Source organism: Gossypium raimondii, chromosome 7 (genome assembly GCF_025698545.1).
Source record: "Gossypium raimondii isolate GPD5lz chromosome 7, ASM2569854v1, whole genome shotgun sequence".
NCBI classification, from domain to species: domain Eukaryota; kingdom Viridiplantae; phylum Streptophyta; class Magnoliopsida; order Malvales; family Malvaceae; genus Gossypium; species Gossypium raimondii.
In genome coordinates this window covers 8,216,862-8,288,950 of record NC_068571.1, presented here as the reverse complement: position 1 = coordinate 8,288,950, position 72,089 = coordinate 8,216,862, and the positions used below count along the sequence as shown (strand labels likewise).

Sequence of the window (72,089 nt, the reverse complement as noted above, 5' to 3'; positions counted from 1 at the left end):
AAAGACTTCAGATCTTGTACAGATGATTTTGCACGAAGCTCATAATGGTACTATGTCTATTCATCCGGGGAGTAATAAAATGTAAAATGATTTGAAAAAGATGTACTGGTGGCCGGGAATGAAATGTGATATTTCTGAATTTGTATCTAGATGTTTGATATGTTAGCAAGTTAAAGCTAAACATCAGGTACCTTTAGGATTATTTAAGCCAGTGTCAATACCGAAATGGAAATGGGAAAGAGTTACCATGGATTTTATGTCAAGATTACCTCTATCTTCGAAAAAGAAAGATGTTATTTGGGTAATCGTCGACCGTTCGACAAAGTTTGCACACTTTATTCCGTTTCTATTATTTCTGATAGAGATCCGCGGTTTACATCCTGATTCTAGAACACGTTACAAGAAGCTTTGGGTACGCAATTACATTTTAGTACCGCATTTCATCCTTAGACTGATGGTCAATTCGAACATGTAATACAGATTCTAAAAGATATGCTTCGGTATTATGTTTTAGAATACGAAGGTAATTGGGAAAAATATCTGCCATTAGTCGAATTCACATATAATAACAGTTATCAGTCAAGTATAAAGATGGCACAGTACGAAGCTCTGTATGGTCGTAAATGTAAAACTCCATTGTATTGGATTGAGCTCAGTGAGAAAAAGATACATGGAGTTGACCTGATTTGTGAAACAGAGGAAAAGGTGAAAGTGATCCGAGATAGTTTGAAAGCAGCTTATAATCGTCAAAAAAGCTATGCGGATCTTAAACGAACAGAAATAGAATTTTAAGCTGGCAACAAGGTATTCTTGAAAGTTTCATCTTGGAAGAAAGTTCTTTGGTTTGGTCGTAAATGAAAATTGAGTCCACAATTTATTAGGCCTTATGAAATTACTGAAAGAATTGAACCTGTTGCATACCGATTGACTTTACCACCAGAACTAGAAAAGATTAACAATGTTTGTCACGTGTCTATGTTACGACGATATCAGTTAGACCCCTCACATATTATCTCACCGACAGAAGTCAAAATTTAGCCTGACATGACATACAATAGGGAACCGATTAAAATTTTGGCACGTGAGACGAAAGAATTGAGAAATAAAAAGGTAGCTCTAGTAAAAGTTCTCTGGCAACGACAAGGTATAGAAGAATCTACTTAGGAACCTGAGGAAACAATGAGAAAGTAATATCTGAATCTCTTTACTGGTAAGATTTTTTAGGACAAAAATTCTTTAAGGGGGTAGAGTTGTAATAGCCCGTTTTCAGTGAAATCGGAACAGTGGTTTCGAGACCACAAATTCGAGTCTGGAAGAGAAAATTATTTTAATATTATTGCATAGACTGCATTATGATAAGAATGTTGTATAAAAATTTCGTTAAGAAAATTTTATCGAATACATGTTTAATTAGATGGAAAGAACCAAATGCATAAAATGTAAAAGTTGAGTTCTAATAGCTATAGGTATTAAATAGCTATGGAATTCAAAATTTGAGGTCTTTATATGGAAAATAGACCATTAAGAAAAGTTAATAGATAAGTATGATGATTCATCATAGGAAAATTAAATAAAGAAAAGGATTAAATTGGAAAGTAAAAATAATTAAAGATGATAAGTAATAAAATAATGAAAATATCATCATATTATCATCTTTCCCAAATTATTTTACATGGAAACCCTAGTTACAAGAGCTTGAAGGTAGCAAGCTTATTTGGTTCAATTAGGTGAGTATTCAAGTCCCGTTTTTAATGATTTTTATGTTTCTGAGATCGTAATAGCTTAATCTAGCTATCTCGGGGATTAATTTGCAAAGTTATCAAAGTATTAGGGTTTTACCATTGATGAATATTTTTGAATTATGAATTTTTATGGTAGAAAATGAAAGGTTATTGATAGATAAACAACTTTTGTAAAGGAAATTTTGATGAAATTAAATTGAAAAGATGTAAATTCATGGAAAATTCTAAATTTTGTGAAATAAATGGGCTATTATTGTTATATGTAAAAATCAGTTAGGCTTGGAATAATGACTAAATTGCATGAATTTCATTTTCCGAGACTAGGGACGAAATTAGAATTAATTAAAAGTATAGGGGCAAAACGGTAATTTTTCCTAAGATGTAATTTGAATATGAATTATGTTAAATTGATGTTAAATTCATTTGTATATATCCGGATAGACCAAATTAGAATTAATTAAAAGTATAGGGGCAAAAAGTGTCGGATTAGTAGATTTTGCGTACACGAACATTGTCGAGGTAAGTTCGTGTAACTAAATTGTATATTTAAATGTTTTAAATTGAATTTCATGTATGTGATTGTATTATTTCCTTGCATAATCTAATTAATTACATATCTGATAATATCCGACAAGTATTAGATCTCGTTTGAACAAATGAAATTTGATGGATACAGGGTTCCCGAATTGGTTGAAGACCTGCATGTGTTGCGGACACACCATAGCTTGAAAGAGCGTCCCGATATGAGCTCTCATGAGCATCCTATTATATAGTTCTTGCAAGCTTCTTGTTAATAGCCAAAATCTACAGTAACAGAGAGAAGTATTTGTTGGAAAAACGGGTTTGGAAAATGCAATGGAAATTAAATTTAGGGAAAAAACTAGAGTTTTAAAAAATTTTCCAAAACAAGATCTTGGTTGTCATATCTAAAGTAATAAACACTTAATCAAAATTGAACCTTTTCGATTCGTCTAGGATGAATGCTTCGACCGAGTAGTATTCTCTACTATTCTCAGGTTCACATCTATCGAGTGTGGGCTCGCTTTGAATCAGAAAATTTTTCACAAAAATTACTAGTGGGGTAATTTTGTAATTTCTCTAAATTTTGTAGTCAAGTTGTAAATTAGAAAAATATATTTAGAAATTTTCGTGAATAATTTTTTCAGAGAATTTTCTCTCTACAACTTTCTCATGAATTCAAGTGTGTGTAAATAAAGACCCAAAGCTCTCTTTATATATGGAGAGTTTAGAGAGTTCAACTATGGTTGAACTTAATCACTTTAATATTTAATTCATATAATAATTATCAAGATAAATATTAGATTAAATTTAATATTAAATCTTATTAAAATAATAGAATGTTTATCTACAAGATAAACATTAAATTAAATTTAATATTAAGATAATCACTTTAATATTAAATTAATAAAATACTATTAAGATAAGTTTTAAATTAAATTTAATATTAAACTATTATTGTTTTTGGAATAATTAATTTGAAATCAAATTCTCTAGTAGAATCCCAGTGGGAGTGTAACTCTTCCACTACTTGACCATCGATAACCAACCGCCGCCAGCCATTGAGACACCACTATTGCGGCCATCAACACTGTCGTGTCCGTTGATGCAAGGGTGGCATCCCGAGCCGATTCAACTACTGTTGATTTGGTACAGGTTATTGACAACCCGACCGGTCTGGTCTAGCCATCAGTTGGGCTGTCGGCTCGGTTTCACATAGCGGGCCTGATTTGAATATTTTTGGGTCTTGATCTCGATTTTAGGCTTTTGAGCTCAATTTACGATCTGAAGTCCAATTTTCAAGTTCAATTACTAATTGGGTCAATTGTTTGACTTGAAATTTAATTTCCAAAAATATCATATTAATTTTAATTAATTTGATTAATTTAATTTTACTTGGTTAAAATTAATTTTTCCAAAAATCACTTAGATTTTCCAAATTAATTTTTCAAGAAAATTCTTTAATCAAATTCTCTAGTTGAACAATTCTTACGACCACCTAATTTATTTTCACATCGAATAAATCGACTCAATTAAATTATTCCCGAAGTTGTACAATTTTTTCCTAATTCAAATGTAGTCCGATCAAGCTTTTGTTGAGCTAGTGGAAGGACCAATTGGACATATACAATAAGGCTCTAGTGATTGCAATTATGTCCAGAAACATCATTTCGATAATTCACAATTACTTAATCATGGAGTTAGTCCACAAGAAGTACCATGATTGAAAACCCCTTATTGTATACTCTTTACGAAAACAATTCATCCAACTGGTTTATCCAATGACCTCGTCATATGTATGTTACTCTCATATGGTATCTTTGATTCCTTTGAGTTAAATTCGTTCACTCAATACAATCTTATTTTATTTCATTGTCAACATTGTGTCTTCTTAATGATTAATATGATCATTGTCAACAAATGACTGTGATAAATTGCTCGTTCGAGAACAAGAAACCCATAACCACTTTCCATATTTATTAATCCACACAATGCCAATGGGAGGATATCAGTAACTCTTTAGTTGAGCTATGAATTCCACTGTTGCTAGTAAAGCCATGCCATACACAAGTCATGTACCCAACATACCGGTTATGGGTTTGATCATCTTTAGAGCATAAGCCTCCACTTATGTCAAAGCACATGAGTTGCATATGCATGGTCAATGACTAACTCAGGATTTAGTTAAATCACACCATGAACGTCACAAGGGAATTAATTCACAAACGGATTTAGAATTAATTCATCTTGGGTCCAATCCAATGTATCATTCTACCAATGAATACATTTATGTCTCTACTCATGGAGTCAACTGCTGTGATAGCCAAGACTAGTCATCTCCCCAATTGGAATTGTAGATGACATAATAATCCTTCTCAGTATTTGAATTAAATGCTCACTTCGATTCTTTTAAGAGATTACTGACTTATTTAGATTATCTACTGAAGTAAGTTGTCTTTCTCACAATGTAAACGTTCTTACAATGCCACTTATCTTCAATTTGAACTTAGACAATCAATGAGCTAATAATTGTTTATCACAATTTCGCTATGCATGCAAAATATAAAAGACATAAATACAAAAGAAAAACTAGTGAAATGTGAAATTAACTTTATTTATTTATTCATTGTTTAAATAAATAGAAAACAATTACATGTTTACTATAATATGGACACATTTCCCAACAGTATTCATATTTCTCATTACTTGTACTGATACTATAATGTCAAGGTAGGGTCATTGCACTGTTTTGGTGATTTTGAGTCTTTGAGGCTCGTTTTCGCTCCTGGACATCTCCAAATATATACAAATTGATTCTAAGTGGTTTTAACATGATTTTGAAATTCTAAAATTTATTTTACCCATTTTTCATTATTTACATTGAATATTTAATTTCTTAAATAAATCAAAGAATATTGTCACGAGAGTGCTCTAGTGGCATAACCCATTCATACCAGTCGTCAAAACAGATGAAGGGGTGCTGAATTGTGATTTTTTTTCCTTATAAATAAACTTCACTACAACAAAAATGACTTTTTGTGATGTTTCAAAAGTGTCACAAAAATAATAGGAAAATGTCACGAAAAGTAAGCTTTTTGAGCTTTCTTAAACGTTTTTAGCGAAAGGTAGGAAAGCATCATGCATATAGCATAACTAAAAGTCGTGAAACTTAAAAAAATCATGGAAATGTATCTTTTTTATGAATTTTTTTGAACACCACAAAGAGTATTATATTCCCTTAATTTTAAAAGCGTCATGTTAACTAAACAAAAGTGTCACGAAATGATTGTCTATTTTGTATTGTTTAAAAACACCACAAATAATTCAATCCAAAAGGTCACAAATTGTTTGTTTATTTTGTGACATTAAGAAAGCGTCATGAAAAATAGATTAGAAACATCATGAAATGTTGTGTATTTTGTGACATTTAGAAAACATCATAAAAATTTAGTTTAAAAACATCATAAAAAATACTTTTAGTTTTTTTTCTTTAAAGTAATTGATGTGATTCCAAACACCAACACAATGTCAAATTCTGATGGGTTGATGAACGAAGTTAATGGGCCGAATCATCATGGTCCAATTGTGCAAGGAATGTTCAAAGTATTGCTTGATCCATTACAAATGCCAATTGGGCTGATTACGAGGGCTCGAGCCAAATGCTTCAAGGAATCTCTTAATGGGCTGATACGTGGACTCTGGGATTAAGCCCAAGCTAATCTTGCCCAAATTGGGCTGGCCCCAAATCTTATGTTGGTTTATATAGTCCAAGTGTTGGACGAATATTCTGATGGGCCTGAATCAAGCATTTGACCATCTTGATCCTTTTTACTCAATTCAAGTCTTTATTTTGTCTAATAAGTCTGCATGTTGTTTTAATTCACAGACTTGGTTATATTTTATGTTCCAATTAAGTGTTATTATATGTCATGATGTTAATATTGTGTTTAAGATGCCAAGTTTGTTTATTATTATTATTATTTGTGTGTGGGTCACTTATGTCATGTTAAAACTCTAGTTTGAATTTAGTTGTTGTCATGTTGGTAAAGCATCAAGTCCAAGGAGTCTTTGAACCGAATTCTAGTATGTTAATTGCATTGATCTCATCCCTTTTTATATGTATTTGTAGGAATTGTTCGATTGGCCAAATCAAGACTCTTCAAGCGTCGTAATCAAAGTCGAATGTACAGACAAATTATGTTCAAAGAATTTACAAATACATGCCATAACTTTGGTACATGTGACAGTTCGTATGGAGGACCAAATAGTTGGATACATGTATTTGTTGTGTGACAAAATTCAAGGGATGTGCATGGTGCATGGATTGAGGCTTGAAGGGGAGTTTAATATGACCAAATATCTTTTATACATGCATGAACAACTAAGGGGGATGAGTCTTCATAAATACGGCACAATGAATTGTTACAAGTATGCACAATTGAGAAGATGAATCTACAAGATACATGCAAAGGTTCAAGAACCAAGCAACCATTAATGCATCTAATAATTAAAGGTGCATGTTCCATGCAAGATACATGATCAGCTAGGAGATGGAAAAGACTTTTGATGTTCATTCAAGCATTTGGAGATTTCTTCCAAGCTTAGAATGCATGCATGGTCCAAAGAGGAGGAATATGTCCATTTGAATGTTCAATGTACCTACTTAATTCATGAATGTCATTTAACTCTATACATGAACTTCATTATGACCGAATGTGGCTATTAGATTACCTAGTCCTATAAATAGCTTAAGTCTGGTCATTTGTAAGGTTAGACCATTTTGAATATAAACTTTATTTGTGAGATAATTCTCTCTTGGTTCTTGATTTAACTATTGAACTTATAAACCTTTCAAGTTTCTGGCGTTCACCCTTGTCTTATCACCCCGTTCATCCATCTTAGAGTATGGCGACTTACTATACCAAGGTTCGAGTAATTTTGCAAGTTAAGTGGGTTGAGTTCAATATAACTTCAATTCCTTATACTGAAATAACTTCGGGTCAAGGTTCCACCCCGTTCCTATTTACGATAATCCTAAAAAATTTGTGAATTTTCCAACCATCGAGTACAGGTCTCGTTGATCTATTTTTGAGGTTCTATTCGAATCAGGAAATCACATCAGTAATGATAGAATTACAAAAGCGTCACAAAAACTATCACCTTTCTTGACCTTTATATTCTAACTAAAATTAATGAAAAGAATAAAAACATCATAAAAAATGAAAAAAATTTAAAGTCATAATAATATTATTAAAGTCACTAGAAGTCATAATGTAAATAACGTAATAAATTGAGTGCAAACACATAAATTTTACCATAAGAAAAGTTAAAGTCAAGTACTAATGTTCAAACAATAAAACGTAAAGCCACACACATACACACACGCACACATAAAAGACAATGCAAGTGGTAATTGAAACTAACCTAAAGCCATACAAGGTTTGATGAACTAAATAGTGCAATCACGAAAATTTTTGTCAAGACCACAACCTGGAGTCACATTAGTATCTCTACATTAGGTTGATGGGAGGAGTGATAATCAATGGCTTGCAATAGAAGATGCAGAACTGCTCCTAACTAAACTTGTATAGTTAGCTTCTGAACCTTGGCTTGTAGATCTTGAACCATTTGCCATAAAATTGATGAATGGGGCATATTAGCCGGGGTCTCTAAAGGAAAAGACATATCAACATCCTAGAAATATGAATTTCCACTCTTATACATTTGGAAGAAGATGTTGTGTGTTAACCACTTTTCCCCATCCTTTTTTATATTGAGGAAAGAGCCCAAATCACGTTTGACAACTTCTAAATTTTTTAAATTGTTTGTTTTCTCCGGATCAAACGAATGTTGCTCGCTCATATATGTCATCTTTTCCTAAAAGTTCAAATTAAAATAAAGGAAATCTCAAATTCATGTACACATTTGATCAAATATTCTTCTCATTTTTAGTATATTCATTCATGCATAATATAATTATGAAACTTATTTAGCATGAAGCTTCTCCTTACAAATGTAATAAACTATTTAAAACAACCATACCTTACAATAATATATATCAAGCCATATCTTACAAAGATATAGATTCATATTTTAGTGTACTAGTTATGTTAATAAAATAAACAATAAAACTAATATGTATTACAATGGAAACTAACAAAAACAAGTTTACGGTAGGAGACAACAAATTGTTTCTTTTGAAGGATAAAGAACTTCAACATAGCGAATCATAAATATCAATAGTAAATCAAATGCTAACAAAAGAGTGCATAATTCCAATCAAATTTCATACATAATTGTAGCAAATGATCATCAACATACACAAAGCCCTACAATAATGGTTCTTGATTCAACTCCTAATAGTACATTAATAACTCTAGCATATAGAGTTATTTATTACTCTTAAGCTTATATTTCTATCAAGATAAGAGTGGTTTAGAGTGTTTTTATAGTTAATTTAATTATGTTCATGTTAAATAGTTAATTTTTGAATCATTTATTTTAATAATGTATTTCTGCCAAATAAGATGCTGAAAATGTGAATTATTATTCTTAAAGGTGACTATTAGAACATTGGAAATATGGAGAAAAAAAGATGTTGAATTTTAACATCTGAAGCCCTATTGTTGTAGTAGAACCATAACATCAAGCTTGAAGAGAACAAATTGGAGAATGCCATATCAGCTTTTGGGCATAACCCATATCTTAGTCAAGTGCTGATGATGATTGAGAATCAGAAGGAATAGGGCTCTGTTAAAATTAAAAGGCCCAAACACTTCCAAGAGGACAAAAATAGAATAAAAAGGGGGAGTTGACCTAACCTACCATCTTTTGGGGATATAAATATCTCATTTTCAAAACATAAAGGGAGAGTCGACTGATACAAGTAAGAACATCCATTTTTAGAAGAAGAGAAGTTGGAAAAGAAGAAGATAAGAATAGGAAGAAAGAGAAGAACCAATTGACGAGAATCACCTTATTGGGCTTGAAATCTCTTCCCTTTTACTTTTTGCATTTTGTTTATTTTCTTTTTTGTTATCTTGAACAATGGTTGGGTTTTTCTTAATTATTTTTAATTTGGTGTTTATGTGCTAAATGTTTATTAGCTAAATAATTATAAAACCCTAATATGAGATTATTTGTAGCGACTTGGAAGTCAGTAGTACCAGAAAGTGTAGTTTCAGGATCCCATTTTCGTAAACCAAACTTGTAAATATTTTTGTTAAATATTTATAGAGTTATTTATGAGTGGATTGAATTTTGAATAGGTAATTTCGCCGAAATAGTGTTTAACTAGAGTATAGGGACTAAAACACGTGAGTGATAAAAGTATGAATTCTTAAGGAATTACATACGAGATAACAATGCTCAAACAAGCTATCAGTCGTGAAGATAATTGATATGGAATGATGTGGATGAACGCGGAAGCGGATTGTAGAGTTTGTCAAAGCCACAGATTTATCCTAGATCTTTAGACGAACGTAAACTGAAATGAGAAATAACGAAAATAGATTAGTTGTCACAAAGGAGAGTCAAACGAAATTAAAATAAACAAAAGATGAACTGACTCATAAAGAGTCAGAAAGAGAATGAATTAGGGTTTCTTGGATGGAAAGAAACCATCCTTAGACCTCAAGACCCCAACCAAATTTGGAAAAACAAAACACAAACATATTTGTTACAAGTGATTATAAAGACAGACGCAAACTATTTTGTGCAAGAATGTTTGAAAAAACAAGAAAAGATTAAAACTCCTAATTTTGATGTGTTTCTTAATGAAACAAGATAGGGGAACATCTTTCTTGAAGCCTTTAACCTAGAACGAAAATCACTAAAATCAGCAAGCCAAAACAACAAGAAGTAACTTAAATAAGCAAGAAATGATAAATTAAGGATAGAAAAGATAATATGACATCCTAAGAAGCCTTGGAAACATTAAGAATGCACAACTCCTTTCAATGGCTTTAATTCCCCCTTCAAGAAAGAGATCTTGACAAAAAAAAAAAAGCTTGAAGATGACTCAAGAGCAATTCTTGAAGAAAAACTCAAAGAATTATTATTAACTTAAAAAAAACATAAATCAATTGTTTATCTATAAGGGTGAACGTCCATGCTACTTATAGGCCTCCAAAATAAAATTTCCTAACCTAATGGAATAACGACTCATCAAATAAAAAAATAAAAAAAATTTAAGTGTGGACTTTTCATGGGAATTCAGCTAAAGGAATCAAATGGGCTCTTTGGGCTGAATTCTTACACGTTGATCTACCTATAAAAAATAAAACTGGACCTATAGTTTAAATATTTTTCAATTTTGGTCACTTTGATAATTTGGTCTGATATTCAATTAAATTACTTTCCAAACTTCAGGATGGACTTGTAGACATCTTGATGGGCCATTTTTTTTCAAGAACTTGGTCTTGTGATCTATTTGCTCTCAAAATTGGCTCGTTCAAGCTCGTACATGAAATGCGATGCACCTAGGCTGCAAGATTCGGTTTCTTGGACCAAGATTTCCAAGATTTGAAAATTTGATTTTCTTGATTGTTGAAATTGTTTGAAACAACAAAATTGGACCAAGATTTGGTTTCTTGATTTTCTTGAAAACAAGAAAGTGAATCTTGATTTCCTTTTTCGGTCGTGTGCGCATCTAGGGCTTTGGTAACGAAGTCTTGGATAGTCCCATTTAATCTTGCTTAGATTTGCTTGGCCTTCTGCCTCGTTATTGGGCCTTGAGAATATTTGAGCCCATCACATTCATGAGCCTAATTTTTGGTCTCGATACTCGTATCATTCTCCCTTCCTCAAGAAGATTCGTCCCTAAATCTTTAGCTGCACAAAAAGAAAAGGGATTAGAACAAATAACAATAAAATGGAAAAAAATACTTACTTAAACTTTCTTTTGCGCCAAAACTATCTCCAGGATCAAATTTATGATTTTGATCTCTTAAATTAGCATGGATCAAGTATCTCTCTTTCAAAAACAAACCATCAACACTAAGGGTCTGTTTGATTACCAGTAAAATATTTTCCGTAAAATGATTTCGGAAAATGTTTTACTTTTCGTAAAATGATTTCTTGGAAAATATTTTACGGTGTTTGATTGAATCATGTAAAATATTTTTCGCCGCTATGATTTTTGAAAATATTTTTCGGAAAAGTTGTTTTTACATATATTAATATATATTAATAATTTTTATATTTTAAATTATTTTTACATATATTGCAATGATTTATTTATAATAATACTCAATTATTAAGCTACAATATTAATCGTTATAAATTGAAAAAACTAATATCAAATAAATTATTTGTAATTGTGTTAAAAAACAAGTCTTGAATAATTAAAAAACAAGTTCTTGGAAAATCGATAAACTGAAGCAGTTTTCTACCGAAAATAAAGGAAGGAATGAAGGAGGCGATAGAGAGGAGAGCACGGAAAATGTCTTACGGAAATTGAAAGGGTAAGACATTTTCCCTAAAATGTAACCCATTTTCCCTTGTTTTGGAGTTCATTTTCCAAATGGAAAATGTTTTCCGCCAATCAAACGCTGGAAAAGTTGGAAATGATTTTCCGGAAAATCAATTCCGTCAATCAAACAGACCCTAAATAAAAAAGAATATTAAGCACATGAGTGTTCAAGTAAAAAATAACCTGTAACTTTCTTTGAATATGCATGGTCATCCATAAGAATTTCCAACGATGAGTCAATAATTTCACATAATTATAAAAATTAAGTAGTTTAATATTATTATGTAAAAATTCATATTTAAAGTCGAAAGTAGAAAATTTTGTTGCAAGATCAAATGCATGAGGTTCCTTAATAAACCTGTCAAATGCAACCAAATTAAGCTTTAAATACCTAGATAAACCCATAAAATCAATTGAACTTTCAGACCATTGTTTATTGAAATTTGACAAATGAGAAAGCATGTTGTAGGGAAAAATAAAATCAATAGCATATTTATTAAAAACATTCAAGGTATACCTACATATTTCAATTTTCGATGTATCATTACTTTTCTTACCTTCTAGCACATGTGGAGAATTTTTTATGTTCAACTTATCTCTTTCCCACAAGTAAAATCGTCTATTGATGGTAGAGTAATATAATTGAGAGCTCGTCAATGGATCCTTGAAATCCTGTAACAAAGAAACATCACTAAAAAAATTGAGTTAGGGTTAGTTAAAATATGATCATTCCTCGCTGTTGTATGGGTATTTTCTTACTTTTCATTTTCTTTTTCCACTTGAGAACTCTCTAATTTGACCTCATATGTATTTTCACTCACTAAAAGTGGACCATCAAGTAGACTTTTATCACTCAAGGTCTCTTTTCACTCTGTCTTTTCAATTTTTTCTCCCTCACAGTCCATATCCCCCTCATAAGCATTATGAATATTCAATTCAGTACAATATATCTTAGTAGGGGAACATGACGTTTCTATCTCATCTAACTCAATAGATTCAAGGAAAAAAATTCTCACTATCTTTTTAAGGTTCACAAAGTTCGCCATCACAAATCTCTTTTCCACTAGAGTATGAGTTAAGAAAAGGTACAAAGTCATACTTAGTTTCTTCTCTAGTTGGATATTTAATTGGACATTAGAAATCATTATGATCTTTTGAACTACACCAATAAAATTGTACAAAAGGTGATATCTCAATCGTCTTCTCTCTATTTGAATATTTAATTGAACATTGGCAACCCTTGTGATCTTTTGAATTGCACCAGTAACATTGCACAAAAGGTGATAGCTCAATCGTATTCCTCCTTTCGTTTGGCCATTTCCCATTGAATTGACAAACTAATTTATGGTAACTTTTTCGATCACAATAAGTCTCTTGATCATTGTTTCCATGAAATTCTGGAATTGAGAACTTTGATTTATCTAAAAATGTTGCCCACGATCATTATTAACCAAAGTTTCATCATTTGCATGAGAGACACATTGAGCATTATTTGCACGAAGACGAGGCTAATCAACCTTATCTCCCCAATTACAATTTCAACGTTCAATTTTGGTACTTGGACATTCCAAATTTTTGCTGATTGTGTTTAGAATAGTGTCACGTTTCTGATCTCGAGCATTTTTATCCTCTAGATTTCGTTGGAACCTATCGAACCTGTGTTCGAACTTAGCATTGAATTCATTAAGGTCACACTATAATTTCATTATGAAACCAGCAAGATTTTCGATGGTCACTAGTGGTGTGTCACTCTATCCATCACTTCCTTTTCCACTATGAGACATTGTGACAAATCTAAAAAAAAAAACACAGCACTCAAAAAGAAAAAAAAACTAAACAAATCTCACCATTATGCACTCAAAAATAAAACTAAATTCTCAATGAGGTAAGAATTAATCTTGTGAATCCTTTAGGAGTATTTATGACAATCAGTCAGAATGTTAAAGAATCTTTCTACCAAATATCCTAATGACACTAGGAGTCCAAAAGTGGTTAGACATCAAAGAATTGTGTTGCACGGAGGAATGAATGTGCAACGTGCTTTAACCTACTAACACAAGAAACAATAAAGTGTTAGAATGTGTACATGAACAATAGAAAACAAAAACAAATGAAAACCTAAAGGTAAGAGTCAATGAAAATTGCTGAAACCCAGAAACCTGAAAAATTGCAAAGCAACTTGACAAACTTCATTCGAGGTGTTTTCGATTTCCAAAAATCATGAAATATATATTGGAGCCTCCTCAAATAATGTAGATCTAATCTGGAAAGTTTCGGCACAAAATTCAACCCACATAATATTTTTTCTTTTTTCTTTTTTTCATATTTTTTGGGTACTTTTTTATCACTTTTTTCATGGGAAATATTTTTTATATTGCAATATAGTGCCAAGAATCAATATATAAAATTTTAAATCAATTGAAAAACTTTTACCCACTAAAAAATATTTCTTTTCCAAAAAAATTTAGGTAAAAACTGCTTATAGGTTGTTTTGCAATGGAAATCAATTTAGAAATCAACCATGAACAACCAAAATGCCCAAATTTGATACCAAATGATAGGGAATGATATGTCACGTATGCGGAACAGAATTATAGCTTGTCTAAGTTGCGCATTTATCCTAGATTTCTTGACAAACGTAAACTGAAACAAGAAACAACGAAAATAGATTAGTATGGAATAACTAAATGGAATAACAAACGTAAACATCTATAAGGGTGAACGTCCATACTACTTATAGCCCCCCAAAATAAGTTTTCCTAACCATAATGGAATAACTAAAATGACAACTCATCAAATAAAAAAAAAATTTAAGTATGGACTTTTCTTGGGAATTCAGCCAAAGGAATTAAATGAGTTTTTTTGAGATGAATTCTTACATGATGGTCCACCTATTAAAATAAAATTGGACCTATAGTTTAAATATTTTACAATTTGAGTCACTTTGATAATTTGGTCTGATATTCAATTAAATTACTTTCCAAACTTCAAGATGAGCTTGTAGACATCTTAATGGGCCATTTTTTCAAGAACTTTATCTTGTGATCCATTTCCTCTTGAAATTGGCTCATTCAAGCTCATACGTGAAATCCAATGCACCTTGGCTGCAAGATTCGGTTTCTTGGACCAAGATTTCTAAGATTTGAAATATTGATTTTTTTTTATTCTTGAAATTGTCTGAAATAGCAAAATTGGACCAAGATTTGGTTTCTTGATTTTCTTGAAAACAAGAAAGTGAATCTTGATTTTCTTTTTCGGTTGTGTGCGTATCTAGGGCCTTGGTAACGAAGTCTTGGATGGTCCCATTCAATCTTGCTCGGATTTGCTTGGCCTTTGACCTCATTATTAGGTCTTAAGAAAATTTGAGCCGATCACGTTCATGAGCCTGATTTTGGGCCTTGAGGCTCGCATCAATAATGTTACACGATCTTACTCACATGAGTTAACGAATCATATTATGTATACTCAATGTTGCATTTAAATGACCGATTATTTAGCTAATAGACGAAGTATAAGATTATTTAACCACATAAACAAACTTAATGAGTAAACATTTATCAAAATGACATAGTTTTGTCTTTTAACTTAATGGTTTTGACTTTTAACTTTAGAAAAGGTAAACATTTATCAAAACGACATAGTTTTGCCTTTTCTTATTCGGATTTTTGGATAACTCGAAACGTGTAATTTATATTCGAGTTAAGCCGAAAAATTTAGTTTTTTATTCGAGTTGATCCGAATAACTTGATTAACTAAAATAGTTTGAACTATTTAATTCAAAATTTAAATTTTTTATCGAGTTTTTTGAATCGAATCAAATTTTGCTTACCCCTACTTAGACGCATTTGAACTCAAGTCCTCTTACATTAATAACAATATCTATACTAATCGAGCTAATACTCAATTCACAACATATCCGCAAATCTAAAACAATGTACGAATATTAATTATATAAAAACATAATAAAAGATGAATACAAATATTATACCGACTATCTTAGCTGTTTGGATGAATTGTGCGGAGTGAAATCCCATTTCCCTATATAAGATAGGAGACATACAGTATGACCTAGTATTTAACAGAGCAATTTATAGATAGATGCATACAAATTGTTGATGACAAAAAAGGGTTCATGTTGCTTGTCTTTAGCTATTTGAGACACTTTGCCAGCTCTGCTAATTTTAGGGTTGTTTTGCAGATTGAAAATGAAAGATTTCCCCATCTCACAATTTCCATCAACCAATTGAAGATGTTTAGGAAGGTAAATTCAAGGATTATGTAATTTTTATTTTAAAAATGGTAATAGTGAAATTAAAAGAACGTAAGTGAAGGGGCATTTGCAGAAAGTAATAAATGAGTGAGGTGAGAAGGCAATGGAAGGTCATGATGACTATTCATAAATAGGTTCAGATGGGGTTGGTAGGTGGCTTTGCTCCTTTCTCTCTGTGTCTCAGCTCAGTCAAATGCATGCAAAACCATTACAACCACGACGTGCTTATTTCAGAAACTCAAGGCATCAAAAAAGCAACTGCCTTCCTCACACCATTCAATGCGCCTTTGTGTATTTGGATATCACATTTATTATTCATAGTAACAATAAATATTATTATTTAAATATTTAAATTTGTTATTTGAGGTTTTATTTAGACATCCAAATCATTATTTACTGATAAAAACATAATTTTTAAGTCCTGATCTGATTTGGATTTGGATAAAGAATTAGTAGTTCTAATCATGACATTCCTGCTGGACCATGGCATTAGTTGTAGTGCATGTATGGAGGCCGAATTATATTTTTTGACTAAAGATTTAGATATCCCTGCTCTGCACTGCACTGCCAAATGCCATGGGTGGCCCCTTAAATGTAATTAGAGAAGGCACGTGGCACGTAGTATAAATAATAAATAAGAAGGGGGGGACCATTTGAGATTGACCTAACAATGCAAAAACCTCTCCATTCTGAGACTGCCGCAGTTAATACATACATACATACTATAAGACATGGGAATTAGGGAATTACAGTAGCTTTTGCTATTGCTTTTTTCTTATATGAGTTTGGGAAGTGCAAAGAGAGGGACAAAACGGATGGTCAAACTATGTGGTACATTGCTGCTACCCTCCCATTTGGCATTTGTATCTAACCCTCTTAGGCCTAGGGTCTTTTTGTTTGTTATTTCCCTTTCTTTTCTGCCCTATTGAAGAAAAATATTTTATAGTGATTGGTAGGTACGTAAACCTATCTATGGGTTTTGAAAAATAAAAACCCCTATCCATGGGTTAGATAAAATTCCTTGTTCAATATTAATCTTTTATAATTAAAGGTAAATAAGATAAATTAATTTTTATATGTTAGATTAAATAGTAAATTGATATTTTTTATTAAAATTTTATCTATTTTAAAATTTAGTGTGACTGGTAGAATACTTAGATAGTGATATGTAGTATGTCATGCACCTCATGGTTTTTAACGTAAAAATAGATGTAATTTTAAAAGATCAATAATCAATATACTCTTTTCTCTAATATATAAGGGCTAATTTATTATTTTATAAATAGTAAGAATAAAATGTAATCCAACTTTTAATAATGAGATCTCTATACTATCTCTATTGAAAAGTTATAATTTAAAGTCCCAAACTCACTTTTATTTATTGCTAAAAAATTAAATTTGGATGCACTATCTAATTTCAATTTAAGCTTTTTCTAGCTTTTCCTTTTCATAAGAAGATCAAAGGGTATCTCAAGATTTACTTAGATTTTAATTCTCTATTTTAACAATATATTTGCTCATTTTTGTCTTGATATATGGCTTTATAAAAGAATCTCACGATATTAAACCTTGATGGAAAATACCCAAGCTTCTAAGGAAGTAGGAATAGTGAGATTAAGTACAATTCTTTTGCATGTTAAACGATGAGAAAGGATTGTATGAACAGTGATGTTACGACATATATATTTATTTTTAATAGTTTTATGTTACATTAATATTTTTATCTTAAAATTTATTATTTTTAGAAACAAATCAAATTTAAATTAAAATTTTAAAACATAAAATTATTGGAAAGAGAAAATATCTCTGCTTCATACAGTCTTTTCTCGTTAAACTATATTTGTTAAAATAAAATTAACGATAATATTTTAATTTAATATAAGTTTGAAAGGTTAAAAGTTGCAAAACATTTATTTATTTTTAAAGTAAAAAACATTCTTTAATTTCAAGGATTTTTCTGAAAGCAATTTCAAAGAAATTAAGAAGAGAGAAAAGGAAGCATTTACTAACAAAACAGGCACAGAAAACGACACATCAACCAAATCCCTTTGTTATTACTTTGATAAACTTATGGCACACAAGACTGAGACTGTATATAAATAGATAAGTCTAAGGAGCTTTTTCCCATCTTTCATGGCACTGTTTCCACTTCCTCCATAGCCATTTTCTACTGACCAGTCCAAAAAGTCTTAACCCTTCTTCATTGGCTTCCCGAGCCATAAGCTGCTATCAATGGCTCAACGACGCCCATTGCCACCCTTGATCATGGACCTGACCATCGCAGTTCGTCCACCAGGTCATCAACATCCTAGCTCAAGAAAAGTAGATTTCATGTTTTGAAGTCGATGGCAATATCTCTCCTGAGCTTTTTCTTCTTATATCTTTTCTTCTATTCTCGAAATTCTTTGATGATTATTCGAGTTTTCTTGGCCTTGCAAGTCCGTAAGCAAGGTAAAATTTTTCTTGATCACTTTAAGAATTTTCAAGAGACTCTGAGCATGAAATTTTCATCAAAAGTTCGAGAAAGTTCTTATCTATCTTCTATCCCTCCTGAGCTGTATCTTCTCTTGGTCTCATTTCTCTTTAACCTAGCTAGGGTTATCTTTTATCATCTGTTTCGGTTTTAGCTTAAAGTATTTCTAAATGCAATTGGATTATCCGAATAAAATTTATGAGCTTACACCGGTATGTACGTGGTTGTTCAAAGAAATATGTATTTACCAATTTTAGTTTTCTTTACTTTTTTTTTTGTAGCTTTTTAATATTCTATGTATTTACCAAAGAAAAAGAAAAAAGAAAACATCCTACGAAGCAATATCAAAGAAGAAAATGTAAAGGAAAAAGATTAATTAACAGAACATCCTTGAAAAAAGATGACGTATGAACAATGGAATTAGGACTAAGGAATCTTTGGTTAATGGTGAGATTCAACTCTATATTGTTGGATACATGCACTTAATAGTGAGATCGTAAATTAAAAACCCTGGGTTCATTAAGACATGGTTGCATATGATGAAGTTAAGTCTTAAAAAAGACTGGATGATCCAACCTACTAGCATCTCATAACCTTAGTGTGCTATTCGTAGATGCATGCATAACAGCAAATTGGTTTCCACAAAAGAATTTCGCACAGGAGACTGTTTTCTTGGTGCACAATAAACACATGAATTGGAGTACTGATGTTTTCTTAAATTATAGCAGTGGATGCGATAAGGCAACAAAATGTCATAATAATAGTTATTCTTACAACAAATTTGGGAGGAAATGGGTACACATGGCTCAAATCTTGGTGTTAATATCAGCTTACAATAATTTTCCAGGTACAACTGTGATTTTATTAACTTCAATAGTTTTTGGGTTCTTTTCTCCTACAGAAAAATTGTACCGATTTAGCAATGACAAAGCTGGAAAGATTAATAAAAGCGCAGCAATGCAAAGTGAAAGTTTGCAATATGAAGTGGATTTCAAGTTCCAACATATATTTATTCAAAACTCCCCTTGCTAGTTGTGTGTATACATAGAGATACTAGGGAGCTCCAACCTAATAACAACAAAAATTTGAACACCCCAAGTTATTTACTATTATAGTGTTGGCTAGTTGATACCTTCACTAATATTAAGTATAAATATTTGTATTTATTTTTAGTCTTCATGAGATTTATTATACAAAATTGCATATATACTAATAATTTATTAAATCAGCCTATGAATCTATTGTGCCTTCAAATACGAATAATGATCCCATTTGGAAAATTTTTTGGAGATGCCGCAAAGGATCGATTATTTCTTCGGTTGGGCCGTAATAACAAGTTGCTTATTTGACTATGGATTCTTTACAACATTGATTTGTATCGTACTTCTTTGAATAGAAGTATAGTAAAAGTTTGGAAGCCAATGTCATGGTTCCCTCCTTTGTATGTATGGAAGTGAATGTGGATGGCGCCTGTAAACTTGGTACTAATTTAGCATCAGCTGGCGGTGTTATTAGAGACTCCAATGGTAGATGGCTTTGGGGTTTTGGTTGTAACATTGGTTTATGTAAGTCGTATGAGGTAGAGTTGGGGGGATCTTTGATGGAATCGACCAAGCTTGGAAATGTGGAGGCCACCGCATCATTGGATTGGATTTACTTTTTAAAATTTTAAAAATATATCATTATTTAATTTATTGACAAAAACCTTTTGATCAATCTTTCAAAGTCATTTTATGGTCTATAAAAAATAATTCTTTCGAAGTTCATTGTAATAAACCTTAACCTGAACCGATGAGAATTCTGATTAGATTGAGTTGCATGCCATACCTATCTCTACTAACCTGAGAGTCTATTTATCTCAAGGTCACCTAACGGCTAACCGAAAATGAATTTTTTGACTAACTGGTTGGATTTGTCTAGGTTCCATACTTTACTGCTTATGCTATCCAACGTTCTCACCAAGACCATATATGTCCAGAATTACCATATTTCAATCATAACTCACAACCCACCATGTAATATATACATATACACATCTTATTCCTCAAGAAGAATGCTTAAAAGCCAAGCAAACCCCCCCATATATATATACAGATATCATTCCAAGCATGACCATTTGGCCTATATGACCTTAATTACACACCAAAAACAACATGTTTCTTATCACATCTAAGAGTACATACATGCCACAATTATAGGGAACAAAATAGAAGGGGAAATAAATACTTTCAAAATGAAAGAACCCCTAAATTGACCTAGCTGTGTGAATGTCCATCCTCGCCTGGATTGATAATTTACTATGCACGGAGACAACAAACCGCCAGCTGAATTTTTCTTAAGCTCAGTAATGCTCATACAAGTTTAAAATAATACAATGAACAGACCAATGCAACCAAAAGACATAAAATTCATATTAAACAACTGCTACCATAACTGTACATTTTACTATAATTAGACATCGAATATCTTTAAACTTGCATTTAATTTATTACTCAATCTTTTAGATTAGCTATTTAAACAGTGATACAATTTAAACTATTTCTTTGTTTATTTTAACAACTCAAGATCATCTCAAACATCATAACTTGTAACTTTCTCTACATTCCGATTTTAAACTTTAAACAAGATTTCATTTGCTTTGACGATAACTTTACTATGAATCTTTTTGGTAATACTGTATCTGGCCCGAGAATCGAGTGATTGTCATGATATTTATAATTACTATTTAACCTTTTCTTTTAAAGAACCGATTTTGTGCCCAAGTACTAGAGAAAGAAATATACTAGATAGGGGGAATCTATCCAACCAAACGCTCCAATAGGCGAAAACGCCTCCAACCAAACGCACCAGTGGGCACAAAGTGCCGATATAGCTATGAGCGCGCATAAAGTACCGCAACTATGATCTTATGGCATGCCTTATCTATCTAATAGCTTCAGGCATTTAAAATTAAAATTCATTATTAATTAATTCAATAATCGTATCACATATTTTTCTTTCCCCTTTATATTATCACAACTCTATTTGCCTTGTAATATAATGGTCAACAACTATGAATGCTTTGAAAAAGAAATGTACTATTTCATTAATATAAATGTTAGAGTTGTGTTATTCGCATCTCGTTTGATCCGGTCTAAAAAGTTTGAGACGCAACTCACTTGTTAAATAAATAAAATAGAGAGGTAAAATTGGGTACGGACCTTGCTGCACAAGTTGAATCCGTATAGGACTATACTTCTTCTATTAGACGGGTTGTCTAACCCTTAAAAATTGCATATAGCCGTAAACCTCTTGTATTGTTGTTTTTCAACATTAGTGAATTTCTCCTCCTCTGCCAATTACTTTTTTCGATAAGGATTTTTTACATAAAATCTACGTGTTGTTATTTTTATTTTTATTAATTTACGATAATTCCTATTGCTATTATCGACGTATAGTATAAAAACAAAACTATAAGTAACTTACCTTATTCTCCTTTTATTGATAGTTAGTTATCAATTAAACCTTCGAGCAAATTAATATCAATAACCTATCATTAACATGCTTTTTCTTTCCAAATTAGATTAGTAAATTCTATAACCATAAAATATATCAATCAAGAGTCATAAAAATTAAACATAGCAAAAATATAAATTTTAAGCTTGTGCAAAAATATAAATTTTAAGCTTGTGGCGCACAGACCAAAATCCAAATCTTCCAAGATTTGGCTCAATTATCTAACATCTTGGCCTTGCACTTGTTGCAAGTCCCTTCTATGTCCACTTCTTTAGCTTCAAAGCATAAAACAATACCCACCAAGGTCACTAACAGTCCAAAATTATAACTCATCTGAATGAATCATTTCATAAATATCAACACATAAATTAGAATAAATTTTCAATACCCTTTTTCAAACTTGACCGAAACTTTCCTTTTACCTAAACAAAATTTTGGTTCTCTCGGAAAAGTTTCACCTATGTTTACACGCATGTAATTAAATAATCATCTAACTATTCTACAATGGAGTAAAATAAGTAGAGAACTTACGGTTCCAACTTGAAGAGCACTATTATTCTTTTAATTCACCCTTTCACAAAAATGGGTTCAACACTTATTTGTCTTTAGCTACTAATTTTAACATTAAACTTGAGAATTTCTCCTCCAATTCTATGTTGATGCCCATGACTTGAACTGAAGCCACACTCCTTTTCTTTATGTTGAGAACCTAATTGTCCAAAACATTTAAGTTACACTCTCCATTCAAACATTTCCTTGGCCAGCAAGTTGGAATAACTTGTTCCATTCCTTATTCGAACATCTTATTAGACAAATTGTTAGGAAACAGTTGGAACATCTGTTTAAGACAACTTAACTGCAATTAAGGGTTGGTGTTATTTACTTAGTCCACTTTTATATGATCCTCACTTCTGATTATTTTTTTCGAATGGATAAAGGAAGAAGGGTCGGCACATCCTTATCTCGTGCATTATCCTTATCTTTAAATCCCTTTACTTGGAGACCAAGTTGGCATATTTTACTTGGATTTGAAGACCTTTATTCGTTCAAATGTTTTTTTATCACTCAAAGTTACTTGGAGAAGATGGCATATTTTGCCTATAAATAGGCAACACCTATGCTTGTGTTGTGGGTATCTTTTGAGATTGCTTTTGTTTAGGTTTCTTTTCTAATTGTTGCTAGCATTCATTTTTTAGTTTGCACTCTTTATATAGGCTTTCTTAGAGAGCTGAAAATTGTTGCAAGGGAGGTGATTTAGGAGAGTGATTGTAACAAGTCAAGGATATCTATTGGGCCTGTAATTGATTCTTATGTAAGGGTGGATTGGGCTTTAGCTAATAGGTTTTTGAACCTATTTTTGAATAAATCATTCACTGCAAAGTAGGATTATTATCCGAACCACATTAACAAAGCTTGTGTGCTTATTCCCCTCTTTACTTTTTTCTCCTTAGTTACCTTCATAGTATAAGTTTGCTCCAAACTGTGTTTCAACATCAGTTGAAACATCAAATTAGGACAACAAGCCAACTTGATCATTCCAATTGGTATCTAAACAAGCTTCAAGAGTCTTTGAAGATGATCCTTTGCACAGTTTGCAACCATGGAGTCCATAAAAGAAGGAAGTTTCATCTCTCGAACCCCCACTACTTGTTGGATCCTAAAACTATGATTATTAAAAAGCTTGAATGAAGGCTTGCATAATGTCAATTCATGAAGCTGCATAGGAAGTTGTTGAGAAGGGATGGACTCAACTTGAAGTCGATGAATCGAATGGGACAACGAAGGCTAAGGAGAAAAATAAGTATACAATTGATTAGATAAGAACAACTCAACATAATTCCAAAGCTTTACCTGTTATATTTGGTGGAGTTGACATAGAGAAATTCAAAATAAGTTTCACTTGTGAAACTACAAAAGAAGCATGAATTATCTTGCAGAACCAACATAAGGGAAATGCGACTATTCAAATTTCCAAGTTGCAAATCTTAACTACCAGATCCAAAAATTAGAAAATGAAACAAAGATGAAAATATCTCTAATTCTATGCTTCGATGTATGATATTTCTAATGATGCTCTTTATCTTGGTGAACTTTTTTTTAGATAAAACTTGTTTGAAAAGTCTAAGGTCTTTACCAAAACGCTTTGCTATCAAGGTAACTGCAATTGAAGAAGCGAAGGATACCACTACTCTCAAACTACATGAGCTAATAGGTTATCTTAGAACCTTTGAATTGAATCTCGAAGAGGAAAAATATGACAAGCTATGACCAGAAAAGTGTTGGAAAAAAAATCCAATTTGAAAATAGTTTGCTTGCACAAAGAAAAATAAAATTTTTGAAAATCGAGCGAGTTTGTGATATTTATAGCAATAAACCCTTTACCGAAATCACACATGTGTTTTCAGCTAGACAGATTCTTGTCATTCTTAGCTTTCAACCAAACGACCTTCTCCGTTATTCTCGTACCATGAACTGCTTCAAGTGTGGGCTCAAACGATTCAAATCAAACACAAAATTGTTGTTTCAGAAAATAGATTTAATACTTAGAGAATAAACTCTCACTATTTTTGGGCAGAGTAACAATATCTTAAAGTTTTGTATTTATCCCTACTGATGCCATCTATTTATAGGGAAAAGAAGTAAAACCTTTGTTGAACTATAGAAGTCTATTTTAAATAGAAATATGAACTCCTAGTCTAACTAGAAATATAATAGTAGAAACCCTGGGAACTAGGGTTTGTCCTCCCTATCTTAAACATGAGAGGCTTTTGGGTCTCTCCCATATCAGGTCCAATTACAAGTACGTCCTATACTTTTAACCCAGTACTTTGCAATTTGATCCAACTTGATGTTTGTTTTTCTATTTCCCAAAATAAATATCTCAAATTAAATTATTTTTCCAATTAAATAATCTTTTCAACCCAATTCTAATTTGATTAAAATCATGATGATTTTATCTTAAAAAATATACGAGAAAATATATTTAATATTTCTACATTTAATGAGTTTATATGACCAAATGATTTTTTTTCATTTTCAAACTTCATTTAATTTGAAAACCATAAATTCATTTCAAGGTCATTTTTATTTTGGAGAAAACCACATTCATTTCCAAATGTTTCCTATGTCTCCATTTTCACCATTTTTATTCATTTGATTCAACATATAATTCATTCTTGGTTTCAACGAGCTAGCGGTAGGACCAATTGGACATTGCGATTAGGGCTAAAATGATTTATAATTAAATTCCAACTTTTTGCCTATTAATTATAAACTAATTTAGTCACGAAGTCATTCCACTATAGTATTGTGGCTGAGCTCTCCCCAATGGCTTACCATTACGAAAGCAACTCGATTAGTGCTCGTCCAATGACCTTGTCATAAGTGTATTACCCTTATAGGGTTTCCTTAATCTCTTTGGGATAAATCTGTTCTCCCGGCATGGTCATATTTTCCCTCATGGTAACCATTACATCTTCCTTCTTGAAAAGTCAATTACTATCAAATATTAATCAAGACATATTTTCCCTCATGGTAACGACTCGTGGCCACATTTACTTTTCATAAACCATGTAATGTTAATAAGAGGATATCATTTACCCATGTCTCAGGCTATGAATTCTACTGTTTTGAATGACACTACGTACTACAAAAGTCGTATACACAATGCACCAACTTTTGGTTCCTTATCTATTTGAACTCGGGTTTTTACTTACATCAAATTATACGAGTCACGTATACATAGCCCTTCATCCATTCAGGATTTAGGTATGCTACGTTATGAATGTCACAAGTGAATAAATTCATAAACAGATTCATGATCTATTCTTCTTGGGTCTAGTTCGATGTACTACCAGTCTAGTCAGTCATATCTATGTCTCTATCTTCTGGGAGTCATCCACTCCAATGTCCAAGATAAATCATCCCCTAATTAGACTTGATAAATAACATATTAGTCTTTCAATTAGTTTGCTCCTTTTTTATTAGGCTAAGGACATGTTTAGGTTCATCTACTAATGTAAGTTATTTTTTGGTATTATGATCTAACCACATAGTACTACTTAGTACTAGTTTAAACATTAGACAACCAGTGAGCCAACATTTACTTCTATTTTGCTTAGTAGGAAAAAGCCACATGAGGAAAATTATACAAAGCATATTAATGTAATCTATGAATTGTTTTATTAACCAAACTGTTCAGAAAAAATTACAAGTTTACAAACGAATATACTACACTCAGGGCTCTAGATCCAACAGTCTCCCACTTTGCCTTAGTGAAGTAGACGAGTCATATTCCACATTCTCATGCTCTTTATGTGTTTGTCAAAACTCCTAGCTAGTAGAGTCTTGGTGAATGAGTTCGTAAGGCTATCCTCGGATGTGACATTGACTACATCCACGATTCCGTCTACAATTGCCTCCCTTGTGATGTGATACTTGTGATCAATACATTTCGTCCTCTTGTGGTTTCTCGTCTCCTTGGTATTAGCTATTGTTGCACTGTTGTCACAATATAGTGTGAAAACTTTTCTCATACCAGGAACAACTTTAAGATCCATAAAGAACTTTCGAAGCCATATTGCTTCCTTGATAGCCTCAAAAGCAGCTATATTACTTCTCTGCACAATGGACCCGTCTTCTTGGATAAAAACACAACCTAATGTCGATTTTCTCGAATATTGACATGTTTGAAAGTTAAAATCAATATATCCTATAGGAGTAAGATCTCCTGAATACACAAGCATATAATCCTTCGTTCTCTATAAATACTAGAATATGCTTAACTACTTGCTAGTGTGTTAGTCTTGGATTTGCTTGATATCAACTTACCAACCCACTGTAAAGCAAATACTTGGGTGTGTACACAACATAACATACATGAGACTTCCTATTACCGAAGCATAAGAAACCTTTCTCATGTTCTCTCTTTCTTCTGTCGTCTTAAGACACTCCTCCAAAAAGAGATGGAATCTCAACACCGAAGGTTGATTTCCCATATTTGAATAGGTCATTTGCATAATGCTCCAATATATTATCTATGTATGAAGCTTAAGATAGTGTTATCACTTTGTTCTTTCGATCCCTTAAGATTCAAATGCCTAGAACAAAATTAGCTTCTCCTAAGTCCTTCATGCTAAATTGTTAGGTTAACCACAATTTAACCGATGATAATGTCCCTACACCATTTCCAATTAGTAGAATGTCATCGACATATAGAATGAGAAAGACCACATTTCCATCCCTAATACTTTAATAAACACAAAGTTTATCTACGTTTTGTTCAAAAATCTAAAGTCTTGATTGCTTGATCAAATCTTTAATTTTATGTACTAGAATTTCTCTTGCTTTAAATGTCTTTAACGTTAACGCTTTTCAAGCTATTTTGCTTTACGCTTGTAAAAGAAACAAGTCTACATCGAGACGTGGATACACCAAAATATGATTAGATATGGTAGTGGCCAGAAGGTAGAGATTTTCTTCCCGCACCATCTAACGGCCTTGTGCAAAAAGGCAAAGGTTCCTACCGTGACAGAGTAATTTATGAAGCCAACAAAGAGGCTCATTAGAGACTCTATCTATACACAATTTATATAGCTTTATAGAAAGCATGTAAAAGAGTGGAACTGATGATAGAAACAAAAGATGGATGTCCCATAGACCTTAAAAAGAAAGAGCAAAGAAAAACTCGACAAAGCTAAGGTATAAATGACATACCTGACTCGAAATGGATAATCTGGTGGATGCAAGAGATGGGGTTTACCAAAGAAGATTATGCGAGGACGAATGACTTGCACTTGCCATAGCTCCAACCCAATAAATATGCCCCAAGGAAATTCCATGACCAATCTGAGGAGGAGGAAAGCGATGAGGAAGGAGAAGATGATGATGACGACGACGATGATGATGAGGAAGAGTAAAAAAAGGAGATGGAGAAAGATTCCCAACTACCTATAATTACAATGAGGCATTCAATCGGAAAGACCATCGATAAAATGTGTGAGTATCTACAACCCAACCTACCCAACTCACTCATCATGTAGAAGAGCATCTAGATCAACTGCAGGAAAAGACAAGAGGAAAGCAAGACTAGAAGAGTGGTTAGAAACCGATTCAATAATAATTAAACTTTATATTTATTTTTGGAGGATTGTAAATATTTTTAAACATGGATGATTTTAAGTTTTTCCTTAGATAGAAATTTATTATTATGAACTAACTTTAAAAGAATATGTTGTTTGTTTTCTGTGTAGGAGCCCCATATGAGGAGGCATTACAATAGGGAGCTAAAACGAACAAGAGAAAAAATGACCCAACATACCTCACGGCACTTTCACGAAGAAAATGGTTAGTTTCTTTCTCTTATCTTTCTAGGAAGCACATTAGGGATAATGTGTCATCTAAAGTGTGGGGGTGACATGGAAATTTTAAATTTCTTTCTTATTATTTCAGTTCTTTTTTAGTATATTTTGTGTTTAATTTTTCATATTTTGTGTGTGCTTTGTTCTTGAACTTGTAAAAATATAAATGATTGGTTAGGTGTATGTAAATAAGACTAATTATATAGATTATCAATTTGGCATGATAGTAACAGATTCTAACTCGTTTAATTTTTAGACTAGTAAGTTCAATATATTTACACCGTGGATAGGAAAAAGTAATTGAGTATACCATATGATAAATGAATACATAGGGAAGCATGCATGTTTAGTTAATTGAATCCATGGATATTGAAGTGCCTAGGGATGACCTAAGGCATTGTTTGGTATAAACTAGTGACAAAAAGCTAAACCATATGCATCTATACCCTAGTGTCACTGGTCACAGTTCAAAGCCCGTGACCATCGCACCAAATGTATCGAATGGGGGTCTATTGCTTAGATGGGGATCATTTGGCCCACGAGAACTGGCCCGATTCAAAGAGCTACTTGATAAGCCTGTCAGATTGAAGCCTGGTTGGCCCGATAACGAGGAGATGGCAACTTAGGCTAATATGGTAACTAATCTTAGAAGATAGAGGGAATCATATCTTGTAAAGATTAGATTAGATTTGATATGGCATATCCTGTAAATCCCTAAAATAAAGGGATATGGTTAATCTCGTCCGTCGATGTATTTATATCTTAACCGTCGGTTTTGGGGGAGCTCAACTATAAATAGAGAGCCTCCCCCTCATTTGTACTAACTCCTGAATTGTTTCATTATTCTTTGTGAATAAGAATTGAGAGCATTTACTCAAACACTTTATGTAGCTCTTTTCGTTGTTCTTTGGCTTAGCTTCTTTTGGCACAATCGCTTCTGCTATACAAGTTGGTGCCTTGGAGGAATTCTAAGGAATCCTCACTTTTGGGCGTAAAGGCTGACTTAGGCGAGTTTGGAGCAAACGGATCGCCTAAGGCCGCATGGTTTGCGAGACGAAAGGTCCAGCCCCGTGACACTAGTACCTATAATTGTGCCTAATCCACTTTCTTGATGAACCTTTAAACGAAACCATGAGCCTAAAGAAAATTTATTTACCTTTTTTCTTGGTTCTTGAATGAATGCACATATTTAGACATTGGACTATAGATATTATGGGATAGGTAGATACATTAAGGAGGTTTCAAAAATAAAAATCAAAGTGAAATAATAAGAAACAATATGATATAGTAAGTATAGGATTCTTGCAAACAAAAATGCCTAAATGAAAAATAGTGAGAAAACAAAAGCATTGTGAGAAGCTAGAGACATAAAAGCATAGAATGGATTAAAATTAGTGTGAGTGAAAACGAGCGAAATAAAGTGATTAAATCAAAATCACAAAAATGTAGGAAAATTTCATTCATGTTGCACAAAAAACTCGCTAAGCTAATTGTACTTGCCAATATCATATTGTGTCTTACATAAGGAGAGAAAAGGAAAATGAGAGAAGGGGATAAAATGAGGTGAGCTTTAATTTGTATTAGGGGATGTATATTGTACAATATGACGTGTTAAACTATTTTCATGCTTGAACCGTTTTGTAGTACCTTATCTTTGAAATCCAAACGAACCCTAAGCCTAAGAACGTTACAAGCCGAAAAGTCTTATGTGACTTAGGCGACTCGATTCATAGATAAAAATTAAACTAATAATATGAAATAATGTTTGCAAATATTCTTCTAACATAAATGTGATACTTGTGTAGTCATTTTGATGGAATAATATACTTAATGATATTTTTTCTTATTTACCTTGTAATTGAATAAAATAAAATGTTTGAACTTAAAAATTGTGACTCAGTTACATATCATGTCAGAATTACAGATATTGACAAACTTTCCTATTGACTATGTTTCTAACTACATACTTGTATGAAGCATGCTCAAGGGTTGTCTTTGATTTGTCTTTTATTTCTCATTTGTTTGCATGCATGTTTTTTTTGCTTGATGACAAGGAATGAATTAAGTGTGGAGGAGTTTGATTTGCCACAATTCATCGTGACAAATTAAGTTCTTTTTAACACTTAGCGAGCTTGTTTTCTAGCAATTTAATATTATTATTAGTTAATTTTCCATTTTGTACTTAGTTAATAAAATGAGCAATTTTGAGTGTTTTATGACCTTTTAGGCCAATTTGGTCCTAAAGGAAGACTAACATCTTGATTAAGTATGCAATACATCAATTCAAGACAAGGAGTCAGTGGACTGCCCTCGATGTTGCAACACCCAGGTTGAATGTTGCAACACCAACTCCAAACCACCTAAGTAGCATTCTGCATTCGATGTCACGACACCCAACCTTAAACGTGGAAAGGAGCATTCTGCATTTTATGTCGTGACACCACTGTGACAATGCCACTTAATCCGTATAGCTTCAATCATTTATGTTTAGTCAATTGTATAGGTTTTAGTGAGTTATCTAATAGAACTCCAATAAATATTAATGCTCAGGACCTGACTAAGAGAGCTTTTCTAAGTTTTACTTTCTATTATTAGATTATGATTTATTATTTGGGGATTTTTCTATTCAAACTTTATTCTTTTCAATTTCAATTTTAGTTTTTAGTTTCTTTTACAATTGTTCGTGTTTTCGATTTTAGATCACGATTCGTTCAACATTTGTCACGAGATTTTTAGTTTTCGCACTCAATCATCATCCACAGGTTTAAACCTTTCTTCTCTCTTTTTCTCTTTCTGATATCTATTTGAATGTCTGAAATCAAATTAAGGATTTTTGCATTTATGTCGATAACTAACTAAAATCCTAAGGAAATTAACAAGTGGATGTGGGATTAATTAATGAATGTTTTAGGGTTTGTTCTAAAATTAGTTGGCTTGGTTTGAGTGAGATTAAACCCTAGGCTTGATGACCCTAGAAATTTATCTAGGTAGATGAGGTAGAGAGAATAGTCTATCAAGCATCCCTCAACTTGTCCTGATTTGAGCTATGAGGTTGGAAGGTAAGTAGTTCTTACTGACTAGTTAATGTAGTTAGAGGCCAAAATGTAATAACTAGGTTAATTATTATCTAATTTATTAAAACCCTAATTTGAAAGTTTATTATGAACATTGAAATGAGTTAGCCTTCTATTTGTTTAATTGAGTGCTTTTCGATTTTTTAATTTATTTTTGTAATTTGCATGTTTTCGTTTAGCATCTCTTTATTCTTTATTTATCGTAATATGATTTTAATTAAATACTATTTAGACTTGTTAGTGTAGGAATTAATTGTTATTTAATTCAGCCTCCTTTGGGTATGATACTCAAAAAACTTTCGTGTTCCATTGTATAAACTATATTACAACCTGACTCGTATACTTGCCGACACCATTGTTTAATTATATCTTTTTGTTGCAGTATTTCAAACCATGACATTCACATGTCGGGTGGCGGACAAAACTCAGTTAGCAATTATCCATAGGACCTAAATGATGATTAAACCATTGTTCTTTATGTTGATAGTGGGTAATGATGATGATAGTCATTAAATGGTTATAATTATGATTAATGAATAAATCAATGTTAAATTAATTTAGTAAACATAATTAATTAAGGTTACTTAAATTTTAATTGTAGTATATTGTCGAAACCCTTTGTTTGGAATCAATTTTTTATTTAAAAAAACGAAAATGGAGTCGCCACCAATCCTTTTTATGACGTGTGATCGGAACCTCCTCGTAATTTGATAGTTTTAATAAAATGTTTGATTTACTAAAACAACGATTTTTGGTCTACAAAATTTAGAAAATGGGTTCGGGAGTCGGTTATGCATAAGGAAGGATTAGCATTCTTGTGACGCCCAAAATTGGTACCTAGTTTATAACTTGAAGTCTTAGTGTTGGGAATTAAAAATTTGAAGAGAATTTAAAACACGATCCCTTTTTGTATTAAGGCATTACTAAAATAATTTTCATGAAAATGGCTTATTTCAAGCCAATCGAGAAGGAAGGATCATGTCCCGTAAGTTAGGACACAATGCCTTAAATCCTCGAAATGAAGAATAAACGTCATTTCATCGTTATTTGAATCTTGTTTTTATATTTTTGAAATGGATATTCGATTATTTCGGTTTTAAAAAGAAGCCATATCCTGTAAGTTAGGGACACTCTTTTCTAATTCCAAAAATAATGAACATTGCCTTAGTTTTAGAAATTTTCTTTTTTATGCATCGTGCGAAAAAACGAATGCAATATTTAAAGTAATGTGTATTTAGCTTACTTGGGCATAGGATAAAAATGGATAAGCACATTTAGGGTCCGTTTGTTTACATGTAAAAGGTTTTACGGAAAATATTTTTTGCATTTTCCTGTGTTTGTTTCACAGAAAACAGCTTGGTCAACGGAAAATGACTTACAGGTCAACGGAAAACAAGCCTTTTTCCTTGTAAAATGACTTACCCTTTTGAAAAGCGTAAGTCATTTTTCGGAAAAGAGCTCCTCAATAGATAATTTTACTTTTATATAAAAATTAACTTAAATCAAGTTTAATATTATTATATTTATAATAAATTTTATTTTTATTTTTAAAAATATTTAAAATTATTAAAATATTATATTTTTAATATTATTAAACATACATATTTAATTATTTATATTTAGTCATATAATAAATTATTAATATAATTAATATAATTTATTATTTTAATAAATTATTTAATATTTAATTTTATTTTAATACTAAGTTTTAAAATAATAATTTTAAATAATATTATTCACATATTATTGAAAATATCAATATTAATATTTTAATACTAAATATTTATTATAATTATAAATATATTAATAATAAATGTTTTGTAGTATAAATGTTAAAATATGTCATAAGTCTATATACTTTTCACAAATTTGCAATTTAGTTTCTATACTTTTATTTTTAAGAATTTAGTCCCTCTACTTTCCAGATTTGAAAATCAAGTCCAACTGCTGACATTGTTGATTTTTTTTTGTCAATTTTGTTAATGTAACATTTTTAAATAAAAAAATACTCGTGTATAGATTTGACTTTATCCGGGTTAGTCTCGATCCCCTTTTCACTGACTAAAAATTCTAGCAATTTCCCCTACCTAGCCCCGAAGGTACATTTTGCTGGATTTAGCTTTAGCTAAAATTTTCTAAACCTCAAGAACAATTTCCTCGGGACTTGTATATGCTCTTTTTCTGTTCGGACTTGTATATCCTTGATAAATTTTCCCCAATTCCTTCTTCGGATATAGCATTGATGCTCAAATTTCCCAACATTCCTTTCGGGCCTTTGATCTCTTCAAAAAATTCCAACTCTTTGTTATCCATTAGACTTTGCTCCAAAGATTTGAATTCAGTGCACTCTTAGATTTCATGACCTTCTTCAACGTGGAACTTACAATAGCTCCTCATCCCTTTAGGTACCTTCCCTGAATCTTGAACAATTAACCCCGTGTTAATCATTTCTTGCCAGACATATTTTAGCGGAGATCTTACTTCCGCAACATCAGTTTTGGTTCTCTTTCCTCCATTCTCAATTATTACTTTTACCCATTTTTTTGAATGACTGGGTAACAGATTTCCTGCCACATTAGGTCCCGATGGATCATCGAACCTTACAATCCCTATCTTAATGAACCTTTCAATCAATTTTTTGAATGCGATGCAGTTCTAAATTGAGTGTCTCATTATTCCTGCATAGTACTCACATTGACCATTCGCATCAGACCATTTTGGGAACGGAGGTTGCATGGGTTTCAAGTAAAGTGTATCGAACAGATTCTGATATAACTCCCTATATGTCATTGGGATGGGTGTGAACTAGAGTTTTCTGTGTTTGGTCTTGAGGTAGATTCTTGTCTTGAGGGGCCTTGATAGCTGGTTGTTACGATCCTTGGTTGGCCTACATTGATTTTGAATAATTTATTGTACACACTCTTGTTATTCACGTCATTTTCCTTCTTCCTCTGGGCTAATCTTTGGGCATTTTCTTCCGCGTTTATTTTCCCACCCCTTACTGCGTTTTCAATAATCTCACTGAACATTACTATATCTGAAAAACTCTTTGTAGTGCTTCCCAACATATGGTTAATGAATGAAGCTTTTAGTGTATTTATGAAAAGCATTGTCATTTCTTTCTCCAGAAGAGGTGGTTGGACTTGCGTTGCCACATCTCTCCATCTCTAAGCATACTGCCTGAAGTTTTCACTTTGCTTTTTTTCCATATTCTACAGCGTAATTCTGTCGGGTGTCATGCCGGTCACATAGCTGTATTGTTTCATTAAAGCTTGTGCCAAGTCTTTCCAACAATTGATTGGCGCGGATTAACTGGTTGTACCACTTGACAGCTGACCCGATCAAACTATCCCGTCATCCTTCGGCAGAACATTGTGATATGGGTTTCAGGACAACTCCTTAGCATCAAACTCACAAAGGTAATCGGCATTCTCCATATCTTTGAATTTCTCTTCCAACCCCTTACACTGATCTTCTAGTTGTTTTGGCAATTCAATCTTTACCCTATCCATTTCAGCCATGTTATCCAAATCGAGAACAACTGGATTAGTCAAATTATTCTCGGGGTTGGAACTAGAACCTCTAAGGTAATTCACCGGTGCTGATGTGTCAGCTTGGTATTGTTGTGGTCTGATGGTAACATGTACCCTTCATGGATATGTATCTGGTTAGGTTTGGACATTTAATGGGGTAAAGCCTGGGGGGTATATGGGTCTTCATTATCATCCCCAAAGTTATTTACAGTTCTTTTCCTTTTTTTTTGTCCCTTCGGCCAGCAACTGGGTCAACTGGCTTATCATGCTTCTTTGGGATTCTTCTATTTGATTCCTCATGTCCTGCTGTACCTTAACTAATTGTTCCTGCAAATGATCTTGCATGTCCTTTTGAATCTATTCTAATATCTCTAATCTTTGATCCATTGCTTTGGTTTTGTCGCGGGTACCATAACGATATTCAATTAGTAGATTCTTGTTTGTTTCTAGGGTAATTATCATAATTTCGATTAATTAGGGCCTTTTTATGAATTTTAATGCATATGATGAAATGTAATGCTGATGAATGAAATGAATGTAGAAAAGGCATTGATTCTAGTTCAATTTCATTAGAACAACTTTACTAAAAAACAAGTTTCTTTACGTAAAGCAAATACATATACAGCCTTTCCTTCACATTCAAAACCTTAACTTTCCCAAGAAACAAACCTAATTCTCGGCCCCGATCCCAATCTAATTCATATTTTAGGCTTTGAACGCTATGGTCTGCAAGTGGTCAGCCACTTCTCGTATTCGGACCAAAGCTTCGCTCAGAACGTGGTCCATATCTCTGGCCTGCCCCATTCACAGGCTGTCACCTTTCTCTTGTTGCCTTTTCTCGTACCATATTCGCATGGTCGTGCTGTCTTCCACTTTATCAAGAAACCTCTTTTCCATGACAAGCTCTCTCTTTAGCAACTGAACACGAATCAACATCATTTCCTATGATGAAAATGCAATGCAACCATAGTCAAAACAAAACAAAATAGGTCAGAATATTTCATACAAATCTAGAATTCAAAGCAAGCAAGATATAATAAATAACACACCTATTCGGGTGACCACTAGGGGTTTGGTGTGGCTCTACCTAGGGTAAGTTCTTGGGGCTCATTATATGATGTTTAGTTCTAAAGTAAGGGTACCTGAATCGGCAGATTCCTCGATCTTCGCCCACTATAGGCTCATGCGGACTGAGTTCAGTTCAGGGGAATACATTTCCCTATGGCTATAGGAAGATGAAAATCTCATGAAGACATAGGTACGAATGTATTCCGAAAGCGATCCACTGTCCTATACAGAGGCGAAGACCCCACAAATGAATAGTTTCTCACTCCTACTTAAGAAGGGCAAAATCAAATGGTTATGCAATGTAATATACAGAAACATACCAAGAGACTCGAACCAATAAAACAAACATTCATTATGTAGCAAAATGATGAGGACCACAAAAATGAAGGATGAAATGCAATAAAGGAATCGTAAAGTTAAACCAAATTATTAATTTTCGACAAAAAGACCAAAATTAATCAACTCGTAGCTTGACTCTTTTATTTTGTCCCTAGTGGAGTCGCCATGCTGTCGAAACCTTTTTTTGGAATCAACTTTTTTATTTTACAAAAACAAAAATGGAGTCACCACCAATCCTTTTTATGAAGTGTGATCAGATCACCTCGTAATTTGATCGTTTTAATAAAAGGTTTGATTTACTAAAACAAAGATTTTTGGTCTACAAAATTTAGAAAATAGGTTCGGGAGTCGGTTACGCACGAGGAAGGATTAGCACCCTCGTGATTCCCAAAATTGGTACCTAGTTGATTACATGATGTCTTAGGGTGGGTTTGGATGGGTGATTGGGTGCGGTGCGGTGCGTTTAGCTTACTTTTTGTCTCACGCTACAGTATCGCTACAGTATCTAATCTCACCGCCACCGCTGTTTTTACACTAACCGCAGGTAAACGCACCGCCCATCCAAACCCACCCTTAGTGTCGAGAATTAAAAATTCGAAGAGAATTTAAAACATGGTCCCTTTTTGTATTAAGGCTTTACTAAATTAATTTTCATGAAAAGAGCTTATTTCAAGTCAATCAAGAAGGAAGGATCATGTCCCGTAAGTTACGACACAATGCCTTAAATCCTCAAAATTAAAAATAAACGCCATGTGATCATTATTTGAATCTCGTTTTTATATTTTTAAATGGATATTCGATTATTTTAGTTTTAAAAAGAAGTCATATCCTGTAAGTTAGGGACACTCTCTTCTAATTTCAAAAATAATGAACATTGCCTCGATTTTAAAAAAAATTCTTTTTATGCATCGTGCGAAAAAACAAATGCAATATTTAAAGTAATGTGTATTTAGCTTACTTAGGCATAACATAAAAATGGATAAGTACTTTTAAACACAACTCGTGGCATTGTTATAACAAAATAAAATAAAAAGGAATCGTATAAAAAATGAAACGATGATATATAAAAGAAAATATAAAATGTCATACTAACAAATGACAATGATGTAACTACGATAGTGATAAAATTCAATTTGTAATGACGATGGCAAAGATCATATTATAATTACTATTCTAATACGATAATAAATAATGTAAATAATAATAATGATAATAATAACAATAATAACGAGAACAACAAAAGTACAAATAAATAAAAATAAAATGTAAGCAATTTATTTTTAAATATGTATAAAAAGAAAGAAATAATAAATAACTAGATAAATAGATAATAAAATAGTAATAATAATACATTCATAAAGATGAAAAAGAATAAAAGAAATAAATTCTTAATAAAAGAAAATAAAGAAAATTTTAAATATTAAAAAATGAAGAAATAACAAATAAAGGAATAAATGAATTAAAATAAAAAATAAATGAATAATATATAATAAATAAGTAAATAAGCAATTAAATGAATAAAATAAAAGGAATAATAAATAAATATGTAAATAAAACAACAAAAGGAAATAATTTATCGAAGGGTGAAAAATAAAGAACTAAATCATAACTTAAATGAAATTAAAAGGGTAAATCGAATAAAATAAATAATAAAGGGCTAAATTGTGATTAAATAAATAAGGACTAGATCGAAATTCAAATGAAATTTTGAGGCGTAAATTGTAAAAAGAAAAAGAAAACAGATTAGGGAACCAAAATGAAACACGCTAAAATAAACAGGGGCTAAATGAGAAATTATCTCAAGGCTCCTGGACACGTGTCCTTCCCCAGGGTGTCAACGGTCTGAGGACCAAATTGAAAGAGATTTGAAATTAACAGTGCAATCTAAAAAGAAAAAATAAAGGAAATATGACTAGATTGAAAAACAAACAAAAAGCGGAAGGACTAAGGCGGCAATTAGACCCCTATTAAAAATAGGCGGATCCTTGCTAGGGTCGGGTCGGGTCAGGTTGGCGGGTCGGAGTCTAAAATGACGCCGTTTTGGAACGCTATAAAAGTAAAAATTTTAAGAAAAAAAATCATTTGCTTCATTTTTTAGAAAAAAAAGCTTCCTGCTCTTCGTTTTCTCTCTGGGCACTGCCCAGAATTCGACCATTGGGCCACTGTGACCTCCTGTCACCTGCGATGGTGGCCGCCATCTCCGGTGGCCGAAAAATTGCCCAAAAATACATTTTAAACCCTTTTTTGTGTATAACTCCGATTCAGAGTTAAAACTCTCGAATAAAGTCGAAAGCCCCTCCAACAAAAAGAGGAAAATCTTTCAGTTTTCAACACCCACACCACGACCTTAGCAGAAATCTCGAGGACTCGATGGCTTTTCGGGCCGGAGGAGGCATCAATGGTGGCGCGGAGATGAAACGGCATGTATGATTTTCCTTTTTTATTTATTATTTTTTTAATTCTAAAATAAAAATTTTAAAAAATAAAAAGACTACCTTTTGAAACTTGATTTTTAGGTTTCTTCGCTTGGTTTCTATTTCAAAAAAATAGTCCCGAATACAAATTTTTTCTTTGGCTTTTATAGCGATTTACAATATTTTCTATCCATTTTTCTATTGTTCTTGTTGCATGTTTGTTCTTCTTTCTCTTTTTTACAGGTGCCTCTGAAGTCAATGACGGGAGGGAGCAGTTGACAGTGGTAGACCTCGGGTGGCGTGAGAGGAGTGGCGTGCCGCGCTAGGCTAGGGTTCCTCTTTCTCTTTTTGTTCTAAAAACTGTCTAGGCCATTAGGGTTTTCTAATTTGGGCCATATTAGGCCATTGTAAATTTGGGCTATTTGTTGTAATGGACTTGGACTTTAATTATTTTCTAGTTTTTTTTTTCTGTTTGGTTTTTTTTTGTTTGGGCCCAGACGAAATTGGTCCCTTAGAGCTGCCCCTCTTTACACGTTGTCGTGTAACGAGAATGGAGTAAAGACTTTTAAGAAGGACCAATTTTGTCCGGTCTCGCCGAATCTCGTCCTTTTTGGTGCTCCTCTTTTTCAAGTAACTTCATTCTACCCCACTGCAACTTCCGAGGTATAGGATTTGTTGCTTCAATCTACTCCAGTGCAACTTCAGGGAGATTAGACTTGTAGCTTTAATCTACTCCACTGCAAGTTTAGGGAGATGAGACTCGTATCTGCAATCTGCTCCACTGCAACTTTAGGGAGATAAGATTTGTAACTTCAATCTGCTCTACTGCAGCTTTAGAGAGATAATATTTTATATCTTCAATCTGCTCCACTGCAACTTTAGGGAGATAAGATTTGTGGCTTTAATATGCTCTATTGCAGCTTCAGAGAGATAAGATTTGCTATCTTCAATCTGCTCCACTGCAACTTCAGGGAGAAAAGATTAGTGGCTTTAATCTGTTCCATTGTAACTTTAGGGAGATAAAATTTGTAACTTCAATCTGCTCTACTGCAACTTCAGAGAGATAAGATTTGCTATCTTCAATCTGCTCTAATACAACTTCAAGGAGATAAGATTTGTAGCTTGTATTTTTAGTTTATTCCACTGCAACTTCAGGGAGATAAGACTTGCTATGGTAGATTTAATTCGACCCACTGCAACTTCAGAGGTATAAGACTTGTCACTTCAATAAACTCCACTGCTACTTCAAGGAGATAAGACTTGTAACTTTGATATGCTCTACTACAACTCTAGGGAGATAAGATTTGTAACTTGTAGCTTGAATCTATTTCACTGCAACTTCAGGGAAATAAGATTGGCTATATTCAATCTTACTCCACTGCAACTTTAGGGAGATAAGATTTGTAACTTGTAGCTTTAGTCTGTTCCACTACAACTTCAGGGAAACAAGATTCGCTATCTTCTACAATCGGTCCAACTGTAACTTTAGGGGTAGAGGATTTATGGTTTCACTGATCTCATACACCGTTCTCTGGAGAACATGACTTGTAGAATCCATTTCATGGGCCTATATTTATGCCAAGCGATTAGGATGTTATGATCAGAATGAATCAAGTGCTCCTAACTAGATGTATATGAATGATATTTGCGTGCATGCAGAATGTCATTTTTTTGAGAATGATTCCCTTTTTACTGTTTAGGTTGAGATTACTCGTTGATCATCAAGGTTTTATTACTGATGTAATGTTGTGCTTTCTTGTTCAAATCTAGTATCTTTGACAGAAAATTCAAAAAAAAATCAAAATTCAAACTATACATTGTCGAATATTTCCAACCCTTAGATTTGGTTAGTTCTGACTATTGGTCCTGTTTTGGGTCCTTCTGCTATTTAGAAAACCTTTCAGAGCAATGTGTAGAGACCTTTTTATTTGAAAATTTCTAATCCATTAACCGTTATTTCAATAAAAATGCTTGAAAAAGATTGTAACAATGAATGATATTAAAATTTGTTGAGAGCAAAGCTCGAAATGTCTAAATTAACCAAAGTAGCAAATATTGCTATAATACAATATGAGTAAGATGAAACTAGGTTCCTCAGATATTGAAGCAGGAGCTTCTCCGTACAAACTTCTCGAAGACTTTTTTGAGCCTAATATGTGTCTAGGAGATCTGGAGTATTTTGGTAATGCCCCGAGATGTAAAGTTTTGTTCTTCTGAGAACACCCGACCATCACATGTTCAATCCAAACTTGAATTGCTCTTTTTTGGGTTTTCAACTTAAACCCTCCTTTAGTCTTAAGGCACATTTTGTGAGTTTTCGCCTTGGCCTCTCCCCCCTTTTTTTAAGTGAAGCATTTCTTGATTGAATCCGGATTCACAGGGTTAGGCAGGTTTTTGCCATCTATCTCAGTCAAAATCAGCGCTCCTCTATAAAAAGCCTTCTTTACCATATAAAGTCCTTCCTATTTTGGCATCTACTTTCCTCTAAAATCTTTTTTATGGGAAGGATATTTTTCAATACAAGGTCCCCCTCATGGAATTTTATGGGGCAAATTTTTTTGTCATAAGCTCGAATTATTCGTTTTTGGTACATCTAACCATGACGGATAGCTTTTAACATCTTCTCTTCAATCAAATTTAGCTGATCAGATCAAGATTAAATCCATTCTTCCTCATTTAACTTCAACTTTGACAAAACACGGAGAGACGGAATCTTAACTTCAATAGGCAAAACTGTTTCCATTCCATAAACCAATGAGAAAGGTGTTTCCCTGGTGGAGGTCCTGATAGACGTTCGATAATCATGGAAGGCAAATGGTAACTTCTCATGCCAATCTTTATAAGTCTCAGTCAGTTTTCCCACGATCTTCTAAATTTTCTTATTGGCTGCCTCTACTGCACCATTCATTTTTGGGTGATATGGTGACGAGTTGTGATGTTTGATCTTGAATTGACTAACGACCTCCGTTATCGAGCTGTTGTTCAAATTTAGTGCATTGTCACATATAATCTTTTCTGGCATCCCATATCGACATATAATCTCTTTATTCAAGAATTTGCTGACTTCATGACATTAGCGTAAGATGCGGTTTCTATCCACTTAGTGAAGTAGTCGATGACCACAAAGATGAATGGAAGCTTTTGGCGAGATCGGCCCAATGACATCTATACCCCACATAGAGAAAGGCCATGGAGAAATAATAACATGAAGAGGTGAATGAGGCACATGAATTTTGTCTTCATAAATTTGACACTTGTGAGATCTCTTGGAATAAGTGATACAATCTCCTTCCATGGTGGACCAATAATATCCAAATCTCATGATTTGCCTGGCCATTGTAAAACCATTAGCATGTGTTCCGCAGACACCCTCATGGACTTCTTCCAAGATTTTCTTAGCCTCGACAATGTCCACACATCTTAGTCGCACCTAATATTTTCTTCTTTTATAGAGGATCTCCCCATCTAAGACATAGTCATTGGCCAGTCTTCTTAGCGTCCTTTTATCATTCTTAATTGCCTACTCCAGGTATTCACGATTCTTTACATGACGCAGTATATCGTGGTACCAAGGGTGGTCATCCTTTTCTTCTTCCTCGATGTTGTAACAATGGGCTGGAGCCTCATAAATACTCATCTGGATAGGTTTTACATCCTATTGTTTTTTCACTTTGATCATGGAAGCTAAAGTATCCAAGGCGTCAACCATCTGGTTTTCATCTAGCGGGTGGTAGCAAAAGGTGTTGTTGTAACAATACGCGGGTGGTACCAAGGTGTCAGCCATTTGGGGCCTCTCGTTTCCTATTCACCTTTAAGTTGATAGATCAGTAGTGCAGAATCCTCATATACCTCCAGTACCTTGACCTTTCATTCTATGGCTGCACGAATACCCATGATGCGTGCTTCGTATTCTGCCATATTGTTCGTGCAATCAAATCCAATTTACTAGTAAAGGGATAATGATCTCCGTTCGGGGATAGATTGACCCGATTTTGTTACCCATAGCATTTGAAGCCCATCAAAAATTAGTTTCCAGGGATGTCCTTCTTTAGCCTCTTTTTTAGTGGTTGTAACATACATCAGACCTTCGTTTGGGAAATCAAAATTCAAAGGCTCTTTTATACATCGCTCTCATTCATTTTTTAGTCTGAATGGCATCACTTTATAGCAAAATGTTCCTCACATGGTTACGAATGTCATCTTTTCCATATCTTCAGGATGCATCTTAATCTGGTTGTATCCGGATAAACCATCCACGAAGGAGAATAGTGAGTAACCTATCCTGTTCTCCACTAAGGTGTCAATGTGAGGCGGTGAGAAATTGTCTTTTGCACTGGCCTTGTTTAAATCCCAGTAGTCTACACATATTTGTACTTTCTCATCCTTATTAGGGACAAAGACATATTGGCTACCCATTCTGAGTATTTAACCACTTGTAAGAAACCAATGTCGAATTGCTTCTTGACATCTTCTTTTATTTTCAACAAGATGTGGGGCCTCATCCTTCGGAGCTTCTATTGAATTGGCTTGCACTTTTCATTTTTGGGGAGCCGGTGTACCACGATATCAATACTAAGCCAAGGCATATCTTGATACGACCATGCGAAGACATCTTTGAATTATTAGAGTAACTCAATGAGGTCTCGCTTTGTCTCTGCGGTGATGCAAGCTCCGATCTTCACCTCTTTCTCTTCTCCTAAGCTCACAATTTCTACTGAATCTTTGTAAGGTAGGATTTGTTTCTCATCATGTTCTACCATCCTTAACAAATCAGGAGATAGGTTTCAATCTTGGTCATCTTCAAAGTCCTGAGGTTGCTCTAGACACATATCTTGCCCAAAAGGAGATTCTGAGTCAGTAGCAGCGTCGCTCATATCATTGATATTTGGAGACCTGTTATATGAATGAAGGAAGATCCAAAGAACAAATAAATCTAAGAATAATTATCTGTGTGGTATGAATATGAATAAAATGGAAAATATAAAAGAATATTTGCCAAAATGACACATTTGAATAACCTTTATTGTACACGCTCGTGTTATTCACTTTATTTTCCTTCTTTCTCAGGGTTGATCTTTTGGCGTTTTCTCCCGCGTCTATTTTCTAGTTGCATCGATCTTCTAGTTGTTTTGGTAATTCAATATTTACCCTATCCATTTCAGTCATGTCATCCAAATCGGGAACAAATGGATTTCTCAGATTATCCTCGGGGTTAGAACCTAAACCTATAGGGTAATTCACCTGTACCGATGTACCAGCTTGGTATTGTTATGGTCTGATGGTAACGGGTACCCTTCACGGATATGTATCTGGTTGGGCTTGGACATTTAATGGGGTAAAGCTTGGGGGGTACATACGGTTTTCATTATCATCCCTAGAGTTATTTATAGTACTTTTCCTTTTTTCAGTCCCTCCGGCAAGTAACTGGGTCAACTGACTTATCATGCTTCGTTTGGATTCTTGTATTTAATCCCTCATGTCCTACTGTACCTTAGCTAATTTTTCCTGCAGCTACGGTTGCAACTGATCTTGCATGTCCTTTTGAATCTTTTCTGATCTCTCTAATATTTGATCCATTGTTTTGGTTTTGCCGCGGGTACCGTAACGATATTAATTAGTAGATTCTTGTTGGTTTCTAGGGTAACTGTCATAATTTCGATTAATTAGGGTCTTTTTATTAATTTTAATGCATATGATGACATGTAATGCTAATGAATGAAATAAATGCAGAAAACGTGTTGATTCTAGTTAAATTTCACTTGAACAACTTTACTAGAAAACAAGTTTCTTTACATAAAGCAGATACATATACAGTCTCGCTTTCACATTCAAAACCTTAACTTTCCCGAGAAACAAACCTAATTCTCGGCCCCGATCCCACTCCGATTCATAGTTCAGGCTTTGAACAGCTGGGGTCTGCAAGTGGTCAACCACGTCTCGTGCTCGAACCAAAGCTTTGCTCATAACGTGGTCCATATCTCTAACCTGCCCCTCTCACTGGTTGTCACCTATCTCTTGTTGCCTTTTCTCAGACCATATTCGCGCGGCCGTGTTGTCTTTCGCTTTATTAATAAACCCCTTTTTCATGAAAAGCTCTCTATTTAGCAACCGAACACGAATCAACACCATTTTCTATGATGAAAATGCAATGCAACCACAATCAAAACAAAATGAAACAAGTCAGTATATTTCATACAAATCTAGAATTCAAAGCAAGTAAGAGATAATAAATAAAGCACCTATTCGAGTGACCAGTAGGGGTTTGGTGTGGCTCTACCTATGGTAAGTTCTTAGGGCTCATTATATGCGGTTCGGTTTTAAAGTAAGGGTACCTGAACCGGTAGATTCCTCGATCCTCACCCATTATTGGCTCATACGGACCGAGTTCAGTTCAGGGGAATAAGTTTCCCTATGGCTAAACGGAGATGAAGGTCTCACAAAGACATAGATACGGATGTATTTCGAAAGCGATCCATTGTCCTATATGGAGGTGAAGACCCCACGAAGGAATAGTTTCTCGCTCCCACTTAAGAAAGGCAAAATCGAATGGTTATGCAATGCAATATGTAGAAACATACCAAGAGACTCGAACCAACAAATCAATCATATCATTATGTAACAAAATGATGAGGACCACAAAAATAAATGATGAAATGCAATGAGGGGATCGTAAAGTTAAACCAAATTATCAATTTTCGACAAAAAGACCAAAAGTAATCAACTCGTGGCTTGACTCTCTTATTTTGTCCCTAGTGGAGTTGTCAAGCTGTCGAAACCCTTTTTTGGTCATCAACTTTTTATTTAAAAAATGAAAATGGAGTCGCCACCAATCCTTTTTATGAGTTGTGATCGGATCACCTCGTAATTTGATCATTTTAATAAAAGTTTTGGTTTACTAAAATAACGATTTTTGGTCTACAAAATTTAGAAAATGGGTTAGGGATTCAGTTACGCATGAGAAAGGATTAGCACCCTTGTGACGCCCAAAATTGGTACCTAGTTGATTACTTAATGTCTTAATGTCGAGAATTAAAACTTTGAAGAGAATTTAAAACACAATCCCTTTTTGTATTAAGGCATTACTAAATTAATTTTCATGAAAAGGGCTTATTTCAAGTCAATCGAGAAGGAAGGATCATGTCCCGTAAGTTAGGACACAATGCCTTAAATCCTCAAAATCAAGAATAATCACTATTTGATCATTATTTGAATCTCATTTTTATATTTTTGAAATGGATATTTCATTATTTCAGTTTTAAAAAGGTTATATCCCGTAAGTTAGGGACACTCTCTTTTAATTCCAAAAATAATGAACATTGCCTCGGTTTTAAAAATTTTCTTTTTTGGTGCATTGTGCGAAAAAATGAATGCAATATTTAAAGTAATGTGTATTTAGCTTTCTTGGGCATAGCATAAAAATGGATAAGTACATTTAAACACAACTCGTAGGATTTGTTGCTTCAATCTACTCCACTGCAACTTCAGGGAGATTAGACTTGTAGCTTTAATCTGCTCCACTGCAACTTCAGGGAGGTGAGACTCGTATTTTCAATCTACTCCATTACAACTTCAGGGAGATAAGATTTGTAACTTCAATCTGCTTTACTACAACTTCAGAGAGATAATATTTGCTATCTTCAATCTACTCCACTACAACTTTAGGGAGATAAGATTTGTGGCTTTAATATGCTCTACTGCAGCTTCAGAGAGATAAGATTTGCTATCTTCAATCTGTTCCACTACAACTTCAGGGAGAAAAGATTTGTGGCTTTAATCTGTTCCATTGTAACTTTAGGGAGATAAGATTTGTAACTTCAATCTGCTCTACTGCAGCTTTAGAGAGATAAGATTTGCTATCTTCAATTTGCTCTACTACAACTTCAGGGAGATAAGATTTATAGCTTATAGTTTTAGTCTATTCCACTGCAACTTTAGGGAGATAAGACTTGCTATGGTAGAATTAGTCTAATCCACTGTTTTCTATTTATTTGAACGATGAATAAATAAAGTTAATTTCACATTTCACTCTTATGTATTTTGTATTTATGTCTTTTATATTTTACATGCATAGCGAAATTGTCACAAGCAAATATATTAGCTCATTGATTGTCTAAAGTTCAAACTGAAGATAAGTGGCATTGTAAAGAACGTTTACATTGTAAGAAAGACAACTTACTTTAGTAGATAATTTAAATGAGTCTGTAATCCTGTAAAAGAATCAAAGTGAACATTTGATTCAAATACTGAGAAGGAATATTATGTTGTCTAAAATTCCAATTGGGAGATGACTAGTGTTGGCTATCGAAACAGTTGACTTCACGAGTAGAGACATAGATATGTTCATTGGTAGAATGATACATTAGACTGGACTTAAGATGAATTAATTCTAAATCCGTTTGTAAATTAATTCACTTGTGACTTTCATGTGCTTTGATATAAGTGGAGGCTTATACTCTAAAGATGATCGAGCCCATAGTTGGTATGTTGGGTACATGGCTTGTGTATGGCATGACTTTACTAGCAACAGTGGAATTCATAGCTCAATTAAAGAGTTAATGATATCCTCTCATTGGAATTGTGTGGATTAATAAGAATGGAACGTGGCCACGAGTTTCTTGTTCTCAAACAAGCAATTTATCACAATCATTTGTTGACAGTGATCATATTAATCATTAAGAAGACATAATGGTGAAAATGAGATAAATAGGATTGTATTAAGTGAAATGATTTAACTCAAAGGAATCAAAGATATTATATGAGGGTAACACACACATAATGAGGTCATTGGACAAAGTAGTTGGCTGAATTGTTTTTGTAAAAAGTATACAATAAGGAGTCTTCAATCATGATACTTCTTGTAAACTGACTCCGTGATTAAGTAATTGCGAATTATCAGAACGAAGTTTCTGGACATAATTGCAATCATTAGATCCTAATTGTGTATGTCCAATTGGTCCCTCTGCTAGTTCAACAAAAGCTCGATCGAATTGCATTTGAATCAAAAGAAAATTCTACGAATTTTGGAATAATTTAATTGAGTCGATTTATTCGATGTGGATTTAAATTAGGTGGTAATGAGAATTATTCAACTAGAGAATTTGATTAACGAATTTTCTTGAAAAATTAATTTGGAAAATCTAAGTGATTTTTTGAAAAATTAATTTTGATCAAGAAAAATTAAATTAATCAAATTAATTAAAATTAATATGATATTTTTGGAAGTTAATTTTCAAGTCAGAGAATTGGTCCAATAGGTAATTATAACTTGAAAATTGGACCTGGGATCATAAATTGGGCCTGGGAGCCGAAAATCGATATCAAAACCCAAAAAAGGTCGAACTGGACCCAGTATGTAAAACCAGGCCTATGGTCCAATCAGTGGCTAGGCCGGACAGGTCAGGTCGTCATTGAGCCAGACTGAACCAGCTCGAGGTACCGTAAAGGTGTCGCACCTGCATCACCGGACACGATAGTACTGGTGGCCAGCAGCGGTTAGTCATTTGTGGTTGAGCAGTTAAGCGTTACACTCCTATTGGGACTATACTAAAGAAATTTATTTCAAATTAATTATTCCAAAAGTAATATTATTTTAATAGTTTAATAATTAATTAATTTAAGAATTATCTTAATAGTATTTTATTAATTTAATATTAAAATGATTTTTTAATATTAAATTTAATTTAACGTTTATCTTGTAGATAAACATTTTATTATTTTAATAAAATTTAATATTAAATTTAATCTAATATTTACCTTGATAAATATTATATTGATTTAATATTAAAGTGATTAAGTTTAATCATAATTGAACTCTCTAAACTCTCCCTATATAAAGAAAGTATTGAGTCATTATTGAAAAACATTTGAATTCAAGAGAAAGTTAGAGAAAATTCTCTGAAGAGATTATTATAGAAAGTTTCTAGAGATATTTTTCTGATTCATTACTTGACCTAAAAGTTTAGAGAAATTACAAAATTGCCCCACTGGTAACTGTTGTGACTTTTTTTTGATTTGAAGCAAGCCCACACTCGGCAGAGTGAGCTTGAGGATAGCGGAGAAGACTTCTCGGTTAAAGCGCTCATCCTAAACGAATCAAAAATGTACAATTTTGATTAAGTGTTTATTACTTTAGATATCACAACCAAGATCTTGTTTTGGAAAATTTTTTAAAACTCTGATTTTTCCCTAAATTTATTTTCCGCTGTTAGGGATCGTCCCGATTAAGCAACAAGTAACAAAAATAGCAGAATAAATTGAGAAATTGAACACACAAATTTAACGTGGAAAAACCCCTCCAAAGAGGATAAAAAACTACGGGCAAAGATAATTTTACTATAATGGAAAAAGAATGAAGAGTACAAAAGATGGAGATAAAACTAAACCCCGAAAACCCGAAAAACAAAGAACCGTCAAAACGTAAACACAAAATTCTCTGAATGTGTTATGAGTTCTAATCTAATGGGTGTCTTTACTAAGGTTGTAAAAGAGCCTATTTATAGGCTAAATTCATATGTCAAATAATAATAAAATAATCTAAACTAATCAGTGTTTGACTGAAACAAATAAACAGAGTTTAACTAAAAGATTATTTCTCAAATTTGACTGAAAATAGGAGTCATACTTAACAAATCTCCACTTTATCTCATATTTCCACAACGCCATTTTTGCCAAAGCCCGCCACGAGCCTATCTTGAACTATGTAGGGAATTAACTGAGTCGAATCTATGCTTAGAAACTGGAAGACTTCTAGCCTTCGACTTGTACACTGCCAAATCAAAACTAACCCGGGTCTGATTTTCACGAACACAGTGCCCTAACTTTTCAAAACCTGCATCCAAAAGAGAACCTCTCTTCAACGAAACGGTCATACATTTTTCCCTCCTATGACCAAGTTGCCTTCGCTCCAAACGAGTTGACTTCGACTCTGTAATTGATGAGGGACGTCCGATTTCACCGGCACTATAGAACCTTTCAGAATATAAAGACTTCCAGTTCTTTTACCTTTTAACAAAATGAGAGCTCCACGAGATACTTTAATACCGCTCGACTCGATGTTGATTCTGCATCCTTTCAAGTCTAAAATACTCAAAGAGATGAGATTCTTTCGTAAATCAGGTACACACTTGACATCTGAGAGTGTCCTAATTGTCTCATCGTGTGTCCTGATTTTAACAGTTCCAATACCAACTACCTTACAAGATGAATCGTTTCCCATGCGCACAACTCCACCTTCAACCAAACTGTATGTAGAGAACCATTTTCTATTGGGACACATGTGGAAAGAACATCCCGAATCTAGGATCCACTTGGACATGAGCTTAGAGTTATCGCTCGTTGACACTAACAAGAAATCATCACCGCTTTCATCAGCCAAATTAGCATCAGCTACATCTTCCTCGTTACTCTCAGCAGCTCTTTTATTTCGCAGTTTATAACAATCTGCTTTGACGTGACCTAACTTTTTACAATAGCGACACCTTTTGTCTCGTTTCTTTGATGCTACCAAAATAGAAGCTTGCCTATCTGCCTTGCTATCCAAATGAAGCTCATTGTCAAGTTTGTCTCTACTCAACAAATGACCTTTCACATCTTCGAACGAGATTTTGTCTCTTCCATAAATCAGGGACTCCCTGAAAGACTTGTATGAAGGGGGTAAAGAGCACAATAATAACATAGCTTGATCTTCATCATCAATATGAACCTCAACGTTCTTTAAATAATTTAAAAGAGTAATGAATTGACTGATGTGATCTCTAAGAAGCTCACCTTTGTTCATGCGAAACGTAAATAGACGTTGTTTCAACACTAAACTGTTAGCCAAAGACTTAGTCGCATAAAGAGTTTCTAACATTTTCCACAAGGCGGATGAGGTCTTCTCCATCAATACCTCCTACAATACCGTATTCGCGAGGCACAATTGGATTACAGACAAGGCCTTTTCATCAAGCTCTTCCCATTCTGTTTTATTTAGATTCTCAGGCTTTTTCCCGGTAACAACCTTTTTCAAATCGGATTGAACTAGAATTGTCATCATCCGAACTTGCCACAGATTGAAATTTGTCTCACCATCGAACTTCTCAATTTCAAATCTTGTTGTTGCCATATCTGAATGGGCTGATCTATGAAAATTGAAGTAGCTCTGATACCACTTGTTAGGGATCGTCCCGATTAAGCAACAAACAAGTAAAAATAGCAGAAAAAATTGAGAAGATGAACACACAAATTTAACGTGGAAAAACCCCTCGAAAGAGGATAAAAAACCACGGTCAAAGATAATTTGACTATAATGGCAAAAGAATGAATAGTACAAAAGATGGAGATAAAACTAAACCCCGAAAACCCGAAAAACAAAGAACCCTTAAAACGTAAACACAAAATTCTCTGAATGTGTTATGAGTTCTAATCTAATGGGTGTCTTTACTAAGGTTGTAAAAGAGCCTATTTATAGGCTAAATTCATATGTCAAATAATAATAAAATAATCTAAACTAATCAGTGTTTGACTGAAACAAATAAACAGAGTTTAACTAAAAGATTATTTCTCAAATTTGACTGAAAATAGAAGTCATACTTAACATCCGCTATGTTTTCCAAACCCATTTTTCCAACAACAACCCGAGGGTAGAATGAACAGTACTGAAAAAGAGAAAAAGTCGTCGTTGTCGAGCAACTCAGGGTGGTAGTTTGTACTAGTTCTAATAGTCATCGTTGTTGAGCAACTCAAGGTGATAGAGTAAAAATAGATCCATGCATCCGTCTTGGGTTCATGCCTGGTTAATAAGGGTTATAAAACATAAACTGACTAAATGAATATTGATATGAAATGTGATTGAAATTGGTATACTATGTATATATGTATATGTATATGTATATGTATATGTATATGTATATGAAATGTGAAAATAATAACATGTGAAAGATCATGCGAATTGGTTTATATGAGCCCTAAGGGTCAATGAAGAAATGAAATGAATCAATACATTCAATAAGGAATTGAGATGATGCTATAAATATATTATAAGAATTAGAATGAAAATGAATGTATTCTTGTTATTAAAAAGTGTGCCATGAAATGTTTATATTGCTTGTCAATTCAGATAGTATTCAAATTGAATTATCAATTGAGATAGTGTATGAATTTGACATATGAGACATGAAAAGGTGAATTGAAATGGTTGTGACTAAATCATGTATTGGTTGTATTAGTTCATGTTTATGCTATTGTTATGTGACTTGAATAATGAAAGTACCATTAAGCTTTATTGCTCAGCGTACGGTTTGTTTATTCTGTGTGCATGTAATAGTAGATTTCGAAGACTTAAGGAGTGACCCAACATCAAAACCGCAACTCTCGACCCAACAATATTTGTATAGTTTTTTTTATATGTTTTGATATATGGTATGTACCTAAGGTTGAGTTGGTTTTATAATATAAATGGTCATTGTGAAACCTTGAATTGGTAAATGTCATTTTGAATTCAAGCATATGAGTTGTTTAAGTATTCTTGTAAATGGTATAAGGTTCAATTTATTGAGTTGCACTAATGGTCATATGTGTTGAATTGGTTTGAAATGTGAATGGTCAAATTAGCATTTAGGATAATAATTTTAGTTAAATGTTCGCATATGAATTGTGTAAGGTATATATGATGTTCAATAGTTGAAATAAGCAAATGGCTAATTATGTAGGTTGTTGTGAATTGGTGTTTAATGGCTATTCTGAAAATAGTGGGTGATGTCGCAATAACAAACCCTAAACATCGCGATGTGAAATCAACAGAGAGTGGAGTTATGACCATGAACCCTTTAATGTTGTGACGCCAACTCGATGGTTTTAAAAATTTTATATTTTAATCCTCAACCAATCTCGACTTATCGAGAGAGCTTTTGTAAGCTTGTTCAAGTCCCAAATTTAATTATAAGATTTTGTAATTATGTATTGAGCTTACTAACATGTATAAATTGTTTATTTGATATGCAAATATGGTCGTAGTTGTTTCGGCGACGAATGTGGCATCCCATAGCTTGGACTCAACAATCGAGTCGGGTATGAGGTGTTACAGATTCGGTTCAATCAATTTTTTTCCAAACCATTTGTTGGAATTTAGTTTGATACTTTTTCATACTAATTTCACTTTTGTAGTTTTAACTTTATTTTTATAGAATGAGTTTTATTTTATGACTTTTGGACATTATTTGGTGAAGTTTTAATGTCTTTTTTCATAAATATTTTTTAAATAATTTTTCAAATAAATAAAAATAACAAAGGACTCTTATATAGAAATTTTGGAAAAAAAATTAGTTTTATATAGTAGCTTTAAATTATTTTCTCTATTTTAAATATAAAATATTTATTTTATATCATACAAAATAAAAGTGATTATGAATTAAATAAAAATAGAATTAAATTCAATTCCGCTAATTATGATTTTTAACTAATGAAAAAATTTGTCTAAACACCACTAATTTGAATCAATTTTCGAATTTTTTTCTCGACCCTAATTATATCTTTAAAACTTATATATAAATGGAATTTCATTGCAATCAAATGTTAATAATTGATGAAAACATTTTGGATGGTCTATTGACCAATACATTCCTCAATGTAATTAAGATTAAACCTAGCAATTGGAATTCTATTATGCATCACCATCAACTATAATTTTTAATTACCTTATTTGGACAACTAAGTATACCTGTTCATGGGTTGGGCCACCCGGTCTAGCCCGAAATGTGGAAAGGTTTGAATAAAAATATAAACTTAAAAAATGGGTTTGGACAAAAGAATAAGGCTAGTTTAAAAAACGGGCCGAGCCTTGGTTAAGGCATTTTTGGCCTGAGCCCGAGCCGACCTGAATTCACTAAATGACAAAAAAATTTGTTATTTTCTTTCTATTGTTTTCTCCCTATTTTGCTACCATTTTATTATTATGTTGCTACTATTTTGTTGTTACTGTTTGGATGTTGTATAAAACTTATTTTATTGTTAACTTTGTTATTATTTTAAAGTCATTTGCTTGTTAAGTTGCATCTATTTTAGTGTTATTTAAGTATACATATTTTTTAAATTTTATTTTCAATTTGTTGGGAAACATTTATTTTGATATTTTTGATGTATTATATATATTTAAAAAATTATATAAAAATAATACGGGTGGATCGGGCCAAGCCCAGGTTTTAACATTTTATCTAGGTCGGGCTTGGGCAAAATTTTAAGCCCATTTTTTCGGGCTAGACATGAACACCTCTAACCGCAAGCTCACTAGCTTACTATAATTGATTTAATTTTCATAAATTAGTAAATATAATTATTGATATATAATCATTTCAAGTTTACGTTCTATACACAAATAGTTATATTTATCAAATATAAAAATAAATTAATATATTCATTTTATTAAAGGTGTATAATTAAATAAAAATTAAACTTTCATGTATACATCGATCTATAATTAAAATTTTATAAATATAATTACACCAAATAAAAGATTATATATTTTAATTACATATTGAATCAAAATTTACGTATAATTTTATGATTCATCCCTTAAAAACATTCATTAATTATATTTTCCCTTTTAACATCATCTTAATCAGTGTTTACCAGGCTGAGCCAGATTGCCCAAAATTTTTCCAAAATCTTTACCTAAATTAAAATCAGTTTTGTCTGATAATTCGTTTTATGTTTTTCTTGGCCACCAATTCATTTTATGTTTAAAAGATAATAACATAATAACATTATGTTAATATTACTATTTATATAAATTTATTATTAAATTTAAATTAAATAAAATTTATTATTAAATATTAATTTAAGTGAGATCAACCCCAATAAAGAAGACCTTATGACTTTTGGATAGGTTTAGTCTAATGACACTAATTAACATTTCCTATTAAATTGTCCTTATATGCCAAATAAATAAATTAGATGAACAGTGTCTCCTGACTCGCGGATAGCCTCTCATTTTCAGAAACTTCCAAAAATTTATCATATGAATACACATTACTCATAAATATTAATATATAGACCAAACCCTATACCATCATTACCACGTACTAGCCAAACCTACTTTTATATATACTTATTATTACTCTTACAATTGCCATTGGAACAGTTCCCTTGTTTATTTGTTTGTTTATATCGTTTATTTCCAAGCTAGTTTTCTTATACCTTTCTGATTTGTCTTGCACTGCATACCATGTCATTTTCTTTCCAATGCAACCTAGTTTATTTACATTACATGTTTCATTCAAATGCGAGCTGCTATTCTGGATCAATGTTCTCAGTATTTTCTGATCCAGATAAACGAAAAAGTGTCATGGAATGTCATTTTCTTTTGTGCAATTCTGGTTGGCTCATCCATTCCTTTGCCTTGGCTTGAACGTTCATCTCTTCAATGAAAAAGAAAGTTTTCAAAAGTTAATGCCATTAAATATAGGGAAAATGGCCCATTTGATTCCTTGTTTGAACCAGTAGATTGATAGCTTTCTCATGTGAATGCTTGATTTTGTTCTTATATGGATTTTGTGCTACTATAAAATTGCCTCACAACATTGGGGTTGTTGAAGCTAGGGAAAAAAAAACATATATTATGGAGGTGGCCGACAGTGTAACATGTATAATTCTACTTATTCTTTTCTGTGGGTCAGCAGCTGGAAATAGAAAAGCTTTGTATTCATTCAAAGCTCAAGAGAATGCCATTGCAATGGCTCCATCATCTGATAATGGTATTTGTAAATCAATGGTCGAAACACATGGTTACGATTGTGAAGAACATACGGTAAGTCCCTAAGGTATTTCCACTGTTTTCCTAAGTTTAACGAAAAATAAAAATTTGGGTTTTTGTATAGGTAACTACACAAGATGGTTACATTCTGAGTATGCAAAGAATTCCTGTGGGTCGGTCAGGTGGGACACCAGGAAACAGGCCACCAGTCCTGTTACAGCACGGGATCTTAATGGTTGATCACTAATCTGTCATAATGCTAAGATTCCAATGCAATGAATTTCGACAAAATTTATGTAACAAGGGCTTGCATGATGTCAGGATGGAATTACGTGGCTGTTATTGCCGCCGGAACAGTCTTTGGCATTTGTGTTGTCGGATAATGGCTATGATGTGTGGATTGCTAATTCCCGTGGAACAAAGTACAGCAAAGGGCATAAATCACTCAGTCCTAACGATCCGGTTATTGTTACTAATTTCTTTATTATGTTGTGAAGCTTTCTGTTTTTCTATTACTAATTCTTCACGGGTTTTTAGGCTTACTGGGATTGGTCGTGGGATGAATTGGTAGCTTATGATCTTCCTGCTACGTTCCAATATGTATATGATCAAACAGGACAAAAGCTACACTATGTAGGGCATTCACAGGTGGGTTTTTTTTTTTTTTTAGAATTTTCTGCTTCATTTCAAGGTTTTCAATAGAGGGGGCAATGGTGAACTTTGATCTTGATTTCAGGGAACTCTGGTTGCATTGGCTGCCCTCTCGAAGGATCAGTTATTGAACATGTTGAGATCAGCTGCTTTACTTTGCCCAATTGCTTATATGGGTCAGATGACTTCTCCACTTGCAAAAAATGCTGCTGACAACTTCATTGCTGAGGTTAAATCCTAATCCCACCTTTCTCTGTTTCATTACTTTCATCTTTTTTATAAGAATCTTTGACAGGCAGTCTACTGGTTAGGCCTCAGTGAATTTGATCCACGAGGGTAAGAACCCCTTTCATTATCTGTTTTCATCATTTAGCAATCAAGGCATTTCTTTACCCATGTTCCTTTGCTATGAACAGGGATGCAGTAGTTAACCTTCTCAAAGACATCTGCAGCAAACCAGGCATTGACTGCACTAACTTATTGACAAGTTTTACAGGTACAACATTAGCACAAAATTAATTGCCAAAATGTCAACTGTTCACGAGTTAAAGATCTTTTGGGACATACATTTTACAGGTCAGAACTGTTGCTTGAACTCTTCCATAGTAAACATATTTCTAGATCATGAGCCCCAACCATCAGCAACAAAGAACATGGTCCATCTGGCTCAGAGTAAGTAATCCATTAAACCCTTTTGAGAAAAAACCACAAGATTTCCCGTTTAAAAACATCTGTTGAATTTTTTTCCTGTGGGGGTTTAATTACCAGTGATTAGGCAAGGAACCATAAAAATGTATGATTACATCGACGAGGTTGAAAATATGAAACATTATGGGCAAGCAACACCTCCAGCATACAACATGACCAGCATTCCAAATGACTTTCCTGTTTTCCTTAGCTATGGAGGGGAGGATGCTCTTTCTGATGTAAATGATGTGAAGTTATTATTGGGAAGTCTCAAAGATCATGATGGAGACAAGCTTGTAGTTCAGTATAGATATGATTATGCTCATGCAGATTATGTCATGGCAGAAAATGCTAAACAAGATGTATATGATCCTTTAATTGCCTTCTTTAGGCTACAATAGTGAATATATAGATAGATTTAAAGGAAAAAAGAATCAGTCTCCTGGCCTTTGTTTCTTTGTTTGTGTTAGTACAGAAAGGCTTCCAATGCTTAGCACCACTTGATGTGGATAGGGAATGTTTATTTAAATGGTATAATCCCTTGGCAATCTTGTATCCAAAACATAACGTGTATGAGTCTTTGCTAGTATATTTCGAAACCATCTCATACGCACCACCAACCCCACTAATCCAGATCCTTAAAATAGCAAACACATCTTTAGGCCCAAACATATTTTCTTTGTTCTGTGTCTTGATGGTTCGGTTAAAGGGAATGATTTGTGTCGAGTGAGGCAACGAGTATTTAGTTGGGAGGATGAGTGAGAGTTTGATGAACGGTGGTGCAATGGTGGTGGAGGATTAACCGAGGGTGGTATTTTGTTATAGGTAATGGTTGTAGTGGTGGAAGGTTGGAGTATGGAGAGTGAACCTTGACCGTGAATCATTGAGAGCCTTTTTTCTTGTTGTTGTGAGAGCCTCCCCAATTGATGTTCTTTACCCAAGGCAATGACAGAAATCTGCCGAGAAAATCAAACAAAAAGGAAACCCAAAACGTCAAAACTAATTTCCCCCTCTCTGTTCAACTGCTCACATGTGTACGTACGTAATATATAATATTATAATAATATATGTAATACAGTCTATCTATCTTATATATATATGTATATATTTAGCCACATGTATATATGTTTGTTATTTTTTTACTTTTTTGTTATATGAATGAATAATAGATTATAATTATAATAAATTATAAAATTATGATATATTAATACAAATTGTCATGAAATTTGAATTTAATCCGAGCTTGACCTAAATTTAACTCTGGCAAAATATGGTTGCTACAGTTCCCCTTCTTTGCATGTTGCTGAGAATCAGGAGCAATGCAAAGATCAAAAGTACCTATTTTGTCCAGATCATGAATTCGTCTACTTGGATGGCAATCCCGAGGCTTAATTTATTTTTTAAAACAGATTCGACTTTTGATAAAATGAAAAATAAAAGGACCTCGACAACAACATAAAGGCTCGACCCATTTTTGAAAATCGATTCGACTTTTAATACAATGAAACATTGAAAGGACCTCGACGATAATCTCGAGGCTTGACCCATTTTTTAAAACGGATTTGACTTTTGATACAAAGAAAACTAAAAAGACCCCAACGATAATCTCGAGTGATAACATGTTAATTTATATGACTTTTTGTGTTCAATTCGGTTAATTTTTAAATTGATCCCTACTGAATTAGTGCTTTTATGTTTTAATCTTGTCAGGGATGTAATTGGGATGCTATAAATAAAAAAAACGAGCAGAAAAAGGACCAAATTGAAACATAGTCAATAAAGTGAGGCCGAATAAAAAATGTGAAAAAAGCTAATGACTCATCAGATTCTTTTGACTTTGTAAAAGCCAAAATTAGAAAAAAATCTAATTTTTTTATTTAATTTTAATTATATATTGAAGTGGTTAAAGCCAAATTTAATAAATATCATATATATATATATATATATATATAAGGCTTTAAAGTAGCTTGGAAAGATGCATTATATTTTACACATTGATTTTCATTTGAAATTAAATAGAAATTATTATTTTTCTTCCAAATTTGGTGCGTGATTAGCATACTGTTACTTCCAATTTCATTCCTTTGTTCTCCCAAAATTTGTTTAATTGTCTTTCAAGTCCTTTCCTTTCTCAATTTTCATCATTTTCATTTAAATCCAATTCATAGCCAATCAAAACATGATTAAATCCATACCTCACTAAATTCCATCTTAGCTTTAGGCCAATGTTTTGATACGTATCCATACTAAAAATCCTTTCAATCGGTATTCACATTTTTCCTAGGTATCGGGATTGACAACTCATCCCTTAAAGTTAACTCTAATTCAAGTCAAAAAGTGCATGTTGGGCTAGAGTCGTGTTTGCAGATAGTTGGAGAAATGAGTCAGTCGTGCTATATTAGGATCTCTGAGAACAAATCAACGAAGAAGTGATCCGGTTGAAACAACCCACGCGATTGAGGCTGTTAATCCGAGTTGGGTTCTTTAGAGCGCAAGGCTACCGAAGTCTTGAATAGGGAACACGTGTATCTCAGTTAGGTAATCTGTAAGGGTTGGTTTGCAGGTCGTACCGGGACTAGCTACGAGAGGAAGAATTGGTGGTTAGGACGTTCTTAACTGTTATAACCAGCTCATTGTTTAGAGGAGAAAAATAATTTTCAAGGATCGATTCAAAAATCCAGAATCCACCGAGTCTAGGGCTAAGGGTTATTATCCGAATTTATTTTCCGATTTAAATTTATTTCCAATATTAATTAATTAATTATTTATGTTGTTTTGATTATTTACTTTCTAAAACATTGTTTTGATTATTTACTTTCTAAAACATTCTCAAAACTCCCCTAATTTATTTATTTATTTTTTAGCAAGTCCATTTGGAGTCATGGGCACAACTTTTGCCACGACTTTTGACACGACAAAAATTCTGATCACAAGTTAAACACAGAAGTTAATTATAATATCCAATCCCTGTAGACTCGACCCTATTATCACTCTCTACTACTATTTAGAGTTATTTTACTGTAGGAATTATTTTTGGTGGTTTCGGTGCCCATCACCGAGGCTCGACCCATTTTTAGAAAATCAAATTGGCTTTTGACAAAATGACAACTGAAAGACCTCGATGGCAATCCTGAGGCTCGACCCATTTTTGAAAACGGATTCAACATTTAGTAAAATGAAAAACTGAAAGGACCTCACTAATAATCCCGAGGCTTGACCCATTTCTGAAAATGAATTTGACTTTTGATAAAATGAAAACTAAAAAGACCCGAATGGCAATGAATGATTAAGCCAAACGGTATGCAATTGAAGCTTTCACTGACAAATAATAATGTTTTCTCATAACATTTATAATTACTCAATTTACTTTCGATTTAATAGGTTTGGAGTGGGAAGGAAGACGAAGTTAAATGGCTTTCCCAAGGTCCAAATAGAGTAGTAAAAAGATATAGTTTCTTCCCTATCAATGGATTCAGATTTCATACGAAATATCGCGAGAGATTGAGGAGAACTCAAAATGGTGGAATAGTTGTTAATTCTTCAATTACAAGTTATGCTAGTGTTAGGGACAGTAATCTTGTTGAGGGAAATGTGGAGTATTACGGACTTCTTACTGACATTATTGAGTTGGATTACTATGGCAAATGGAAAGTTGTCTTATTTCGATGTGATTGGGCTGATGTTAATACTGCTCACGGAATTAAACAAGATCAATTTGGTTTTACAATGGTGAACTTCTCTCGATTGACACTCATTGGACAACAATTGATAGATGAGCCGTATGTATTTTCTTCTCAAGTGAAACAAGTTTTTTACTCAAAAGATCCAACTGATGAGGGTTAGTACGTTGTACTTCGTAACATGCCTAGAGACTTGTTTGACATGGGCAATGGAAGTAGAGATGACATTGACAAAAGATTAGAAACTTTTCCTTTTCCAGAACAAAACTTAAATGAAAATATCCCTAGTACTAGTACACAATTTCAATGGGTTCGCCAGGATGTTGATGAAAATATTTACGATTTATGATGTAGTAAGATTTTACGATTTTTTAATTATATGTAATATCATAATTTAAATCTTGGTCTTATTAAATATTTCAACTATTTTGTATGTACTATTATTGTTGTAATTAGTTACTAAAATTTCAACTATTTTATGTGTATTGCAGATAAAATGCCTAGAAGAAGATTGCGAGATCTAAGTATTGTTCAAAATACTCCAAATTCGGAAGAAACAAATAGTGAACAATAGATTGCTATTGGATCTTCGAATGTTTCGAATACCCCTGGCGAACCTGTAGAAATTCAAAGTAATGTTAAATTTAATTTACATGCATGTTGACTTTTATGATTGATTTCTTTTTCAAATTTTTATATTATAATATACCACTTTTTAGCTGAAAGTGATGGGACGCGCAGAGGTCGAGGACGTACGCTACTTAAAGATTTATACGAGTTAAATCCTATCAAGCGTGTCAAAGTATCTAGAAACAATCTTGGTCAGCCTGTTAGATCAGAAGCTCGACTTTTAGCAGGAAATTTGGGCATTATAGCACGAAATGCCAATATGTTGCCTATCAACTACGAGTGGCATCAAATGCCTGATAGTAACAAAAATCAAGCTCAAGAAATATTAAGGTAACAAAACGTGAATGTAATTTATACTACTTTGGTTTAAGTTTCATTTATATTTACTTTCTAAACTTGTGTTTTTCGTAGGAGAGGTTTGCTTTAGAGGTCTCGAATAATTATGTCAAGAAGGCATTGGGAAAAAGATGGAGAGACCATAAAAGTACTTTAAAGAAAGAATATTTTAAGACAAAAATAACCCTTAAAGAGAAATTGTGAAATGTCCCGCCGGGAATGCTGAGGTACCAATGGGAAGATGCGGTTAGATTTTGGAGTTCAAAGAAAGGAGAGGTATTACGTACTTCCAAACTCTTATAATTATTTTGGTTTATAGTATTTACTATATACGTAATAATAATTTCATAATTTAGGATCGTGAACAAGTTGAAACAAGTAGCAGGCAAAAATAGAAATTCACTCACACAGCTAAGTCGAAAAGTTTTGCTTGTGTAGCTGAGGCCGAGGTATTTTGAATTTATTAATAGTGTCAAATATTTATTACTTTCTATTAAATAATATTTTTACTACTATAGTGTAGGAACTGTTGTCTAGTCAAAAAGCTCAAAAAGTTGGACGCCTTCAGCTTTTTGACATTACACATAGGAAAAAAGATGGATCTCCTATGACTTCTGAAGCTGCAGAAATTATGGTATGTTTACTGAATAAAATTTGAATTATTTTAAATATTTATATTGTTTAATTATAATGGTTTAATTCTTTGTTTGTAATGCAAATAATGTTAAGTTATGTTGCATTTTTTTTTATAATATATATTGCGTTTCTAACTCTTTGATTGATTTATTAGGAGAAACTAAAGGATAAAAAGGTGGAGTATGAAGCGATTGCTTCGAGTGATATTTCTGTTCATCTTGACGACATTGATAATCGGACTATTACTAAAGTTTTGGGTCCTGAAAGGTATGGTCGGGTTCGATTTCAAGGATCTTTTGTTAACCCAACCCAATATTTTGGATCCAACTCACAGCAATACATGCCTTCGGGGAGTCAGGCTCAAGCTGAAGTTTAGAGGTTAAGAGACCAGATGGCACAGATGCAAGCGAGCACAGATTAGCGAATTACTCAACTTAAAGCAGAAGCTGATAGAAAATATGAAGAACTCCAGCTACAACTTAAAGCGGAGGCAAGAAGTGAGGAAGCGAGCAAAAAGTATGACGACTCAACTACTGACTTGAATATGATGAAGATGTTTCAACAGTCGCAAAATCCGCCATCTTAGACTATTGTATGAATATTTTTAACATTTTAACTTTTAACATTATTGTAAGAATAACTTGAATTATACTTCATTTATCAATTTATATCATATATCATTCGTTGAATTTGAAGTATCATTTAGATTTCCTGGTTTTGGTTGGATTCCATGCTATAGGAAGGGTTGCATATGGATGAAAATTGGATGCTAAAAATCTGCCAAAGTTAGTAGCATTTTTTGTAAAACGCCGCTAAAGAACGGTAATTTTAGGGCGTTTGTGAAAAAAAGCGTTGCTAAAGGTCATGTTCTTTAGCGGCATTTGTGAAAAAGGTGCCGCTAAAGGTCATGTTCTTTAGCGGCGTTTATGTGAAAGAAACGCCGTCAAAATTAGTGACATTGTCTATAGCGGCATTTTTTGCGGAAAGCGCCGCAAATACTAGTGCCGCTATAGGCCTAAAAAAATGCCGCTAAAAGCATGTTTTGATGTAGTGAGAATACTTATTGGGTGACACCAGAGCTTTGAAAATAAACAGATGGTCAAGAAACTTGAATTGTAACTGCCTAGGTTTTGGGCCCAAGATTTTTAAATACTAATTTTTAAAAAGTTTAAAATAGTTTTTTTAAATAAAAATATTATTTATTATTTAAAACAATATTTATAATATTCCAGATTTATTTATTTTAACAAACTATTTTAAAAGATGTTTTAAATAACTATTTTTAAAAAGCTATTTTTTAAAAACTACTTTTTGTTTATGTATTTCAAATTATGTTTTAAAAATTGTACTTTCCGAGTGCATTGAAACGTATTATTTTTTATTTATAGATTGGAGAAGGGTTATGAGAAATTCTAAGTATTGTATAAAATAAATAAATATAATCGAAACTATAATAAGATTGTTAAAATATATAATTATTTAAAAACTCTTTTATCGGAAAAGAGTGATATGTATGCAATGCATTTAAAATTAAAGTATTAGCAATTGGTCAAAATTTTATAAAATACATTTTAAAAGGATATTATATATGAAGTGTTATAAAATTTTATAATTTTTAAAATGTATTTTGAAATTATTTTAATTATTAAAATACAATTTTTAAATTGAATTTTATAATTTTTAAATATGTCATTTACTTTTTTAAATTTTTTAATATTGATTAAATCTATTTTAATTTGAGAAATTATATCATAAATAGATCCACTTATCCTCGTTTGGCACTTCACTTCATTCAAATAATGGGTTCTTTCTTTGAATTTGTTGTGATACAATAAAAATTTTTTTATTGTAATTGTATTGAAACAAAAAAAAAAAGGATAACAATGGAATGAATAAGACAGGAGGCGGTCCGCAAATTTTCACTTATTCTATTTCTATTTCTATGGTTTTATCTGAGAATTTAGTGTCTGTTTTTTATTCCAATTTTTGCTAATTTCGTGTTTTGATTGCCTAGTGCAATTCCATTTTTTTTATTCCGATTGTATCTACATATTCTAATTGTTTCGGGTTGCTAACTCAACGGTAGAGTACTCGGCTTTTAAGTGCAACTAGCATCTTTTACACATTTGTTTGAAGAAAGGGATTCGTTCAGACCACAGCTGATCTTGAAAGGAGTGGGTGGAAAAAAGAGCATGTCGTAGCAATGGAGAATTCTAAGAATCCTTTTTTTCCGGATCATTCCAAAAAAAAATCGTTTTTGAATTTTTGGTGCGAAACAAAAAAAATGAATTGAATTCAAAGTTGGGTCGAGTGAATAAATGGATAGAGCTCTACGGCCCCAATTATAGGGAAACAAAAAGTAACGAGCTTTTGTTCTCAATTTGAATGATTACCTGATCTAATTAAACGTTAAAAAGAAATTAGTGCCTAATGTGGTAAAGGTTTTTCTCATGAGTAAATTATCGAATTTTTTATGAGTCCTAATTATTATTATTAGGCATCCCTTTATGGGTTAGCCATGAATGTGTAGAAGAAGCAGTATATTGATAAAGAAAAGATATTTTTTTTCCAAAATCAAATGAGCGATTGGGTTGAAAACATAAAGGATTTCTAACCGTCTTCTTATCCTATAACGAACATAAATCAATTAGATGGCAAAAGATAGGATAGAGAATCCGTTGATGAATCCGCCTGTCTCCGAGGTATCTATTCTTTTCTTAATATAATACCTTGTTTTGACTGTATCGCACTATGTATCATTTAATAATCGAACAGATCCCCTATCTTTGGTTCAAGTCGAATTTGAAATGGAGGAATTTCAAGTATATTTAGAACTAAATAGATCCCGTCGACACGATTTCCTATACCCACTTATTTTTCGGGAGTATATTTATGCACTTGCTTATGAGCATGGTTTAAATAAATAGATGATTTTTTTTTGAAAATCAATGTTATGGTAATAAATTCAATTCACTAATTGTGAAACGTTTAATTCTTCGAATGGATCAACAGAATCGTTTGATTAATTCTGCTAATTCCAACCAAAATCTAGTTTTTGGGCACAACGATAATTTATATTCTCAAATGATAGCGGCAGGATTTGCAGTCATTGTGGAAATTCTATTTTCCTTACGATTAATATCTTACTCACAAAGGGCAGAAAGTCGCAAAATCTCATAATTTACAATCAATTCATTCAATATTTCCTTTTTTAGAGGACAAATCCTCACATTTAAATTATGTGTTAGAGGCACTAATACCTCATCCCATCTATCTAGGTTCAAGCCCTTCGCTACTGGGTAAAAGATGCTTCTTATTTGCATTTATTATGGTTCTCTCTCTACGAGTATTGTAATTTGAAGAGTTTTATTAGTACAAAGAAATCTATTTCGATTTTTAATCCAAGATTATTCTTGTTCCTATATAATTCTCATACATGTGAATACGAATCCATTTTCCTCTTTCTCCGTAATCAATCTTCTCATTTACGATCAACATCTTCTGGAGTCTTTCTTGAACGAAATTTTTTCTATGAAAAAATAAAGTATCTTGGCAAAGTCTTTTATAATAATTTTTAGTACAACCTATGGTTGTTCAAAGACCCTTTCATACATTTTATTAAGTATCAAGGAAAGTCAATTCTGGCCTCAAAGGATGGCTAGGGTGATGACAAGTGTAATATAGAGTATAATAGAATATTAAAAAAAATAAACATATAAAAAAAGTAAGACACGTGACCAATTTTCAAGCCTTCTTGTGGATTTAAAAAGTACATTTGTAAGTGTACCAATTATTAACTCTTTTAATTTCATAAATTCTTTTTAAATTTAATATAAATTTGAAACATAATTAAAATAGATTAAATTAATCTTGAAACATTTTAAAATTTTAAAATAATTTTAATTTATAAAATTAATTTTAAATAATATATATCTAAAATTTAGTAAAGTTTACATAAAAAAATCAATGTTGACATTTGTCATATATTAAAAACATGCTGTAAACACCATTAATTGTTAATTAATCATGAAATCAACTCAATTAACTTTTTTAAGATTTACTAATATTAGTATGGATTATAGATTAATTCAATAACTTATAACTCTTAGACCAAATGAAGAAATTAGCTATACACTATTAATCAAACCCAAGCATCTAATTACCCAAACATATATATATTTATTATTGAAGACATAACTAAGGAGTCTAGAGAGTAGAACTGAACATAGAAATCATAAGTAATCTATATAGTTATACAGTAAAGTTGGGTACAACATATAAATATTGAGTGATTTGTCAAAAGAACTTGGCTAGAGAAGTCTGGACCACATGATTGGCAACAATGGCATTGGTTTTCTCTGTAGGGTGGAAAGAATCCCAAAACACATACTTGTCTGCATCCGAACATGTAAATGGGTTGGTTCGGCTACATGCATACCCCATTTCGAACATCCCTGTTGCACAACATGCCACTCCCGTTACCTCGAACCCTGCCATTGCAATGCAACCACCCTTTTTAGCACAATATCATACACAACTTGCACTGTGCTTGCTTCTCATCAAGGAATCATAAAAAATGATAGGGGGGTTGTAGTAAAAGTCTGAAAGTATACTTGTAGACCATTAAAATTTAGGTCATTATTTTTAGCAGAGAATTCTCGAGTTCATACTTTAAAAAGAAAAAAAGGAGTAACCACCCTATGGTCTACCTTACAATTTACTGATTTGAATTTCACCAGTACAAAACGGTGTATTAAATGTAACAATAACTCCTTAACTACCTATGTCTAATATTATCATATAAAAGTGGAGAGTTAGTTGGACGTGAAGATAAAAGTGCATGACTATCACAATCAATTTCTATTAGATTTTATCACAATATTTTAGGATGTATTTGTTTCATGGAAATTGATTTACGAATTTTTTTATATTTTGTGTTTATTTTATGGAAAATAATTTCATCAATATAAAATAATTTTTAAAAATTGATTTGTTTTTTTTTTGAAAATATAAATTATTTTCTTGAAAAGAGCTCGTTTTGAGTAATTTATAAATATTTAATATTAAATGTTTTATATTATAAAATATGAATATTTCAATTATATAAATATGAGTATTTGTTTTAGTATATTTTAATTATATAAATATGAGTATTTGTTTTAGTCTTGCTTAGTTTCATTTATCCTTCCAATTCTAATGTGTCACTATCGACTCTCATATATGTAATATACTTAATTTAAATTAAGTTTTAATTAGTCATTGTTTATTATTAAGTTTATATATGATGTTAATTATTATAAAATATTTTTATTATGAAATAAATTTTGATTGTTAAAAGGTAATGGTACTATAATATTTTGTAACAAATATGTTTATGTTGTATTTGCTTCACTAAGAACAACTTTTAAAAATGATTTCAAGAAAATTTGGCAAACAACGAAAAATATTTTACCCGAATCACCCAAGCACCAAAAATATTATTTTTTTTCCGAAAGTCAATCCATTTTTCAAAAATCATTTTGAAGTTATTTTTAGTGAACTAAGAGTAGCTTTTGTATTAAAAAGTATTTCAACAAATGATTATTGTTAGAGTAATAAAAGATTTTTATTTGTATTTATTGGTCTTGTGTTTGATTTTCAAATAATATTTTTCAATTTTTTATTTGAAATATTATATAAAAGTATTAAAAACAAAATGCCCTTATAATAATATTAATTACTCTCTAAGGTAAGGGCATTTTAATATTTTTGTATTTGAACTAGTTTCGTGTTCACTTATGACATTAGCCCAATCATGTATTTTATAAATAGTAGGTATAGGAAAAGGATTGTATGAATCAAGTATATTATCCCTTTCTAAATAGTTTTATGCCAAATCAATAATTTCATCTTGAATTTCGAGATTTTAATCAATTTGATTTTTCAAGATATGTGGTATAAAACTATTGGAAAGAGACAATATATCTGTTTCTTACAATCCTTTCCCATAAATAAATATAGATATCCAAACATATATTTTTATCGGATGGGCTATGCAATTATAAATAAAGAGATAGAGTAATATAGCATACCATAAAAAGCAGGCTTTTGTATGATATCCAACATAATGCCATAGGGATCTGAAAACACCATGTCCATCCCATTCAACTCCTTGTTTTGCTTAATCACCAAATCGTTCAATTTGCTATTGAACTCAGCCGCCAAATTGTTGTAACTATTGACACACTCGCTTCCTCCCATAAGATTCCCGGTTCTCTCCAACGGCATACACCCCATCGGAGGCAACCCTCCTAACGAAATCTTTCGGGCTCCAAGATCGTATAGTGCCTTGGTGAAATTTCCGGCGATCCCGACCAGGAAGTTTTCGTATTCTTTAATGGTGTATTGCGACGAACGTCCTGGGACCGCGTAGTAGTTCTCGAGGAAATCGTTTGTTCCGACGCTTATCATGTATAAAGCATCTTTGATTATGTCGTTCGCTTTACCGTCTCCAAGGTTGGCTTTCAGTTTCGTTTGATAATCCTTGTAATACTCCAGTTCTTTCCATAGGGGTATCACTGACTGCAAGACACAATATTAAAATACATCACGAGTATATTGAGTATGTATACATATATGAAGTGTATGGTTAATTTGATGGAGACTTACGAGAACATTGGAAGTGGAATTGTCGTAGCCGGTTCCAGCGGAAGCGAAGGTAACTCCGGTGGCGAAATCCGATATACTATATGAAGGGTCGAGGTAAGCAGGGATGGCCCCTTTGAGACCAAACGCCTGGGAGATGAAGTCGGTAGCGATTTTGCCATTGGAGAACCGACCTGTTGGATGGCCACCATTGAAATCACGACCATATGGCTCGAAATTGCTCCTGGCAATGGTGGGGATATAGTTGTTGTTGCCAGCATCAACCGATGAGTCCCCGAACACTATGATGGCAGGAACTTTGGCCTCATTGATCTTTACTAACGACAGCAAAAAATGAATGGAAAAGAGTGATAATAAGATGTTGGGGGTGGATGACATGGCCATTTGCTTCACTTGACTTTTGAAGATGGGGGACGAGAAGATGGATTTGGTGAAGAAGGATTTGATATGTATAAATATTAGTAGTTGGATGGTGAGTAAAGGAGAGAGTTAAATCAAAGGGGGAAATATTGTTGGGTGATTTAATAGCTACCAAAAAAGGGTACACTTAGAATATGTTTTACAACAGGTTCGGTAGTAAAAGTCAAACTGTTGTGACAAAGATTCTTGCTTTTGCTAAATTCTACACCACACAATTTATGTTTTCGTTTTCTTAATATTGTTGAGACATGGTTTTAATGTTACCTAGTCAAGTTAATTTCTAAATTGATAATTAAGTATTTTAGTGTTATTTTTTTATTACTCAAAAATTTATTTAAATAACATTATAAGTGTGGGTAATTTTTTGAAATGAGTATTTAATGAGAAAACTAAAAAAAAACTTGCCTATTTAAGGTTTAATGGTGTTATAACCTCTTTTAAAATTTTTACACCCAATTAAACTTTGAACTAATAAAACTGATCACATAGGCCCTTTAACTGACACTGATGGTTAGTATTTAACACCAATATTAACGTGACCGTTAGCAGACATCACATCAGCACATATTGTTAATGTGGCAATGGCAAGCTAGCAAAAAATAAAGAATGCAACAAAATAAAAATATTTAAAATTATTTTTAAAATAAATACACAATGAATCTAGAAACTAATTTATTTAGATACATTCTAAAATTATAAAAATGTTAAAAATTAATTAAAAATAATAAAATTTTATAAGATTTCAACCGAAATCAACAATTGGCATCATAAAATCAAGATTAACAATTGTTCTGTCATATCTTTGCCTCTCATTTTTCAATTTGTGTAAGTTATATTAGTAAAATAAGTTAACCAGGAAAATAATTTTTATAAAATCTTATAAAAGTAATTTAGTTTTTATAAAAATTTATAGTTTTTAAATTAATTTCTAATAATTTTATAAATTTAATTAAATTTTAATAAATTTTAATAATTTTTATGTTTTTTATAATTCTAAATTACTATAAATAAACAGTATTCTAGGTTTATTGGAATTTGGACACTCATTTGACGAGATTCATTGTGTACTTATTTTAAAAACAATTTAAATTCTTTTATTTTTGTTGACGTGACGTTTGTTAATAGTCAAGTTAGTGTTGTTAAATACTAACGATAACGTCGATCAAAAATCTATTTGACTATTCATGAGTTCAATTGAATAAAAAATTGAAAGACTTAATTTTTTTTAATTTTGAAGGTTTATTCTATCAATAAACCTTTATTTATTGCAACGATTTTTATTTTAAAATTTGAAATAGATTTGTTTTCTTTTATTAAATAAAGTAATATGAATGGGAAGAGTGAAATCAATGCAAAGATCAGCTTTATTTCTTTGGTTCAATGTGTTTGGTTAAATTTGGATTGTTCATTATATTTTAAATTCGATTTGACCTGCTAATAAATATTGGATATAGTAATAATGTATATTTTATTTTCACTATAAAAAAGTCTTCATTAAATGCAAAATCAACATAAAAATATCTTGATCATAAAAAATCGATTTGACCTATATTATTATTATTCATCAATTAAAAAGTTTTCTTCAACTAATATTAATGTAAAATATTTTATATTTTGAATAACAAACTGAATAGAATTGGTGTTATGAGTAAATTATATATTATTATGAGGAATTTAAAAAAAATATTATCATTAATAAGAATCATGAGATATAAAGATATGACATATAATCTAAATGATAAGTAAATCACTATAAACTAATCCATAGATGCAATGTTGCAGAACAATCTCAAAAAAAGATAAGGACAAATTGAAAGTAATTTAGGGTGAGCGTTTGACTGAATCGAGTTGAATTGAATCAAGTGAAAAAGTTTCAAGTCAATCTAGTTGACGAGACCCATTTTGTCATCCTAATTCGAGTGAAATTTGAGTCGAGTCGAATCGAGTAAAATTGTTTGAGTTAAATGTAAAAAAATAAACATGTCAAATTAAAATCTTATTACAATATAACTAATTCCATGTTAGAGCACATAAATTTGAAAGCATATATATTTAAAAACTCTTTCAAAATAAAATAAGATAGTATGATAAATTTGAATAGTATGATAAATTTGAATTGTTAGTTTACTTATTTAGGTCCCAAAACTATTATTTTTAGCAAATCTTTAAAAAATTAACCTTTTTTAGAATTTTATTTTTAATTTTAAAAATATATAAAATTTTGAAATTTTCATAAATATTTTTAATTTTATTTTATTTTTGTTGATAGAGAAACCAATTTACTCATTTTCAAAATTGACAAGAGCCAAAAGATTATTTACACCAATCTGTTATTCGAATTATTTGATTTCTTCGAATTATAAAATTCAAGTTGACTCAAACTCAAAACTCAAAAGCAATTCGAGTTTACTTGAAAAAATCAGATAACTCCAATAACTCGATTTGATTAACTCGAAACTCAAATTTTTTCGATTTTTGGAATCAAATTGAGTTTTGTTCACCCCTAACCGTAATTGCAGCATTGAATTAATTCAAAAACAAACCAGAGATGCATCAACTTGATCAAATCGCTGAAATTTGCATCATAACCTCTCCATCATCAAATCAACTTGACGATGAACACCGATCAACAAAAAAAAATTGCCAAAAGCCCCAAGAGACCCACTATATCAGTGATGCATAAAAGGTCAAGTCTCAAATGGTCAACCTTACTCCTTATCATCTCGAATCTATCACAACCACATGATCTATCATGATAAAGCCCTTTAAGAACAAATTTTGATAGATATGGCTGCACCATTATATTGGCAAATTTCACGTATATGCTAGAACATTACTAAAAATTAAAAGTAAAAAATAAAACCACATTTCTTTTCAAAGAAAATGAATTGGAAAAAACAAAAACCATGAAAAAGTGGAC

At 32.4% G+C, this 72,089-nt stretch overlaps 2 protein-coding genes and 1 pseudogene across 2 annotated transcripts; 2 read left to right on the top strand and 1 right to left on the bottom strand.

Moving 5' to 3' along the window:
- The first annotated feature begins 55,315 nt into the window (after window positions 1-55,315).
- LOC105802592 (triacylglycerol lipase 2) lies at window positions 55,316-57,403 on the top strand. Its single transcript, XM_012634312.2, has 9 exons — window positions 55,316-55,538; window positions 55,609-55,719; window positions 55,806-55,946; window positions 56,022-56,132; window positions 56,221-56,364; window positions 56,431-56,471; window positions 56,552-56,631; window positions 56,712-56,807; window positions 56,904-57,403. The coding sequence occupies exons 1-9, from the start codon at window positions 55,350-55,352 to the stop codon at window positions 57,221-57,223; spliced, it is 1,233 nt and encodes a 410-aa protein (XP_012489766.1). The 5' UTR covers window positions 55,316-55,349; the 3' UTR covers window positions 57,224-57,403.
- Window positions 57,404-64,610: 7,207 nt separating this feature from the next.
- On the top strand, window positions 64,611-65,792 carry LOC128042462 (maturase K-like; annotated as a pseudogene).
- Window positions 65,793-66,260: 468 nt separating this feature from the next.
- LOC105802603 (GDSL esterase/lipase At2g04570) lies at window positions 66,261-69,221 on the bottom strand. Its single transcript, XM_012634324.2, has 3 exons — window positions 68,753-69,221; window positions 68,176-68,665; window positions 66,261-66,594 (listed from the first exon to the last, which is right to left on the bottom strand). Exons 1-3 carry the CDS (start codon window positions 69,131-69,133, stop codon window positions 66,401-66,403), a joined length of 1,065 nt encoding a protein of 354 aa, XP_012489778.1. The 5' UTR covers window positions 69,134-69,221; the 3' UTR covers window positions 66,261-66,400.
- Between the last annotated feature and the right edge of the window lie 2,868 nt (window positions 69,222-72,089).

What these genes read in the sequence shown, in the direction of transcription:
- LOC105802592 (XM_012634312.2), top strand. Translation starts at nt 55,350, where the DNA reads ATGGAGGTGGCCGACAGTGTAACATGTATAATTCTACTTATTCTTTTC. An exon ending in TACAGCACGGGATCTTAATG is followed by an intron (nt 55,720 to 55,805) that starts GTTGATCACTAA and finishes GCATGATGTCAG; the next exon opens with GATGGAATTACGTGGCTGTT. An exon ending in CACTCAGTCCTAACGATCCG is followed by an intron (nt 55,947 to 56,021) that starts GTTATTGTTACT and finishes ACGGGTTTTTAG; the next exon opens with GCTTACTGGGATTGGTCGTG.
- LOC105802603 (XM_012634324.2), bottom strand. Translation starts at nt 69,133, where the DNA reads ATGGCCATGTCATCCACCCCCAACATCTTATTATCACTCTTTTCCATT. An exon ending in ATTCCACTTCCAATGTTCTC is followed by an intron (nt 68,666 to 68,752) that starts GTAAGTCTCCAT and finishes TGTGTCTTGCAG; the next exon opens with TCAGTGATACCCCTATGGAA. An exon ending in ACAAAAGCCTGCTTTTTATG is followed by an intron (nt 66,595 to 68,175) that starts GTATGCTATATT and finishes TTGCAATGGCAG; the next exon opens with GGTTCGAGGTAACGGGAGTG.